This window comes from Cibotium barometz, chromosome 7 (assembly GCF_041138505.1).
Source record: "Cibotium barometz isolate CiBa-2024 chromosome 7, ASM4113850v1, whole genome shotgun sequence".
In the NCBI taxonomy this organism is placed as follows: domain Eukaryota; kingdom Viridiplantae; phylum Streptophyta; class Polypodiopsida; order Cyatheales; family Cibotiaceae; genus Cibotium; species Cibotium barometz.
Genome location: NC_141052.1, coordinates 56,566,291 through 56,638,379, shown reverse-complemented (window position 1 = coordinate 56,638,379; position 72,089 = coordinate 56,566,291). Strand labels below are relative to the sequence as shown.

General features: G+C 42.8%; 1 protein-coding gene across 3 annotated transcripts; it reads right to left on the bottom strand.

Annotated features, from left to right (window-relative positions):
* Window positions 1–22,753: 22,753 nt before the first annotated feature.
* Window positions 22,754–54,322, bottom strand: LOC147637226 (uncharacterized). Of its 3 annotated transcripts, none has more exons than XM_086800842.1 (2): window positions 53,271–54,321; window positions 22,754–25,740 (listed from the first exon to the last, which is right to left on the bottom strand). In XM_086800842.1, the coding sequence occupies exons 1-2, from the start codon at window positions 53,688–53,690 to the stop codon at window positions 25,726–25,728; spliced, it is 435 nt and encodes a 144-aa protein (XP_086656968.1). In that variant the 5' UTR covers window positions 53,691–54,321; the 3' UTR covers window positions 22,754–25,725. The 3 variants fall into 3 exon arrangements, with proteins under 3 accessions (XP_086656968.1, XP_086656966.1, XP_086656965.1); XM_086800840.1 differs by lacking the exon at window positions 22,754–25,740 and adding an exon at window positions 52,083–52,357 and having other exon boundaries at window positions 53,271–54,322; XM_086800839.1 differs by lacking the exon at window positions 22,754–25,740 and having other exon boundaries at window positions 52,473–54,312.
* Between the last annotated feature and the right edge of the window lie 17,767 nt (window positions 54,323–72,089).

The following is a 72,089-nucleotide window of genomic DNA, read 5'->3' as shown; positions in this document are numbered from 1 at the left end:
CCAACACCTTTCTGGATTACATAGGGATGTGGATTTGAGCAGCACGATTGCTACCTCAAGACAAATGGAAGTATTGAGTCTTACCACAATGTGTTGAAAACCAAGTTCTTATGTGGGCGTCGCACTATACATGGACGCCGCATTAATTGGCTTTTTTTTAGAAGTTAGTGTCCTCATGTCATTCCTACTACTGGTATAATGACATGCTCAAAGAAGCTGGTTTTAAGCGAAATGTTAGCCCTCTAGGCTTGGTAATCAGTTCATTAGATCTTGTAAGATCCATACCTTATCACCATGTCAAGTTCTGCGATGAAGGGAACAAAAATGCCAGGGTAAAAAGTCAAAGTCGAGAGTTGTGGTACAAATTACGCAATGTTGATTGTGAGTGTGAATGGTCCATGAAAGGAAATATTTGCAAACATTAGATAAAGGTATGGCTCATAAATGGTCTTCAAACTGCTTTGTTTGTCACTAGGACATTGCACATGCTCAATGAGGCTATGGAAAACATGCCTCGTGAGTTCTCTTGCCTTGTTTGTTTGCTCACTTGAAATTCAAAAGATCAATGTGTGTTTTGCATGCCAAATGATGGTAATGGTTATGTCTGTGTGCAAGACATGATTTACTTTGCTGATGGTGAAGAACAACTTGATGCACCTTTAGGACATCATGTATATGAAGAGAATGTGGAGAAAGTAGCTACATATGTCAAAGATGTGCCAACAATCGGCATACAAGAGGTGCAAAGTATCTTTGCTCTAAAACCTTATTAATAGCAGGTAAGCTATTTAGTTTCCAAAGAGATTCCAATTTGATGACATTAGTTATTTTATTTTCTCCCTTTTAGGAAATGACCAAGGACTATTGGCACATGCAAAGAGGCTAGCACTTCAAATTAATATGTCACTTCAACATGTGAAGGTCAATAGGGAGAATATGGCATCACACCCATGTTCACAGTTTCAATCTATCCAAGATGGGTTTGGAAACTCATTACAATGTGCTAAGCCAATGATTGAAGCTCAACTATCAACCACAAGGAAGTGACAAAGCTCAACCAACTCACAAATGAGCCAGATTGACTCCTTTCCAAAGCCACTCAAAAAGAAGAAAGTGACTATGTGTTATATGTACATTATGTGTGCTATGTTATATACACATTATGTGTGCATATACTAGGAGGCTAACCCACATTAGACTTGTGAGCATGGAAGCATGGGAACAAGGTCTAGTGGAGCATGGGTTAGGACTAACCTTAAGGATTAAGGTTAGGGTCAGGCATCCAAGGGTCACACATGAGGAATGGAAAGTCAAGAGTCACTTGAGGGCCCTCCTATATAATAGGGGCATGGGGCACACTCAAGGGGGCTTGGAAGCTTGGAGGCTTGGAGGCTTATGCTATGGTCTTTTGTGTAGAGGTCCATATCTACTCACCTACCATTTCACACTATAGCTATATGCTATTGGATTGTGTTATACCTCTTGATGGTATGGGACATCAAGGTAGAGGTATGATGTATTTCATTTATGATTCATGTGTGCATCCCTTGGGCTCGGGGTGGTTGAGTTTATGCCTGATTTATGCATGTTTATGCATAACAATTATCTAGAGAGATCTTAAGGTTTTAACAGTGGTATCAGAGCAATCTCTATTTAATTGTTGTTGATTTTTTTTAGTAAATTTTAATATTTACTAATAAAATGTTATTTTTTGTTGATTTGTGTTGATGAATTACACGTGGATCATCGATTTGGTGATTGGAACGTGTGTAACTACAATTCAATGGACGAATCGACTGCGGGGAAATTTCGTGAGTTAATGCTATTTTTCCCTATTTTAATGGTTAAAAATTTTAGGAATTTTTTCCTAATTTTTTAGAGATTTTTTGGTAAAAAATATATTTTTAATGCATTTTGCGGGTTTTCCGCGGGCATGTTTTCAATTTTCTGCCAATTTTTCTTGCTGAAAAGCAATGTGGTGCAGTCAATTGATGCGTGAGTTCTCTACCATGTGCGAAAAGTTCTTCTCTTCCTCAAAATCTGATTTTTTTATCTCCATTTCTCTCTTGTACATGGAAATGTATTTTAAAAAAGACAATTTAATTGAATATTAATCATAATTAACATTAATTATGATTAATAAGTAATTAAGCATTTCTCTAATCTCTAAACAGAGAAGCGTAGTGAAGAGATGGGTGGGTATGAAAAGGATAGAGTGAAGAGAAGAGAGAGGAGAGGATTGCTCCCTCCTCTTGGTTTTTCCACGCACAGACGGCAGGGCGGGGGACTGCGCAGCAGTCCGGCGGCCAAAAGTCGCCCCCCATGAAAAAATCAAAAGCTTAATAGCTTAATTAAGCTTATTTTTATTATTTTTTTAAAAAAAATAAGTTTTTTATTTAAAAAAAGGCTTTTTGATAATATTTCAGAAAAAAAAGCTTAGAAAAAGCCTGAAAAATTTCAGAAAAATTGGAATTTGAGGTTAAAAAATCTCTAAAAAATTCCTGGAAATTTCTTATTGAAAAATTTTGGCTTTTCAACTTCCGGAAAACCTTTGGCTTTCCGTTTTCCCGAAACCTTTTGGCTTTCCGAATTCCGGAAAAACTTTTGACCTTCCGTATTCCGGAAACCTTTGACCTTTCACATTCCGAATTTTTTTTGTCTTTTCATTTTCCCAAAACTTTTGGCTTTCCGTATTCTGGGAAAACCGTTGGAATTCCGAAATTTTTTTGACCGTTCGTATTCTAAATGCGTTCGGGGTAATTTAAAATTTTCGAAAAATTCCTAAAAATTAGTGAAAAATTAGACAAAGGTTATTTTAAATTTTGGAAAAATGTGGGGTTGGTGTTTGGCATGTGGTGTGTCCATTCGGGTGCCCGTGACCATTTCTTTAAAATTATATTTTTTGACCCAAAAAATTAGAAAAATCCATTAAAATTGAAAATTTTCATTGGATTTGAGAATTGTCGGGCGAAATTGGAAATTTCGTGAACGATGGGATTCTCAGGGAAAATTAGGAAATTTTTAGAAATTATTTTTAGAAATCCTAAAAATTGGTATTTTTAAAATATCAATGGTATTTTGGCAAATTAAATTGCTAAAAATTTTCTGGAAAAATATAGGTTTGGAATGCCATAGGATAGGTTTGCTGGAATTCAAAATTATTATATTTTGAGGCCCTGTAAAATTTGGAAAAAATTTGAAAAAATTTTGAAAAAAATCATGATAATTCTTTTTCTCGAGAATTTAATATTTTCGAGGGTTATTTAATGTTGAAGTACGTTTTCTCGTACTGACATTAGATAGATGCGGGTTATTCGCATAATATTAATACGATTATACCTCGTATTAATGGATATTTATGTTTGGATTAATTCTAAACGATATATTCATGATTTTTTACCATTGTTTAGCCATTCTTTTTGGACATGTTTCTTAATTTCTTTTTATGGCTATAATTTACGTTCAAAGTGTGTTTCACCTTTGACACTTTTCCATGATAACTTATTTTGCACTTTTTTAAGTGTGGTTTGTGCTTAATTTCTTAAGCCTCTATCATGGGTTAGTTGATCGGTTTGTTTTGGTGGATTTTTATTGGATGTTTTCCAAGTTTATATGGACTCATCAGGTGCTGCCTAGTTCACTTGTGTCTAGGGGTTTTTTATTGAGTGTTACACACATGTGTTTCACTTTCTTACTTTGGAGTTTTATTTGAACAACACAACGTTCATATACTCCGGATTGATGAGTTGGCCACCAATTTTAATGCTTCTTTTGGCATGATTAAATGTCCATTAGATGGTATGCATTGTTTTTTATGATCAACTATGGTTTTTATGGATTTAAGGAGCTTCTATGCTTTTATCCATGGTTTTATAAGGATCTTTTGATCTTTTGAATATTTACATGTGCTTTGAAGGAAGCATTTACCTTCATTTTTTACACATAATTTTGGAGTATATTTCTTATACTCTTGTATATATTCCAACTCGGATACCTAGTTGCTTATATATCTAGGTGAGTTATTTTTCTACCCTAACTTTATTGTGTTTTGGGTAGTTATCATTAGAAAGGCGCCAATAATACAATTTCTTTTCTAATGATGTACTCAGAAGGAGTTATTCCTTGATGTAGTCTCAAGTATATAGAGACAGGTTTAGTATGTGAAAGTCTGGATAAGGCCATCTTATTCCTTTTATACAGGATTTTATTCATATTTTCCTAGACGGCATACTAGGGAGTTTCAAATTGTTAAGGTATGTATGGGTGGTATCATGGTGGTATGGGACGCTAGAGATCCCTCACATATATTATCTTATGGGATAATTTGGGCTCAAGATTGTTGCTTTGCTTACATCACTTAGCATGTTGACCTCAACATTCAAAGACAATCTTATTTTCTAAATTCACTAGAAGTTATAGTGTGGGCATTCTTTAGATAAACTTCTTTTATCTATAGCCTACATGTTTTGATGAGGAAAATCTCGTCGGCATTTTCACTTGTTGTGTTCGGATAAGGAAATTTGGATTCTTCCTTTGTTGGCATTTCTTTCTCTAGTTCCGTATTTTAGGTGATTTACACAATCAACCTGATACGTTTACGGATGTACATATGTGACTCATCGAGACGTTGATGACTCTATGTTGATATGGGTAACTCGAGATGTCGATTATTCCATATGCAGATGTGGGTACGTCGGGGCACCGATGAATCCCTGGTTTCTGCTGTTATAATGCCATGCTTTCCTACTTTATTCCGAAAGGTTTACAACGAAAAAGTTACTTTGAATGTGAATTGTTCTGATCATCCGCAGTAGTCTGATGGGCAAACAGAGTGTATGAATCAGATTGTAGAGGATATGCTTCGTGCATGTCTCTAGAAAATCATCATATTGGAAAATATCTTCCAATGATGGAATTTGCCTATAACAGTTCTAAATTTACGGCTATTATTTTAGTCCGTGCATACTTATGTATGGGTTTCAACTCAGGGCACCTATTGATGTCGGTCTTAAGGACATCGAGCTTGATGCATCGAGGGATTTCTTGCGAGATATGCAGGAAATGCTGACCGAAGCTTGGGATTCTATCAGGAGTGCTCATGATAGGGCACGGTTTTATGTTGATAGGGGACGCTCATCTCGGTCTTTTGAACCAAGAGCGTTGGTTTATTTTAATGTTCCTAAAGATTCTCAGACTTTGTCAATGAAAAAATGCTCGAATTTATCTCCTAGATATTGTGGTCCATTTCGAGTTATATATCGGATTGGCACGGTTGCGTATGAACTAAAACTACCTCCAATTGTTAGAGTTCATCCAGTCTTTCATATCGATAGATTGAAAGGGAAACTGGGAGGTGAGGATGACACACTTACTCCTTAAGAACTCGTTGAAGTCGATGAATTATCCTATGTTCCACATGAACCTCATAAGGTATTTGAATTCAGGGAAAGGAAACTTTGTAGTTGACTAATCCCTGAGGTTAAAATAAGGTGGAAAGATAGGGAAATTGAGGATTCGACTTGGGAGTTGGTTGAGATCGTTCAGCGCAGTTCTCCTTCTTTTCATTGCAAGAGTGCAATGTTTTGAGAGAGGGGAAGTATGTTATATGTACATTATGTGTGCTATGTTATATACACATTATGTGTGCATATACTAGGAGGCTAACCCACATTAGACTTGTGAGCATGGGAGCATGGGAACAAGGTCTAGTGGAGCATGGGTTAGGACTAACCTTAAGGGTTAAGGTTAGGGTCAGGCATCCAAGGGTCACACATGAGGAATGGAAAGTCAAGAGTCACTTGAGGGCCCTCCTATATAATAGGGGCATGGGGCACACTCAAGGGGGCTTGGAAGCTTGGAGGCTTGGAGGCTTATGCTATGGTCTTTTGTGTAGAGGTCCATATCTACTCACCTACCATTTCACACTATAGCTATATGCTATTGGATTGTGTTATACCTCTTGATGGTATGGGACATCAAGGTAGAGGTATGATGTATTTCATTTATGATTCATGTGTGCATCCCTTGGGCTCGGGGGTGGTTGGGTGGTTGAGTTTATGCCTGATTTATGCATGTTTATGCATAACAATTATCTAGAGAGGTCTTAAGGTTTTAACACTATGCAAGCTAAGCTAGATGAGGGAGCTAGCCAAAATGTTGAATCCTGTAATGATTAAAATCTACAACCTATAATAACAGATTCCATATTTTTTAGTGTTCTTTGCTATTGGATTGATATCCTTAATGATTTATGGATAGATGAAGCACCACGTTGTATCAGCCTTCTTCATAATTTGTATTTGCTATTATGGAAGCTGCACATTGTATTAGCTACTTGATCATTTATTTTTTTTACATAATTTTTTATTGCTATATGATTATTAGACAATACATAATCCACATGGTTAGCGAAAGAGCTTGTTTTCTAGATTTATACATGGCTATCAAGCTCATCGTAGATATGGACACACAGCATTTTACATGACCATTGAGTCTTACATGGTTAGCAAAAATGCTAACAAGCTCACCGTAGATATGGACACATGAGCCTTTACTAGCATTTTACATGGCAATTGAGTCTTACACATGGTTAATTGGTGCCCATAGTCTTACACATGGTTAGCTAGTGTAAATAGTTACGTAGCAAAAGAGGGGCCTATAATGGCTATAGAATAGAACTTGGACATCATGTTCAAACAAGAAAATGTACTATGCAACAAAAAAGAGCATGGCATTCCATCATCTGCAAAGTACACAATACAAAAAGCTTGTATAATGGAAGTACGCAACAAAAGAGCCGATCACTCCATAATGTTGAAACACAAAGGTTCGAAGCTACATAATTTGCCTATAGCATCAATCTTGATTACTCATTTAATAGCTCCTCACAATCACTCTGTCTCTTAAGCACTGCATCTAACTGTTAAGGCATCATGAATGTTTCCAGACATTATACACAATAAAGAAATGGGCAAGCTGAAGTATATATGACACGAGAATTAGCTTCAAGTTACTCAGAGTACCTCAAATGTCTTCTCAATGTATGTGCAAACTTACCAAATCAACAATCTACAGGTCAAAAGCTGCAGGAGAAATCGAAAGACGCAGAATTTCTAGGTTGGAATCTGATGCAGACTTGTCGGAAGCTAACATGGAGTCAACAAGCTAGAAGTTGACATGGCATCGCAGGTTGAAAGTTGTCATAGAATCAAAAACAGGTTAGAAGTTAAAGGCAGAGTCGTCAGGTCGTCAGAATCATCTAACTGATGGACATGGAACTAGCTAACAAATAGACATTGATGTAGCTATCAAAAATGGAATCTGAATCGACTAATGAACAAATGTTAAATCGGTTGATGGAAGCTAAATGCCAAATGCCAACAAATGCCAAAGGCGAAAGTCTAAAATTTAAATGCCAAATACAGAGAGCTGAAGATTAAAGGTGACTGGCTAAAGCCAACCAATGGAGTAAACTTGGCCAAACACTGTAAGCTAACTGGTGAAGGCTTACTATTAAAAGCAAAAGCCACAATCAAATTCCAAACACAGAGTGCTAAATAGAAAGGTTGAACTAAGTAAACTGGGCCAAGGGAGTAAACCCGGGTAATTGTTTGCTGAATGCTATCAGCCAACAGAGCTGAAAGCTGACTACTGACATTCTGATGTTGATAGTTGAAAAGGTGAGGATTGATTTGTTGAACAGGCAAAACCGACGGACATAGTTGAATGGCTTATCTCGAGAACAAGTGAGGCCTACTGCTTCTGCTGAATATGCAAGTGCTGAATGAGGAAAGCCAAAGGCTGAACTACTGACTAGGCCAAGCTGAATGGCTTATCGAGCACAAGTAAGGCGGCCGACTGTTGAATGTGCAAGTGCTAAATGAGGAAGGCCAAAGGCTAAACTATTGACTAGGTCAAGTTGACCAACGCAATTGAATGGCTGAACAAGCAAAATCGATAAACACAGAAGTCCAATGCTAAATGGAAAGTTAAATGGCTGAACAAGTAGAATTAATAAACACAGAAGTCCAATGCTAAATGGAAAGTTGAATGGCTAATTGGGCTAAATTAACGGATGCAAAATTCCAATGTCAAAAACTAAAAGCCAATACGCAAATAGCACCAACAACAGTAGAAAACAATAGAATTCGGTGGATACTAAAAACCAATGCTGAAAGGTTTTGAAAGTTATGTGTGACGCTAGTGTGTGGGATTGCCCAAAATGTAAAGCAACAAAAAGAAAAGCTAGCCAATGTACAAAGGAGGAAAAAACCCTAGATCTATGGAAAGAGCTTACCCAGGCTTAAGATGATGAAGTTGAATGCATGTACATTGGCGAAGTTGAAAAAGACCAACAATGTACACCTCTCTTCACCACTTCGGAGATTGATGGCAAGGAGCTGTTGGCTCTACAGGACCAAGCTCTAAAACTACCTTCGAAAAGTACAATAGGAGCCAACTCCAATGAAAATAAAGGTGTCAAGGCCAACTGCAGGAAGTCGAGTCGAGAGTAGACACGAACATCGGTGGCAGATACCTACAGTCGAATGTGAATGCAATCTTAGAAAACAAGACTCTAACAACACTTCTCTGATACCAATGTCAATGGTAGATACCTACAATTGAATGTGAATGCAATCTCAAAAAACAAGACTCTGACAACACTGCTCTGATACCAATGTTGGATGAGGGACAAGATGCTTTGCACACTCACATGCACACATACACACACACACCCACACACACACACACACACATAGTGTGACAGAGAAGCTCAAAGAGCGAGAGAGATGAAGCTCAATGCTAGAAAGTACTCGATGATGGTAATTATAACAAATGAGTGGAGTACAATATAGCCCTAGCCTTAGGGCCTGATGTGGCTAATAGAAAAGAGTGTGTTCACACCAGGGACTTCAAGGCTAACAGTGATGATCAAGGGCCCACAACTCAATCAAACATGCTAAGTGCACTAAGAGCAAATAACTCTTTGGTGATCACCGATGCGATGGTCCTCACACAAGCTCAGGCGAAGGCCACAACTCTTCATATCTTAGAAGACAAGGAAAGTGACAAAATCTCACATGCTTCTACGAAGCATTTCAAAGGACAAAAGAAGCACAAAAGGAAACAATGTACAAAGTCTAAACCCTCGATAGAACACATTTCTAGAGCTAAGAAAGAGGGTATTGTGATCATTGAGAGTGACAATTGTTGAAATTTGAGCATAATGATGAGCTATGGTGGATCATGCACTAGAATCAACATCATTAACAAAGTGATTAGTAAATGATTAAGACGTAATTAGTGAATAATTAGCACATAGATTAATGTAGGCATGGATACTCAAAAACCAGCAAATTCTCATTAGGGCTATGCCTCAATTTATAGAGTTTACATCAAGCATCAAATCCCATTGATTTCTCCATGATTCACTCCCAGAATATCTCCACCTTTTGCCTGATTCTCTCCACCTCTTATCTTTTCCCTGAATATCTCCCAGAATATCTCCACACTCCTAAATTCCCTCATGCTACCCATTATTCTCTCCCAGTAGATTCTTCTAACCTTTTCACAGGTTCTTTCACAATTATATCTCCTCTTTTACAGCCTCTATCCAAGAGCTTGTTCCCACACACACCCTATTCACTTGTATATTTCAACACCTCCCCTCAAGTGAATAATCCTAGCACACCTGGACCCTATATCAAGTTTCCCTCTTACTTGATAGCCCGCGACGAGTGCCTCAAGTCCCTAAACTCCATAGTCCTTGACACTCTCTCTCTCTCTCTATGTGTCCAAGGCTACTATAAGTGCCCGCGACCTTGACTAAAGTGCTCACACATACATCTACCACGTGGCCTACATCATCGGTGGCTCAGAGGTGGTTTTACTTTATTGGGGCAGGTTACATTGGGTTGTGGGGTCTCTCTCTCTCTCTCTCTCTCAGAGATTTTCACATGGCTCCTCACTCTTTGGAGCCTCACATCTTCTCTTCTCTTCAGTCTTCTTGTCGTGGTGGCAGCTTCTCTCCACGCGTCCGTCTCTTCTTTCAGTCTTCTCGGGGCAGCTTCTCTTCTTGTGGCAGCTTCTCTTCTCGTGTCCATGTCTTCCTTCAGATCTTCTTCTCGGTGTGGATCCTCTTCTTGGAAAGAGATATTCTTCTTCTTTCATGGCTGGGGCCATGAGCTCGTCCGTCAGGTCATTTTGCTCCATGTGAGCAACATGTTTCAATGTTTTTCTGACAGTTCCTTTGGGCTTTTTATGTTTATCTTGCGTCATTATGCAATGCAATCCCAAATTTATGCGGGAGGTCTTACCTCTTGCCTTATTCTGGACAAGGGCAGTGTCTGTTCCCATATTTACACTGATGCAATGTGCCCAATACATAATGCGTATAGCATTCATTCTCATGCACATTCCCAAATGCAACTCTGGCTGTGAATAATCTTGATTTTGAGTGAGATTTACAGGCATTAACCAAGGGCTAAATACAAAATGATGATTTTCACAAATTTATCAGCACAATTTTACCAGAAATTACACTAAATCAAGGGTAACCAATTTGTACGGGATGGTTGGAGTATCAAACCAACTCCGATTTGCAATCTGAAGTTATAGGGATCTGTATCAGATACCTAATGGTTAATTTGAACCCTCAATTGCACCAAAGTACAGTGATTAGCATTGATTAATCACTGATTAGCAAATTAATGCTCTGTTTTGTGTGCAGAAAACAGAGTATGCGAGGAGCCCAGATCTGGTGCCTTCCACTTCAAATGAGCTCAAATGCTTTCAAAGGCATCAATAGCAATGAGTGTAGTAGAGGATTAAGCCAAGAAACACAAGATTTGACCAAATAATGAAAGCTTAATCTCTGTTTTACCAAAGTCACCTGCAAATTTGATGAAGAGCTTGGATCTCACTGTAGACTTGATGAAATTGATTTCTGTCTTCACCAGCTTGTAGAGCATGCTTGATTACACCTTGGGCTAAGAGGAATTGAAGACATTTGAACTGAGCAAGTAGGAATCTCAATTCTCCTTCAGAAAAACGGCGCCCTTCAATCTGCAAAAATCGGCTGCTGCCGCCATCGGCGGTTTGATGCATGGAGTAGATGGGCTTGAAGCCAAGTAGGTTAGCTAGCTTGTGTTAGAAGCACTAGGGCTAATTTTGACTGTGCAAGGAGAATGGAGTCCTCCACTGGCTGGGGGTGAAGGGGAAGGTGAAAAACTCACTAAAAATTGATTATTTTGCTAATTTTCTACTAATCCTAATTAATTAACTAATGGGCTCATAAACCTAATTGATTCTAGGCATGGCTCTGATACCATGTTGAAATTTGAGCATAATGATGAGCTATGGTGGATCATGCACTAGAATCAACATCATTGACAAAGTGATTAGCAAATGATTAAGACGTAATTAGTGAATAATTAGCACATAGATTAATGTAGGCATGGATACTCAAAAACCAGCAAATTCTCATTAGGGCTATGCCTCAATTTATAGAGTTTACATCAAGCATCAAATCCCATTGATTTCTCCATGATTCACTCCCAGAATATCTCCACCTTTTGCCTGATTCTCTCCACCTCTTATCTTTTCCCTGAATATCTCCCAGAATATCTCCACACTCCTAAATTCCCTCATGCTACCCATTATTCTCTCCCAGTAGATTCTTCTAACCTTTTCACAGGTTCTTTCACAATTACATCTCCTCTTTTATAGCCTCTATCCAAGAGCTTGTTCCCACACACACCCTATTCACTTGTATATTTCAACAACAATGAGGATACAAATGCTTCTTCTTCCTTAGAAGACACACCTAGAGATGAAATTCTAGGCATGGCCCAAAAAGCTGTGGCTCTGGAAGACCCGATTGGAAGCAATCCTCGATGCTTTCCCGACAAATTGACCAAATATCCAAATCCTCAAGAAGAAATAGTGAGATATAAGATGGCCCAAGAAGTTGTTAAACAAACTCAATTCTAGCTAGAGGTACAGAGGCATATGTTATACAAGTGTGGATTTGAACATACTTTCAAGGATTGTCCCAAACAGAGAGACAATCACCCTAGTGATCCAAAGCATGAGCCACTTTGATAAGCCTTAACTAGGTGGACTTATTCATATAATACCCCTTAATGCTATCACAAGACGCCAAGACAAGAGGAGGGCAATATCCAAGGCTGCCAATAAGCAAAAAGCAAAGTAAGCAATTAAAAAGCCAGAGGTGCAAGCCCAAAAGCTACAATAGCCCCTAATAAGGCCAATGAACTAGAACTTGAGGGGTCCAAAAGAAGAAGACCTCAAAGATCACATGTAAACACAATGCACGAGTAGTTGTTGAGGGCAACGATGTCGTGAGTGATGACCATCAAAAGTGGTTCAAAAGCTATCTCCCTTGTGAAAAATTAGAGATCTCTGGCTCAAACCTACTCTTCCCAAATAAAAAAACCCATAGACTATGCAAACCTTCTAAAGAAACTTAAAGAGTACCTCAACCACGTGTTGAAGGAATCCCAAGAGCTTGTGAGGAAGGTGCAAGCTAAACTAGAGCTAGTACTTGAGCAAGTGGTTGAGTACAAACCACTTACCCTACTTGAGCCAATCCTTGACCCCCTTGATTTTCAAGTCATAGAACCAACAAAAGGCCTTGATCAAAATTGTAACCATTCTAGGAGGCCACAAAAAGAGCCAATTGTACAACATCTTCCTCTGGAACCAATTCGACCACATTCAACTCCGTGTAGGAGGTGAAAGTTGGCCTTCCATGGGAGGGTCATCATAATATTTTCTCCGATGTGATAGGTTACGATTTCATTTTAACCCCATCAGAGAGGCACTGCCTCCTAGGGAAGGATCGTTGCACATCCCCTACATATTAGTAGGTCCAAGCCCACCTCCAAGTGAGTATGAGCTAAGTGTATCTTCAGAAGTCTAAGTCCCAATAAGTTCTCTTTTACCACAAAATTATCAAGTGTGGATATGATTGGATGAATGGGAATTTAAGATCCCACACAACTGAACCCTGAACCTCAAGAGGAGGAGGATGAGCAATGCCATAGTGACTTCTCTCCTTCCATACCCAAGATGAAAGGACAGTCGTCGTCGAAAGTGCCCATAAACAAGATGGGACACTACTTCAAAAGCAATGAAATGAAGTTCGTGTTACCTATCGTTTATAAAGGAACGACGATCTCTATAATCTTTGATGGTGGTATTGGTGTTAGCATAATCACCAAGGATTGTTGGGAGGCCTAGGGAAGCTCACCACTTGTAGGCACAATCCTCGTGTGGTAAAGCTTACCAATATGGGAACATAACCAAACCCTTAGGCATTGTGCAAGATGTAAAGATTAAGCTCTTTGGGCTAAGCTTCCACCACACGTTCATGGTGATGGATTTTCATAGAAGAGGGTTATACACCATGATCCTCATAATCCTTTTATGTGAGAGATGCAAGGCTGGTTCACAATTGGGAAACCAATCACATTTATATATGTAAGGGTAACCATTCCTTGAAAATACACTTAAAAAAAGGGAAGCCTTATCCCATGGGGCGGCAAGGCATTCTTGCTAACGAGTCTGACACAACCGCTCCGATTGCTTCAATCGATATTTGTAGAGCTTGCAACGTAGAAGCTCACACCACGTTGATTAATATCTATAGAGCTTTTTAACAAGATGTCAGATGGTGAAGATGAGGATCGTGAATATGAGCCCCTCTTGGAGCCTACCGACTTTGAGGATTAGTGGATTCATGTTTTTGCAACCATTAACATAAGCTTGGGACAAGGTTTGCACGATTCGAAAGTGCCAAAATCACATCCCTATTTGTGTCACATTCAAGACGAAACCAACTTGAGTTAGAGTTCCCCAAAAAAGCCATTTGGCTATGTGTCTTGCCTAGGTTGACGCTATAGCTAGCCACAACGCTTTTTCTTGGGAGATGTGGACCTCATTAGGCCACCTGCTCCTTGCACCATCAACAACAACCATCATCGTGGTAAATAATTTCCAATATATGATTGTCGATTGTTTTGAAAAGGAGTTTCTAATTAGATATAAACCTACATCGTGCAAGTTTTATATGACCCTTCCAAGTACATTGAAAGAGAACATCATCCTCAAAAGGGGACAGGGATCATAGCCACGGATTACATTGTCAGGACACAGAGCTGGCGAAGAAGAACTATGACACTCAAACTTCCCTTTGAAATGGTTACCGTACCCCTAGTGGGGATGAAGGCACCTTGAAACTATCAACATATCAAACCCCATCCTCCACTTATTACGAGCCACCACCTCAGGTAACCTTTAACATTAAACAACACTCTCGCCTAGCCGCATCAACCACTCCCTCAAACCATTATAGAGATCCAAAACCTCCCACCAGGACAAAGATGAAGACCACCCCCAAACCTCAACCTCAATAACCCTTCAGGGAGGTCATCAAAAAAGAATGGGTACCCAAGAGTACCCTGGGGCAAAGCTAGTGAAAGTATGATGCCCATGCAAGGACCTGGCAACCACCATTTGTCTCGAAGCCGAATCATGAGTGGATATATGCCAAGTGAGAATCCTAAGCATCATAGATTTACCTAAACCCTGAGTCCCATTGGATTCCCATCAAGCTACTAGAAGCCCAGGGTTTCTAAAAGGGGACCCGTCCTTGTCCATTTGGGTCCCAAAAACCTCACTATCTACATGACCCCAAAATCTAAAAATCTCTAGGTAATAGACTCAACACACAATACCACCTCAATATCTGACACTTTGTTGAATCTCGATAAAATTTCTAGAAGCAAAAGGATTCTATGAAGGAAAACCCAACATCTGGTGCCGAGATCAAAGAAACCTATGCCTCTCAGACCCCCGCAAATGCACCCTCAAGTGTCAAATTGGGCATGATCGAAAGCCATGCCTCTGATGCCAACTCCATAGCTTAAACAGGAATCAAGGGCAGCGGCTTCCATGTCAACTCATGTGTTGACACCACCTTCAGAAGAGTTGGAAGAGGCTGAGAGCGTCAAAAGGCAACACCTTTCCCATCCACCCATGGTGTCAAATCCCAAAGAGAACCATGCACACACTTTTATGGCATTGTCCGAGTGCAACCCTATGGCTCAAAAAGATCACCATAACCCCACAACACTTATGTGCACCACACTGCAACACCAAATCACAAGGCTGGAGCTGAAAAACATAGCTCAATCAAGTGCACAAGAAAAGCTGGTTGGCGGTCATGTACACATGGATGTTCACACATTTACACCCCCAATATTGCATGTGCACATTCACTTACACTCGCAGCTTCACGTACACCATGCATGCATGATTTCACCTTCACATGCATATACACACATGTGCATGCCCCATTTGCATGTATACTCATATCCCCCACCTCACACATGCATGCACCTTGCACCTTTACACATACACACATTCCCCCAATGCACCCCACACTCATCTACACATGCACCCCCCCACACTCATTCGCACATGTGGGTGGGCTTGGACATATGTAGGCCACATTAGCCCACCCATGATGGTCCAAACTGACCAACTAACCATACTATCCAATCATGATCATATTAGACTTGAACAAAGTCCATATGAATTTTGTGTATTTCCCAATGGCCTTGAGACCGCCATCTATGGACCCTCAAATAGGCCCCACAACCCAAGAACATCCTATCCTTGGTTTGTTGTCCTCCAGCAGTCACTAATACAATCACATAGCCCCCACAAGCATGCATCCTACTTGGAAATTAGTCACTAATGTAGTCACATGCCCACACAAGCTTGTATCCTACTTGGCAGAGTTCCAACTCTATGCAATATATCTCCTAACCATCTAGCCATTGTTGAATAAATGTAATCACAACTCCTTAGTCCAATTTAATGTGTGGTGGCTAGGCTAGTGGTCAGTGGTTGGTGTAAAGCCTACAAACGGTTGGTGCATATGGTTCATGCAACTCATGCAACTAAAAGTAGGGTAGAGGGGTCTCTAAATAAGGTACAAGTCGTGATCAAGTGATTATGTAAGTTTGGTTCATGCCTAATCATAATTAGAGTCTTTTTGTGTTAATCTCAAAGCAATTTCTGCATATACTAGTTTTTGTCTCTCATGTTCATGATGTTTTGTACAAGCTTTGATCCACCTTGAGTATGTTTTGATCAATATTCATAGTTGAATTATCATATCCAACACCCATGTCTAACCTAGAAATAATGTCGGGTGCCAAGTGCTCCACAATGGTTACTCCACATTTGGCCACCATTTAATGTCTAAATTGGGATCTAAATTGGGAACAGTGTCGGGTGCCTAGGTGCTCACCCAAAAATAGCCTACAAAATAGAGAAAATCTTTCACCCATAGTAAAACAACACAAGGGTGGAGCATTGCTTTTTTAACAACTTTGATCCGCTTGTAATGCTTGCTAGATTGATGCTACGCATCGCCACTATGTACAGAGATCATTGTGCTAGGTCTTTGCCCCCTTTGTGCTGGGGATCACTGTTTGCGAGTGTCACACCTTCGTGCAATTGTGGGTTTGCACAAGTGGTGGCCTACATATCGTGGGGGCTACACCCCCACCCTAGAGGGGCATGGCCTTGGCCCCCCACTTGACCTTTGGTAGGGGCCTTGGCCATGTGACCACGTAGCTTTTTTTGTGAAAAAAGAAAGTAGGAGGATGGTTTTTTTAGATTTAAATAAAAAGAAAAAGTAGATTAGAGAATTCTTCATTAATTTAAATTAAAATAAAAGTTTAAAATTTAGTTTTGGAGGGATTTTATTTTTTTCCATCAAAAAAGTATTGGAGGGATTTTGGAAGCCCTATATGAAGAGAGAAGAGTTGCAACAATCTTGGCATTAGCTTTTCCAAAGTAGCACTTGACAATCATATGTTCTCGACAAAGACTTGTAGAGACGAGTAATAGAGAAATAAGATCAATGAAAATAGAGAAACAAGAGCAATGAAAATAGGGTAATAGTAGTCACACGTGGGTATTCAAGCACTTCAACACCCATCCTCAAAATACTCTAGTTTTGACAATGGAAAGATCCACTTCTATGTTCCTATTTGCATTCCCTTACTTAATGTGCTAACAATCTAGTCTTCAACATGGAGGTATCACTCTCTACTATCAATGGCTCGTTTGCATAGAATAAACCGTGTAGCCTTCCTCTTCTTTGACCCCCACTTGAAAAAAAAAAAGATCCACTTTATGCTCTTTATGTTGTATGTAAATCCCAATAGTAGTAGTCAAACTATTATAGGCATGGTGGACAAAAGAAAATGTTTACTTCAATCTCTTCTTTTATTGTTTTGGTGCATTGGATAATTGGTGGTTTGTCTATTCATCCTTTCTCTTTAAGGTTGCTGGTTGAAAACATACTTAAACATGAATGAGAACAAGAAGCTTCAGCCCAAATGCTTGCTAGGCAAGAAGAGATAATATGTTTAATGGGTCTTCTCCCCCAACTTTGAGTCAACAAAAATGTTTTTAATCATGTGCATGGATATGTGTGGGATAGTGTTTTTTATGTGTGTGTTGAAAAATTAAAACAAGAGTTAAATAAAATATAACTTAATGTAGAGGGTACATAGAGGGTGTTGAAAAATTAAAAGTAAAAGTTAAATAAAATATAATCATGTGTATGCATATGTGTGGATAGTGTTTTTTATGTGTGATGAAAAATTAAAACAAAAGTTAAATAAAATATAACTTAATATAGGGGGTCCATAGGGGGTGTATATGTGCATTTTTCTTAGTTGATGTTGCATTGGTGATCCTTTTGAGCCTTGAGATAAGCGACGCCATGAGAGTAGTGCACGGATCTTTTCAGGCACCATGATGACAGTGGGAATGGTGGGTAGGGCCACCCCATAGGAATTGGTATTTCCTCTTGAAGCTTTTTGCCATGCTAATCTTCCAACTTCTTTGGGGGTGTGCTGCTAGCTCTTGATGCTCCATGGAAATCCATGTGACATTGGGGACAATGGCATATCTATTAGCCTTAGTAGAATTGGTAGACTATGGTCAAATGGTATCCAAGGGGGAATATTCTAAGCGCCTAGAGCAAGTGGGAGAAGGATCAAGGTTGCGCCCAAATCTAGGCATTCCTCTTTATCATTTTTTTTTAATGCAAGATTTTTATTTGTACCGAGAAGCGTCCTTATGGATGAGAGCTAGAAGTAAGACTCAATTCATGAGTCCTTACCCCAAACACACACACGCTTCACCAATTGCTCTACCGCACTGCTGGTAATCTCTTTATCATTTTCACTAACTAGGATTAGTGGCTAATCTACGTCCATGCAAATCTCACTCTTAAGTCATCTTCTCCACATCCCCTTGCCATTGGAGTGAAGAGTTCTTCCCCCACACTCAACCAAATTCTGAGCTTTCTTTTGGGGGCTCTTCTCACCTAAAAGGCAAAGAGCCGTGTAGCTTCAATGGCGACAAATGTGCTCGCAGCAGCCTAAGAGAGCGAAAATAAGTCGCCCTCTATTTTGGGAAAAATCACAAAACCGGCCTCCTCCCTTTCGACATTGTCTAATTCCCTTCACCCCTAGGGGTTTTCGATAGCAACAGCCTGCGCGAACACGCTGGTGTGATCAGAATTGTGAGGTGGTTGGCTCTATGCACTCCTCATAAAGCTACAGTGCTTAAATGGAGATTAATCTGTGTGTTTTAAGGTTAATGAAGTGTTTTAAAGCTTCAACCCCAACTATTTCCATTGCTAAAGCATGTGTTTGAACCACTGGATCTAATTGTTTCAGGAAGCTCCTCAATTCCATGCTCCAATGTAATATAGTTTTGTTGTCCCAAAACAGTGAGTTTTCTCACTAACCCTTATCCTTGAAGGATTAAACCATCATGCCTTCATCATGTGAATTTTCTAATGCAAAACATCTAAATACCAAGAGGAAAGGCAAGAAGTCAAAAACTAAAAACTCAATAGATTAAAAAAAACCAAGTACTATAATTATGCCAAAAAAGGCAAGGTTTTTCCAAGTTTTTGTCTTCTAACATGCACCTTTATGGTGATGGGGGCTTTTAGTTTCTAGTATTTCACCAAAAATCAGTGTAAGGGTTTAGACACTACCCTTGGTCTTCCAAAGCCAAGAGGTAAGACCTACCAAAAATGATGGTTGGTTCAACTAAACTCAATAAATTTAAAGGGTATAGTTTTCACACATGGCAAACTAAAATTAAGTTAACCCTTATGAGAAAAGGGTTATGGGGTGTAACCAATGGGAAAGAAAAGATGCCAAACACCACGGACGAAAAAACCCTATGGATCAAAATGGATGAGAAGGCTTTTGCGATAATAGCCTTAGAACTCGGTGACACTTATAGCCATCACATAGATGGAAAGCACTCATCTAATGAGGCTTGGAATACCTTAGACACTCTCTTTGGGGCACAATCGAAAAACTCTAAAATCAACCTCTTAATAAAATTATTTGAGCTCAAATTAAATACAAGAGAGTCACTTCCGACTCACCTGAATTATATGAAAAGTATTCTCACCCAGCTAGCTTGGATCAAGAAGAATATTGAAGAAGACATGATCATAGCCGTTCTCTTAAAGAGCTTACCACAAGAGGAGTTTGGTAACACCATTACCACTCTCACTAACTTGCCATCACCAAAGTTGATGGATGTGAAAGCATCCCTTTTAGAAGAAGATGTCAAAGTCAAGCAAAGGCAAGGCAATTAAAATGGTGGTTAGTTTCCAAATTTACATAAGACGTCTCCTAACCATCTAGTCATGTTTGGCCACTATCCAATGTGTCTAACGTGGAAAATGTTAGGTGCTACCCACCAGTGCTCACCACAATGGCTACTCCTCATTTAGGGGAGCTTTAAAAATAGAGACATCTATCATCCACAGTGACAACATGAGAGTGGAGGAGCAACATTGACTAGATGCTTTTCCAATGCCCCCCTCATGTCAACCTATAGGCAAACTACTACTTGAGTCCAACGCTGCCGAGTAGATGAAGACGGTGTTTCAACTAATCCCTCTATAATTCTCTATCATCGGAGATAAGCTCCACCTCTTCATCTATTATAAAATCACATACACAATGATACTATATCTCGATGTGCTTCATGCAAGCATGAAACACTACATTCTTGGCAATTGCCATGCAACGTTGATGATCGCTCAACAACACTGTTACTCGCTTTTAATCAACACCCATGCCTCTTAAAATTCTTCAAAACAAGTTCTACGAACACCACACCTCCATACCTCTCTAACTCCTAATGTACCCCCTTTCACTCCATATTGTATCCCTTAACTCCATAATATAACTCTTTAACTCCATAATGTACCCCTTTGACTCCATATTGTATCCCTTGACTCCGTATAGTCTTGGTATCTCTTTGACTCCATAATGTACCCCAAGAAGATGAACTTTCTACTCTTAGAATCCCGCTTGGTTCTAGATGAGTCTGGAACATGCACAAAACAGTCACAACCAAATGTCATAAAATATGCACAAAACAATCACAACCAAATGTCCTAAAATATGCAATTGAAGGTTTTACCAAAATAAACTTCCTAAAGCGGTCATGCCCTTCACTACCTTTATGTAACTCTTATTAAGGATATGCATTGCATTGTTAATAATTGCCTCAACCTAAAAGGTATTTAGCATCCTTTATCTTTAAGCATACTATGTGCCATCTCTATAACTATATAATGATTGGGCTCTATAATAGCATTTTGTTGCAGAGTATTAGCAACTATTAAATCTCTTTTGATCCTATACTCTGCAGTAAGTGATAAATTCACTTTATGTGAATCCTCCTCCTCGATCTGTTTAAAACTTCTTTATGCTTTTTTTTGTCACATTCTGTCTCATATTTTATATTTTCCTAAAGTTTCAACCTTATCTCAAAGAACATACACCATCTTTCTACTGAAGTCATTGATCAATTACAAAAAATGAAAAGAACCAACCAATACAATGGTTGGCATTTTATTACAAATATCTGCATGGACAAGCTCTAGAGAAGCCTTTACATAATTCTTAATTTCTTATGGAAATGCATACTAATGCTACTTGCCCACCATACAAGCTTCATATCTTCTAAAGCTAAAAGATGCGCCACAATCCCAATCCTTTGCATCTTTTCAAACTATAAAACTCACGTTTCCAAATCTTTCATACCACAGCTTGCTAGTCTCAACATCGACTTGGGCTATAAAAGCCAACAGCTCATACAAGTTATTATGCTGGATTTGACACTACTGCATATGTGATGAGGCACACCCGCGTGTTCAATGAGGTCACCCAATTGTCATACTTCGAGGGTGAAACTTTGATGCACCTACCAATTCTTGAACTTGGTGAACCCCACCTCTACCATCTGATCTCGCAGATTATTTATCCACTATGAATTGTTCTCCTTCATAAAAAAAATTGTTTGTAAGTTGATTCTCAAGGTTTTGTATCCTTGTCTAAGTCCTCATCTCATATTGGTCCCTAGTTTCTCGTCTAATTCCTTGTCTCATATTGGTTCTTAAGAATTTACTATTCTTCAAAAGTTGTATGCTAGAATATGACCAAATTAGTGGTGCTCATGACACATGGCATTTCTTTGCCTCCATGCGAAAGCGAGACTAAGATCTAGCAATATGGTATGTAATGGATCTATTGAGAATCTAGAGGAGGCCCTTATTGTACATCAACCCATGTTGCAAATTTCCTTACCTCATATGAATCAAGAATGGATCCGATCTTGAGCTTCCAAAGAGAGTAATTTCTCCCATGCAACTTCCCATCACCAAAAGATGGAAGGCAAGCACGAGTGGCTTGACTGTAGTATTTGCAAGTTGGACTCTCTCTCAAAATCTACCTTCAAATAGCAAACTACCAAAACAAGCTTTAACTAGAGCTTACACAACAATGAAAGTAGAATCTTCATAACACAAAGCACTGAATTAGAGCTTAAGGTGGAAGAATACTCTTCACGATACATACTAGTTAGTTCTCAAGAACTTATCATGCATCAAAGAAGCTATGGTAGTATACTAAATAAGGGTCGTCACTAAATCAATGGGGTTGGTGATGATGGCACGGTGTATCTGTATTTCTTTGCTTCTACGCCAAAGCGAGAGCAGGATCTACCAATATGGTCTATAATGGATCAGTTGGATCCAGAGTAGACCCAACTTTATATCAACCCCTCTTACAATTTGCCACAACTTATATAAATCAAGAATGGGCCTAATCTTGCACTTTCAAAGAGTGTGATTTGTCCCATCCAACTTCCCATCACTAAAAGATGACCGATGAGCAACAGCGATTATGTTATTTATAGATTGGGCCATCTCTCCAAGTCTATCTTCAAATAGAAAATTATCAAAATACGCTTTTCCTAGAACTTAAAATCTAATACCATGCAAGAATACACAATAGTGGAATCAAAATCTTCACAACACTAGGAATGAATTAGAGCAAGACCATGTAAAAATACACAACTTAAAATCACAACACATATATTGGTTCTTAAGAACTTGCCATGCTTCAAAAGTGGTCATAGTATGTTGATTTTGAATCATCACCGAATCAATGATGATAGTGACGATGACGCATCACAAATTTGCAGTCCTTCACCTTCATCTCAAAGCAAGAGCAAGATCCGACAATATGGTTTAATGAATCTGCTAGATTCAGAGTAGAACCCAGCTTTGCATCAACCCTAGTTGCAATTTTTCACAACTCAAATGAATCAAGAATGGACCTAATCTTTAACTACCAAAAGATGGAGAGCGAGTACGAGCAATTATATTATTTATAAGTTTAGTTATCTCTCCATATCTATCTTCACATACAACGCTTAAGCTCTAACACCATGTAAGAATACACAATGGGAGCAAAATCTTCACAACACAAAGCACTAAATTGCCAGAAAGACGTGGAGATTAAACAATATTATTGCAAACTTTGATTACCAACTCATGGATGTTCATCCACGCGTGTGCTCCAAGTAAAGAGCTTTGATATCGACCTAAACAGACTCTCTACAAAGCATGTCTTACACATACAAGGATGTACTATTACAATGAAGGTAGATCTCGATCTCTATAAGATAAGATATTAAATGGAGAAACCCCACTAGGCTATAGTCTCCTAATGACGACAATGTACCAACCAACTATTATTCCCAACTGAATACATGGGTGTACGTGTACTTAATACAACCTCGCTACCTAAGGATAAGCTACCCTGAGAATATCTCCTACCCAAGAGTACAATCACACTTGCAAGCATCCTACTTGGCAAGGTACCAAGCCTACATAAGCCATGTCCTAACCATCTAGCCATATTTGACCACCATGCAAGGCCTAAATTGGAAACTACTAAGTGCTCACTACAACTCTTGTAGTGGACCTTACGAAATAGAGCACATGCAACTGACGCATTGACCAATTGCTTTTTTGACACCCATATCCACCGAACAACTTTCAAGCATATCCAAAACTACGTAAGAGTAAATCCACATACACGTGTATGAGCCATTCTAGGATAAATCCACAGACATATAGTCTATTTGGTAGTGCGCCAACATCATAATTTCTCTTCAACTCCTATGCTACCACCCCACGTAGGCATGAATGTTGAGGCTACCCAATCATAGGTACTTTTCTTCATGCATTGACATTTAACAAGTGTTTTTCCGGTACTAATTTGAAGGCATTGCGGCATTGTCCAAAGTTGCATACAGTTTCTCCCCTTGATCGAAGTGGCTAGCTTAGATTTGTCACTGAAAATATCTATAATGATATTACTCATTGCATCAACTTAGCTTTGCAAAGACAATATAATTATGCGGTTGGACATGGACCTTTGGAAAGACGATGCAAAGTTTGTTACACAAGGGAGTGAACTCATGTTTGGATGTGGTCCTTGCATACACATTTCTTTTTAAGTGATCTGTTGATAGTATTACACGCAGCAAGCCTGTGTTCGCTGACACCACCATGTCTCATACTCCCATTTTCATACGGTTGCCTTGTATAGAGTGTAATTACATCCTGAATTTATAGGCTTTTGGCTGAGCCTTGAATGTGACGAATTTCTCAAGAAAATGAAGGAAAGAATAGTGTCTTATAACTAATTACAAGACTAAATTAAGCATTTTGTGTGCATTCAGATGTGTTACACTTGCAATTAGAGTGGTGTTACACTTGCAATTAGAATGGGTTGCTACGTCTACAGATGGTGGCCACCAACAAGCCGTGCTATATCTTGTACCTCAGAAGGTACTCGAGTGTCTTGTAGTAGCCAAAAACATTGGAACTTAAAACTCTAGGAAGATGTAACCATGTGATCAACTACCCTAACCTTATGCCACTACTTTTTATATGTAGTTATATACATGATATTACAAATACAATGGCCTCACACATGGTTTGTACAACATAGATTTCATGTTACACTCCATGTAATTTCACAGATTAGTTCGAATTGTTTTAGACCCTCATGCGTCCAAGCAATAAAGATGAAGTATACTGCCTTTAAGGATCAAGTCTAAGAAAAGCTTGTCATACATAGAATTACTGCTTTGATCAAGGCATTGAAGAGAAAATAAATGATATAAGTTACCACTGATAATACGGCCTACTCTTTTTACAAACAAAGTTGCCAGCCTTAATGATTTGCATTTATGGGACTCCATAATTGGTTTACCATGATAAAACATTCTATAAGATCACTGGCTCACATCTATTGGTTTATGTCAAATTCTCTACTAATTCAAGTGTGACAAAGCACTGTTAAAAGCACTTACAATATGACAAGTCCACACACTAATAAAAGATTACATAATACCTTGGACATATCAGGCATCCTTACATTGTCAATGATCTGTGCTTGAAACACAATTTCAAATACCAAAACAAAAACCAAAAAGAAAAAAGAAAAGAGGGGGGCAACACTGGGAAGGAATAGCACGAGGGTCAGATGGCTCCCAACTACCAGCTGTGCCAACTAGCTTACTGCTCCATGCTTCACCTAACCATGGCCGCCTCGCCCTTCTCCTGGCGTGCACCCAATACCCTACCATATCATCCCATACTTGCCCTCAGACATTACCCTTTAGACAGCTGCAGCTGAAGACCATGTCCATGTGGGGCCACACTGGGAAGGAACAGCATGAGGGTCAGATGGCTCCCAACTGCCAGCTGTGCCAACTAGCCAACTGCTCGTACTTCACCTAAACATGGCCGCCTGTCACCCTTGTCCCGGTGTGCACCCCAAAACCTACCATACCTGTCCATACTTGCCCTCAAACATTACCCTTTAGACAGCTGCAGCTGAAGACCATGTCCATGTGCAACCCAAACCCAATTAGGGCATGCACATGATGTTCCCTCTTACATAATATGGAGCACTAAGGCACATGATGCGACTTTGGTCTGATGATGGCCTCATGCCCAACATGATGGCTCAAAAAGCAACATACCAACAACCAAATTCTATGGAACTCTGTTGGTCACAATTTGCCACTGCAGCAACTTTCAAAAAACTACTAGTCACAGCTAACAGATCTGAGAAGCCGTAAGCACATCTCCCTCCATGTCATCCATCTGTAGGCTCTGCCCCATAACTCTCACGCTTTGCCCATGTTGCAAGGGAGCGATCTAATCCTCCAATCAGCAGTGCCTGAAGCAACAAGCCTAGCTCTTCTTCACCCCCCTTGCTCCTGCTAACAAGGATAAGGGATAACACGGAGCCTTCTATAAGTGAAGGCACACAATACACAAACATTTATTACATATCTTTTTTCTGAAGCAAAGAACCCTTATTGACTCACACACAAAAAGAACTAGAATGCCCAATCATAGTCTTCCTCATTCAAGGAGACCTGGATATTTTCCTGCAACTATTTCTTCTTTTTCAGTTGGTACCTCCCCATCTTTAGCTATGAGATTTGCGTGATGCTTTTCTTGCTCTTTTTTCAGTTTTTTGAAGTAGTTGGCCTCTTGTGCGCCATTCTTTAGCAGTACCTCCATTGAATGTTCTTGTTACTCCTCCATTTCTATGCTCCTACAAAAGCTTTGTATTGGCTTGTTGTTCTTCATTGTTTCTTCTATCTTTCTCAAGAAGAAAAGCCAAGCTTGTTGTTACCATACGAAGAATTTCCAGAGTCTACTCAAATCGAGTGACCAAACTTGGCCAGATGATCACTTAACTCTTCATTTTCATTCATTTTAAGATCATAAAATTAAAAAGCTTAAGAGTTTAGAATTTTGTTACCGAAGACACCTTCTAGTTTGGCCAGATCTGCTTGCATGTGGACTTGAAGTCTATCTCTATGATTCACCAAATAATCTACAAGACTTAGGCCAACTAGGACGATGGCTCTCTCATTTCTTTGTTGCCACACCTTTTGTTTGTCTGGAGCAATATTTCATGGAGCTTCGTCATCTCCAAAGATTGTCTCCCATACTCCCTCTCGCATGGAGCTTCGTCATCGCAAAAGATTGTCTCCTATACTCCATCTCGCATAAGCAAGAGCTGCATCTTTGTTTGCCAAGTTGGAAAGCCGATGCCAAAAAACTTGTCAATTCCTGCCATTGATGATGCCATGAGGTCGAAGCAAGGGCAGATTTGGTGGGCATCAAAGCAAAGACAAAGTCAGTGTGCAGTGCACAGTCAGAGATGAAATGCTACCGGTGATAACACACGACTCACGAGAAGCTCAACAAGTTCTCTCAAGAGCATGGCATACATGAGGTGGAGAAGCTGATAGTAGATGTGAAGGAACAGGCTGCCTAGGAATAGGGTTTGACAGATTATACCACCAAATTGCTGGAAAATTTGGAACTGGCGGTGCTGGCAGTCACTCTACTATGCACTTAGCATTGTTTGAATCCAGCGTAACGCCTCATGGTCAATGCGAACCTCGAATTCACGATCATAAAAGAAATACTTTCAATGTTTCACGCGTAGTAACTTATGAGACATGTAAGCTATTGGATGGCCATTCTGTTGTAACACACCTCCAATCGCAACATTACTCACATCGATGATTACTTGAAACGGCTCGGTCCACGAGGCAAGCGCTAGACAGGGCACTTCTAACAAAGCCACCTTGAGGTTCTTAAATACCTCCAACACTCGTGGAGTCATTCGATCCGCAACCTTCTAGTCTTGACACAATACATTGGTGAGATCTGTCGAGAGATCAGAGAATCTGTCTATGTGGGTGGAGTATACCTGGCATATACCCACAAAGGATCTAATGATATGCGATCTGTGGTATCTCCCAATTGACAATCTCGACCACCTTGGCCGAATCAAGTCAAATGCTCTCAGTACTGATTATATATCCAAGGTAGTGAACCTCGAACAAATAAAATTCTGACTTCTTCTCATTGATGTAGAGCTTGTTGCTTTCCAGCAACTTCAAGACTTTCTCCACATCTACATCATGCTGCTCAACCGTAGCTGAAAATACCAATATGTCATCCAAAAATATGAACACACTATCCAATCAAGTCCCTGAAAACCTGCATCATCCTGAAGTTGAATGTGGTTGGGGCATTCGTCAAGCCGAAAAGCATGACCACAAATTCATAGTGAGCATGTTCTGTACGGAAGGATGTCCCCTAACAATCCTCACCTGATTCTACCCACTCTTCAAGTCCAGTTTCGAGAACACCTTCGCCCCTTTCCACCTCTCGAGAATATAATCTATTCGAGGCATCGAGAACTTACTCTAGATAGTTAGTTTATTGAGTGCACAATAATCCACACACTATCGAGAAGAGCTATCTTTCTTCCTGACAAACAAGATGGAGTTGGACCGCCAACTCCAAGAACTGTTGCAATCTGGCTTCAGACGTCCCAGTGCGTCGCCATTTGCAGCACCCTATTCCATTGCCTTGGACATGCGGTATGAAAACTTGCTCGGGGGATCCGAGCCTGGGAGGAGGTCTATCTTGTGGTCCTCCAATCTAGACGCAAGGAGCTGGGAGGGAGATTGTCCCAAATAAAAATCTCCTATAACTTTTCATGGAGAGCCTGGTACTTCTCTGAAACACTCGGCACCGTCTAGGTAGTCTAGATGTATATCATCGCACATTGTGCGTCTTTTCTGATTTCTCGTTTAGCTTGCAAGTGCCTTATGAGAGGAAAGTTCAAGATTCCTGGCTCACACTTAATGGTCACTGGGGCTTTGAACATATTCTACATAATCTGAAAAGTGTGCTTGTCCCAATCGATAATTGGTTTGAACTTGTGAAACCACTAAATTTCCAAAATTACGTATGCTCCTACAAGAGGGGCAACCATAAAATCTCACCACCGTCTAGGTAGTCTGGATGTATATCATCGCACATTGTGCGTCTTTTTTGATTTCTCGTTTAGCTTGCAAGTGCCTTGTGAGAGGAAAGTTCAAGATTCCTGGCTCACACTTAATGGTCACTGGGGCTTTGAACACATTCTACATAATCTGAAAAGTGTGCTTGTCCCGATCGATAACTGGTTTGAACTTGTGAAACCACTAAATTTCCAGAATTACGTATGCTTCTACAAGAGGGGTAACCATAAAATCTCGCACAAACTCTATGCCCTGAATTACTAATTTAGCACCCTGAGCTTCAAACTCGATACTCGTCCGAGCCTTGTCGTCATTCCTGTGCTAAATCCCCCAGCTTTCTTATCTACTGAAGTCTCGGACAAAACGGACTCGTCAAGCGGCCTGTTTTGTGACCACATCCTCCCTGCTGCCGCCGTTGTCAAACAAAACGACGACTCTCTGGCCACCTATGTAGCCAAAGGTCTTGAGCAATTCGTTGTGCTCATACTCCTTGTCTTAGACGCCCTTCTACTTATCTTCGAGCTCCTAGCTAACGATTGCACCAACCGAAGAACTGGGATCCGAAGAACTAGGGACAACCATTGGGATCTGTGTGGGAGCTGGGCTCACCATGGAAGACGTGGAGGCTGGGGTGGTTGTCTATGGAGTGGTAGCCTTCTTTGGACAATCCTTAGAAGTGTGTCTTTTTGTGTGACAAAAGAAATACCTACCCTCCTTATACTGAGATGTCTCCTAACAACTCAATTTCCCACCAGTCTTACCTGCCTGAGCTTTCTGGTCTAGAGTAAGCTTGGGCACGTTAGTCAAGTCTTGGAGCTAGAGGCTCCCCTGCTCTATCCTGGAAAAGACCACGTCTGGCTCTGGCCTTTTCCTCTAGAGGCGGTTGCCTTGGGAGTGGCAAGATGATTGTGCTACCTACAAGAGAGCCGACCTCGAGCAATACAGAGAATCTTCTACTGTGTCACCATCAAATGATAATACCCCATGTCTGTCAAGTCATTTAGTAGGTGCTTATTGACCACCACAAACTCACCACTACATAAAAGTTTATTTGAGCACTCTTCTACGATTATTAGAAGTGTAGGGCTCAGAACACTCATTGTTTTCCAATATGACCAATCCCATGCTCTTCAATATGGCTAATCCCATCAATTAGAGGGCTCAATTTGCCACATATCAAGTTGAAGTATTCCTTGAAAGATGAAAACCTTGGGCTTTCCGCCATTGTGTCTCATTTCAAACTGTGCGCAAGCGAGAGTGCAACTTCGAAGGTGGCTGGCCGAAACATACGCACTTCCCACTGGATTTGCATGTCAAGGCCATAAAGGAACTACCCTTTCTTGTCCTTGTCAGATACGCCCAATCACAAACATAAGTTCAAAATCTTACTGGCAAGAGGACTGTTTGTGCGTTTTGACGCACCCCCCTAAACTCGTCTTCGAGTCGCTCAAGGTAATGGAGCAATAGAAACTGCCGCTGCAAATCAAAGACAAACTCGTCCCAGACATAAGCTGCCATACCTAATCTGGTGTGGGCATGAGCCCACCAGGTCCACCAAGGAATGGCCTCACCTGCCAACTAACAACTAGCCAAGATCACTCTGTCAGTATCATTCTTTCTAACTACAGCAAAATAAGCTTCAAATTGATGCAACCAGGAATAAAGAGTTGTGGAGTCGAGCTTACCATTATACTTACTGAAGTTCATCTTCTCTAGACAATGACTCGAGGAAGCCACTGGTGTCATTCTTGCGTCTAAAGCCACAAGATATCTTTCGTGTCCCACGCGTCGCTTGGTATCATCTTGTGCAACACCACGGGATGTTGCCACACGACGGTCTTCTATCAATCGAATCTGCATTCCTCGCATCTGCAACTCGAGGGTCGAACTACAGTTCCGGTCGTAACCCTTCAAAAGGGTCATTCGATACAGGATCTCCTATCGAAATCTGAAAAACAGGAGAGGGAGGAAGAGACGAAGAAAAAGGGGCTGAAAAACGGGTGCGCTCTTCCAAGGCCAAGATCTTCACCTTCTGCTCTTCCAATTTGGTGCTCTATTCTTCGATTGCTCGCATCATCTGCTAGAACATATCAATGTTTGCTGCCCTCGAAGGACTGCCCAATGCTCTTTGTTACGAAGTTCATCGTTCTCTCTTCGTCGAAGCTCGCCATAGCCAGAAAATGCACTTCCTTTCCGAGCGCAATCTGATCATACACTATGTGTGTGAGAGACTTCCGAAGGCTTCCAAAGGCTAAAAACCAACCATCCTTCTAAGTACAGAGGTCACTCCTCGAAAGGGCTGGTCCGCAGGAGTCTAGAAACCAACCACACAAGTGAGATTAAAAATCTTTCTTTTTTTCAGGTTTTTTGGCTGAATCTTCACACTTGAAGAAGGCTCTGATACCAATGTAACAAGCAGAAGCTCGGTGGAAGCCTCAATAACTTCAACGCTCATAATTCAACAATCATTCATGACAAAGATAACGCACAACATAGAAGAACATGTGCAAATATATATATATATATATATATATATATATATATAGAGAGAGAGAGAGAGAGAGAGAGAAAGTTGTATTAACATGTACTAGAGGCCGGCCGCCGAACTCGACATATGAGACAAATCAATGTACAACTGTCAATGTCCTCTGGATGTCCCAAAAAAAAAGAGGACAAAATGAACATGAAATAAACTATAAAAGTACTGAGCTAGTGGGGGGGGGTGATGGATGGCGTAGTACCGCTAGAGGCTCAGTATGCAACCTATATGCGTAGGGTATACAAGAATGCAATGCAGATCTGTCTAGCTCCAACCAATACCATAATGGGGGTGTAATATGTGATACATAGGCGATGGCGAGGCAAAAATCCCTCGGAGCATGATCTCCGGGTGTGAGTGTAAGTGATCTAATCGCTCCTGGATATGGTGCTGATGTCGAGCCCGTATCTCTGTGATCTCCCTCTGATGTAGTCACTGAGAGAGAGAGAGGTAGAAGAGGACACAGTATTGAGTCCCAAATACTCTCTGTAGGGCCCCCACTAGGAATGGTGTATTTGCTTTATTAGAATGATGCAAATCTATAAATAAATACTGGTTCTAGACACTCTTTTTCACCTTGGCTGAGCACTTCCCCTTGGCTGGCCTGGCCCTTGGAACACAACAACCCATGTGAATTATCATGGGTATTTATACCCCTTGACAATGCTGGTTGGCTGGTTCCTATTTTCTTCCACGACCTGGTCTCAGCAATTAATGCATTTTTAACCATTGTTTCCCACCATGCTGCCCTGGCCACCCTGCACATGCTGCTGGGCAGCACCTGGATCGGCCGTCTGGTACTGGGCAGCCTTTTGGCCTTGCCGACTAGGTGCTGGGCAGCACCCAAGCCTGGCCACCTGGCTGGGCTGGCCCAAAGGCCTGTCCGCTGCCTGGCCAAGCCCTCTTGGGCTGGCCGACAGCCTGCCCAGCCCTTCCATGGGCTGGAAGACTTGGGGCCTTCCTGGCCCCTTGGGGTGGGGCACAGAGCCCGCCCCATGCCCAATGCAAGAGCATAATGCTCTCTTCTGGGGTAGCCCTATGGGCTAGACCCCATGCAATTCCTAGATGCTTCTACAGACCCCTAGTGTCCGGTCGCAAACCCAACACACAATTCATCTGACATCGTTCCAAAGGGAGACTTACAATACAGACTGGCACTGCTTCATGTGCTAGACAATGCACACCTGACCTCGGACGCGTAGTGTCGAACCCTGGCTGATTCATCTCGGACTCGGCTCACATGGGACCAGTTTCCACTCCGATTCCTGCACCTTCTTGTTCAAATATGTCTACGTGGCATCCAAGTGTGTGATGCACGTGACAGATCTGCACAGCCATCCGGTGCCCTTGTTGCTGCAGCCGTACAATCTGTACCGTCCGTACTAGGGCTTACATCATCTACAATCCATTGCCCATACTTGCTGAACTCACCTGTGTTCGTGTGGGGACAAAACATATGACTACTTCTACTCTTGCTTCTGTTGATGGTGATGGAAAGAGGGAGAGGTCGCTGGTGAACTACTTATTGGCAAACTTCTTGTCTTTGGCCAATCACAAGGCGCCCGAGGACAGGAGAAAATTTGTCTCAACGCTCTGGTTTCCAACCGCGTGTGAAAGAACGCAGAGCGCGGAGCACCAAGCAAAATAGAGGCGCAGCGCGTGAAAGACGGCCTTCAACCGGCCGGGTCCCCCCCCCACCCAACATCCCATGAGACCACCAATAAAGGTAGGGGATGAGGGGAGACCAAGGGACAATTTTCTCTATATAGAGGGGTTAAGTCGACCCCAAGCCACACTGTGGAATAATAGACTGCCACGTGGCAACGTGAGAAGCGGAGGGCAAGAATCCATTCCAACATCCCCTGGATGCAAAGCCCTAAGCCGAGTAGCAAGAGCTGAAGAGGCTCTAGTATCATGAAAGAATGCATAGCGCGGAGCACCAAGCGAAATGCACACGAAAGACGGCCATCAACTGGCTGGGTCCCCCCCCCCCCAACATCCCATGAGACCACCAATAAAGGTATGGGATGAGGGGAGACCAAGGGGCATTTTGCCCTATATAGAGGGGTTAAGTCGACCCCAACCCACATAGTGGGTTGGGGTCACAAGGCAGCATGAGAAGCACAGGGCAAGAATCCATTCCAACAGCATCGTGCACACAACCAATCTTCTTGTAACATGCCGAGAAGCTCTGTGTGTCTTCTTTCAGCCCTAAGCAACTAAATAGGAACATTGATGCAAGACAACAACAAAGACAAAGAGAGGAGAGAGATGGTTGTATTTTCAGATGTCAATATGATTGTACAAAATTTGTGGCCTTTGGCCTCCCAAAAGGTAATTTAAGACCTCTAAAGACCTGACTCTAACCTACCCCAAAGGGGGTCAGATGATTAGACTGAATTCCAGCCTAGCCTTATATAGGCTCCAAACATGCCCATCAACAGGCCAACCTGCTGTCAACCAACAACAAGGACAAAAACCCATAAAAATATTTGATCATCCCGCCTTCAACTGCATGCACTTGTCCGCATCGCCGACTGCAATCCCAACCAGTTAGGGATTCTCCTGTATATCTCTCAGCCTTGCTAGTGCCCTAAACTAATGTTTATCTCTTGCCCAAATCGGGGTTTAGCCTGGAGATTAGCCATGTCCACTAGTCATCTAAAGAGAAAAAAAAAACTAGGTTAATATCTGTTCAATCCAACCTGCTAGACTATTGCATGCGCGAAAGCCTTGTTGTACTGATCCACAACCCTAAGCTTGATTAAGAACAAGATTGTTACATGTGCGGAAGCCTTGTTGTACTAATCCACAATCCTAAGCTTGATTAAGAACATTGATGCTGATTAAACATGATTAAGATAGAGGAGAGAGAAGAAGAGAGATTGGTGTTATGGTTTTCTGTATTTTAATATGGTACAAAAGGTTATATAAATGCTTGTACATGCTTTAGGCCTTGGTCAACCCCACAAGGGTGACCCTGGCCCCTTCTACATATCTTCTATTCAAGACTACACTTAATGAATACTCAGAAATGAATTTGCTTTTCGAACTGAATAATGGTTGATGCTTATATATTATACTGGAGTGCTGGTCGGCATGTTGCCCTGGTGTCAGCCTGTAGACTAGACAAATATTCATGCTTTACTTCATTTAATGTTACGCTTATTGTCCCTTTGTTGTTGGCCACTACTTAGGCTTTAGCCGCCTACTGCCGAGATGACCTAGGGCTATCGCCTATAGACTGAAAGCCCCTAATGGCTACCAACAAGGTCCCTAGACCTCCAAACTGCTATTGTTGTTGTTGATGATGTTGTGCGTCATCCTTCCTTCCTGGACTGCTACTGACTTCAACTTCTACTTAACTGACTTTGAATTTGACTGATCTTTTTGTTTGAACACCTTCACTCTTGATCTCCACTTCCAAGTCTTGCTAAAGAACTGAGCATCTGTTCAATTGTTGTCTCCATGCCTACTTTTCCCTTACCCTTAACATAGCGGCGGGCCACCTGTCAGAACTGATCATGCATGTTGCTAAGCCTTTGGAACTGACCTGAGAGCTTAATGATGTATTGGTTTTACGTACATACCCTCAGGGAATGCTTCCTCTAGCTTCACCTGTTGCACTTTGCACTGTAGTGCATGGTGACAGGATGGCTCATCATCAGTGAATCATTGTACAGCATTAGGACCCTTCAAGACACGATTTTGTTGTATGCCATGGCCCCATTGTAAGCCCAAGCCCGAGATATGTCAGGCACGAGCTATGTAGGTCTTTCCTCAACCATAGAGTGTCAATCAATCAGTCAAGTCCCTTGACCCACTTGAAGAGAATCATTCATGCATATAGAAGTCAGTAGAAGTCTTAGGGTTTGCATTAGGTCATGGTCTACATTGCATAGCATTCATCTCATGTGCATGTGAACCTTCCCTTGGCATTTCTAACCTTTAGCCATAGCATTTATTCCATTGCATAAGCCTTAGGCCTATTATCCAAGCTTAATATCCAGTTGGCATCATTTTTTTTTCCGAGAAAAGATCCTTTCATTAGTTATATAAAAACGCCCGTAGGGCTACAAAAGATCTCTCCTGCTCCTAAGAGAGATAGAGCAGCGAATACATCATGGCAGCCCGGGAGACTCTCCCTAGGTGCTGCAAAATACAAGCATCAGTACAAAGAACTGAGCGGCTAAATCATACAATAGGGGGGGGGGGGGGAAGAGCCAAACAGGTGGCCTGTAGTGCTAACGGGGGGATCCCGTGTGTAAGGTGTAGAAAGGGCCACAGCGCCAAGTGGTGTGAAAGGCCTGGCGCCGTAAGATCGCCTCATCCGAGTCTCCCCGGATGCGGTCGTACTGTCCTCGCAGGGTGTGGATCAACTCCTGCCAAATCCCCCGTACAGTCTCTGCTGGTGGCTCCAATCTCCCCTCAAAGGCCGTAAAGCACCGGGCCCTCCAAGTGAACCAAATGGTGAGGCTGCTGAGGAGCTCCCATCGTAAATCCCTCTCCTGTGTCCAGCTGGCGGACGAGAAATCCGGTGCCGGAACCAGGTCAGGCTGGCCCCTAATAAATCTGATGGCCTGACTGCCCTGCTCCATCTCATAGCCCATAGCACGCCCTGACGAAGTCGACCAAGCAGCGGCACCCCACGTAAACATACCCTCTGGAGAGAGGGGGGCCAGAATACGCAGCATCCGCAACCAAATCTGCTGTGCCTGAGGGCAGTCCCAAAGGCAATGTCTCTCTGTCTCCATAGGGTGGCCGCATCGGACGCAGGCCGCCGGAAGACCGCTGTAAACAAGCCAAGTGCCAACTGCTAAGCCCCTGTGGGCGACCAGCCACTGAAAAGCCGAGATCCTACGGGCCTGCCGACTAGCCCAGAGCCGAGCCCAGAAATCCTCCAGGAACTCCTGTGAGAGTCCCTGTAAGTCGCCAATGGCCGGCTGCCGCTGGAGAAACCGTCCTCCTCGCCGTCAAAATATGCCGCCCCAGCCGAACAGTATACTGGAAAAAGGTGATCTCTGTGGCCTCAAGGGATGCATAAGGATCATGCCACTCGTACTCCCCGGGGTCCCACTGTAGCCAGGCCAAGGGGCGCGCTGCATATGCCCATATGAGCCAATCCGGGAGCACATCAACAGGGTCAAGGTCAATATGCCACTTCCGAGAAGCGGCGGCCACTACCCGAATCCTCTGAAAGGTGCACTCTGCAACCAAAGGCGACTCCACCTCCACTCTCTGGAGTCTGCCCTCATCCTGAATCTCATAGTAGAGGCATCTGCCATCCTCAGTGCTAGCTCTGACAGCAATCAGGATCTCCAACTCTGTAAAGGCTCCCATCCACCGTGGGGCCACTGGCTCGAGAGGCGTGAACCACTCCTCTGTGAGTGCCTCCTGTATATCATCCCTCATAATCAACCCCCCTCTGAAGTGCCTCAGCCTCTCCACCTGGATCTCCTCTGGTAGACTGCAGAAAGCCTGCCAGTCTCCAAAACTACGAGCTAGGCCTGCCGCTAAAGGTCCCCAGGCTAGACGAGGCCAAGAACCCAGCATATGACCCTGCTCCGTGCGAACCGCTGGGCTCCAGATGAGCGGCTGTCTGGCCCGCTCCTCAACACAAGAAGGAGGCCGCTGAGAGAGCCCCGGTCTCAGCAGCTCCCAAGCTCTCAGGATACTCAAAGCAAATCTGTCCTCCCATCCTCTACTGAGGCCTGTCCTCCTCATCTCTATGAAGATCCAGCGAATCTCTGGTGCCCAAGTACCCCCTGCTGGGGGCGCCCGAGCCTGCAGTCGCTGCAAGAGGAGCTCTTTCCAAGGCTCAGCGCCTGGAAGCAACCCCCGAACAATAAGCTTCCCCAATAAGGCTCTACTCTGATCGACTGGATCTATAATGCCCAAACCGCCCTCAGCCAGCGGAAGTGTAATAACTGCCCATGCAACCTTTGCCCGAGCTGGCTGACCGTCCCTCTCGGACCACAGAAAGTTCCTGATCAGCCTCTGTACCTGGCTGATGCAAGAGCTCGAGAAAATCCAGCAAGACGTAATGTACCACATGGTTGCTAATAGCACCTGATTTGCCACCACCACCCTCCCAGCCAAGGATAGTCGAGCTGTACTCCAATACAATAGCTTCTTCCGAATGGTCAGAAGAAGCGGGGCAATCTGCTGCTCAGGTGACAAATCTAGGCCAATCTGGCATCCCAAATACCGCACTGCTGTGCCAGGAGGAATCCATCTAAAACCGGGGTCCGGGCTCCATGCCGGAGTGGGAGCACTACTGATCCAAAAGGCCACTGTCTTGCGCCAATTGATCAGTGCTCCCGAAGCTGCACTAAAAACCTGGAGCGACTGCTCAGCCCGAATAAGATTGGCCTCATGGCCATGCAAAAATAAGCCCGTGTCGTCTGCAAACTCAGCATCAAGCATGTCCTACCTCCATACTGGGAGCTGCAGTCCTCTCAAACCAACCTCTTCTGCCGTCAAATACATACTCATAGCCTCCGCAAAGAAGAGAAAAAGGAAAGGGGCGAGAGGACACCCCTGACGGACTGATCTGGTCAGCTCAAAACTCGGCCCCGTCCTCCTACAATGAGCACCTGGCTGCGAGCTGTGGAATACAGAGCTGCCACCCCTCTGATCCATCCTGGCTCAAAGCCCAGGCGAAGCATAGTGCCCTCTAAGAAACCCCAATCAACTCTATCGTATGCCTTCTCAAAATCGAGAAGCATCACGACCAAGTCCTCGCCAAGAAATCTAGCTCGGGCCGTCGCCTCCCAGAAAGTAAAGATGTTGTCAAGGATACTGCGCTCCTTGACAAATCCTGTCTGAGTAGCATGAATCAACTCCCCCAGGAAGGGCTGGATCCTCAAACTCAAGGCCTTTGCTAAGAGACCTTGTAGACAGTATTGAGGATCGTAATAGGCCTCCAATGCCGAATGTCATCTGATACTCCCTCCCCCTTGGGGATAAGATAGATCAAGCCCTCTGAAAAGCTCTGCTGCATCACCCCAGTGTCCAAAACATGCTGAAAGCCCCTGCGGAGGCCTGGCCCCAAAAGGTCCCAATAGCGCATAAAAAAGGCCGGCGTCAGTCCGTCCTCCCCTGGGCAACTATGTCGCGGCAGGACCCTCAAGGCCTCGGCAAGCTCAATCTCTGACAGAGGCGCACCTAGAACTGTACGCATATGGTCTGTGACCCTCCTCTGCACATGGGCCCACACAGTCTGTCTGCAAACATCTCGATCCTCAGTGGCTGGCTCCGCTGAAAGCAGGTCACTATAAAATGTAGTAGCAATGGCTCTGATCTCCCCGAGCTCAGTAGCTACCGATCCATCCGGTCTATCAAGCTGGCGGACTCCTGCTCGCGCATGACGGGGTCCAGTGATCTCAAAAAACTCTCCAGTCACTCTATCACCAAGCTGCGTCCACTGAGAGGCCTGATGACGATAGTAAAACTCATGTCTCTGCTCCTCTACCTCTCTAACCTCCTGGCGTGCCTAGCTCAGCTGGGACGCCACCCACTCACATGCAGGCTGCTGCTCCTGAAGGCGCTGTAGCGAAGCAAGGCTGCGTCTCAACCGTCGCTCCCGCTCGCGAATCTCTCTCAGTCGTGTCAAAGCTGCAGCGTGTAGAAAAGAGCTAAGATCAATGAGTCCCTGGGCACACTGGCCCGCTGCATCCTGTTCAGAGCACTGACTATCATGCCAGATCCTCTCAATGTCCTCAGCGAGATTGGGATCTCTAAGTACCCTCTCTGGGATCCTCAACTGCAAGCTGGGCTCCCGTGTCCCCTCCTCCAATGTCAATATAACTGGCGCATGATCTGAAAATGAGGTGCCAGCGAGAATGCCGACGGAGCTCCCTCGCTCCCCTAACCAATCGCCCACATAAAAGCGATCAATCCGTGATAGATTAGTCTCTCCCTGCCGGCGATCCGACCGAGAGAAACTAAGACTGTCCTGAGACCGGGAGAAAGCCCCATGCTGCCATGCATCAGTGATCCTCAGTGACATGCAAAACCGGTCCCAAGCTGCAAGCTCCGTGCCGTGCACTGTAACATGACTGCCTCCCACCCTATCGGCCGGGTCCTCAAGCATGTTGAAGTCTCCCCCAACACACCAATGTGCGGCCTCTGGCAATGCATCTGTAACCCGAGTCCAGAACTCTGCTCTGGCACTAGCATGATTGGGCGCATAGATATTGAGCACACCCAATAGCTCATCATGCATCCTCAGAATGACATACTGTGCTCTACCAGGCACAATGATCCCTCGATCCACAATGGCCTGCCGCCATACATCTGCAATAACCATGCATACTCCTCCCTGTCCACCCAAAGGACCAAACCCTGCAGACCAAAAAGTGTCCCATCTACCAGGCATCACCGAACCATATCTCCGGATCCTGCTCTCACCCAAGTGGTGCTCCTGCATCATAAAAATATCAATGCTGCCACCAACCAAGCATCTCTGAAGCTCTTGCCTCAAGCAACCTCGATAGCATATAAAGTATGCTCCGCCAAGGCCCTGTACATTCCATGAGATGATCCTCATGGATGCCCTACTGAGGTGGATGCTGTCTCAGCCGTACGGCGGGCCTTCGCAAGCGGCTTGGATGGAGAGTAGTCCCCATCCGAACGGCTGCGAATCTGCCCACCCGGTGTACTGCAAGAATCCCGGATCAGGCGCCAGTGGCTGTGGCCCATGGCCACTGCCTCCTGCTCTGACAGAGCAACCTCGTGTAAACTCACATATCCAGGGTCGCGTGCCAAGTCTGCCACTATGCGCACGACCAAATGCCGAATCCCTGAGGTATCCACACTCCCGGGATCCAAGAAAAAATGAGCCAACTCCCAAAGTCGGCCTATCACATCTGTCATCTCCAGATCGCTCATGTGATGAGAAAACTCAACTGCCTGAGTCTTCAAAGTGCTGAGAGCGAGCTCTAGAGTCCACTCCCGGTCACAAGGTCCACATAGAGGGAACGAGAAGGCCACCGCTGAGACTAGTGCCTCCTCCCCGCGGGCCAGAGGTATCACTACATGAACTCGGATGGGTGCTGGCTCATGGGGGCCCTCTGCTCCAAAAAGCCGTGTGAAGGTATAATCAAAAGCCTCCGAGCGCTGTCTAATGCCAAAGCGACTCAGCCGACTGCGGATAGATGAAATCCGTGAGGTCCTAATCGGCATAGGTCTCCTCTGTGATGCTCGAGCGAGGTCAGTGCTCAGCGCTCTCCGGACTGCAGGTGAGCGCCAGGGAACTGCCAGGGCCTCCCGGGAAGGTGAGGCGGGCGGAGGGGGAGGAGGGGGAGGCGAGGGAGGTGGAGAGGGAGCCGCTGCCGAAACCGGAGCGGAGACGGGAGGAGGCGAAGGTGGAAGCGAGGCGGTGGGAGGGGACGGGGGTGGGGGGGGGGAAGGAGGGGATGCTGGCATCTCCTGGTCCTCAGTCGCTGCAGGGGTCTCCTCCTGAAGGGGAGCAAAGCTGTTCCTCACGGGAACCCAGTGAGGTTGAGACTGTGGCTGCTGCTGCTGCGGTCTCTCGGCGTGCTGCTGTGGCTGTCTCCCTCGACGGCGCCCCTGTCCAGGCTGCCACTCCGAGGTCTCTGTGGCCTGAGCAAGTGTCCCGGAGGCAGCCTGCCGAGCCGAATCTGTGGGCGGGCCATCAGTAGCCTGCTACTGTGGTGAGGGTCGAGGTCTCCTGCGAGGGCAGGCCTTGGCCAGATGACCGACCTGCCTGCAAATGAAGCACTGGTTCGGGAGCCCCGAGAACTCCACTCTCTGATCTATCCACCCCCCCCCTATCCTAGGTAGCTGAATGACCTTAGGAAGGGAGGAGATGTCAGACACCAACACTCTAACCGAAGGTAGCCCCGCTGCTCTGGCCACCACTGAAGCTGCTGAGAGGCCCGTCTCTAGTACCGAGCCCACCAATGCTCCGAGCCTGGAGAGGAGCGGAAGATACTCCCGGCGGAGACCAGGGAAACAAACTGTAATATGGAAGAGGCGCTCTCCCTGCTCCGCCGCTGCTGGGTCAAATCCATGCTGCCAAGGTCTGAAGAAAGCCCGAGCACCCCTGATGTCCAGAGGACTCATGGCAAGGACCTTGGCAACGCTCTGGGCGGCCTCGAACTCGATCTGATAATGTCCCCGGCCCAGGAGCTGTACATCCAGGATCTTGCCCACATCTGCAAGAAGGCGAGCCTGAAGAAGATCCCTGATCTCCCCTCTGCTGGGGCGAGTGCCGACTATACGGCAGATGGTGGAATGAGCCTGGAGGCGTTCCACCTCTGCGGTGAGGCTCGCTTCCTCTTCCGGCGAAAGAGAAAGCCTGATGGGGATGTCCTCGGGGGCGGGCGAGGGGGCTGCGGATGAGTCCCTCTAAGGCGAGGCGGGAGGAGTCTCCATCAGAGTCTGAAGCTCAGGCGAAGGCGAGGCGAAAGCAGAAATCCTGCAAAAAACGGGCTGCACACAAAGAGACGGAAGACCGAAAGAAAAGGAAAAAACAAAACCCCCTGGGGGTGAAAAACAGCACGAAAGAGGAGGAAGGGGGCGACAAATCGAAGGAGAAGCCCTGGGGGGGGGCAGCAACGCGAAAGGGAGGGGGGGCGGGCGCTGCTGAAGGGAGGCGGGCGCGAACAGGCGAAGAGGGGGGGGGCGAACAGGCGAAAAAGGGAGGGGGGGGGGCGAACAGGCGAAGAGGCTAGGAGGGGGGGGGCGAGATGGCGAGGAGGGGGGAGGCGCAGCAGCGAGGAAGGGGGGGCGCAAGCGGGCGAGAACACAAGAAGAAAGGGGGGGGGGTGCAACGATGATGGCAGGCGGGGGGAGGAAGGAAGGGACGCAAGGGAGGGAAGGCGATGGGCGAGCAGCGCAGGGGTGAAGGCGGGAGCTTCAGCGAGCGGGTCAGAGCCTATCACTATCATCCAGTTGGCATCATTATTACCCAATCGGCAACATTATAATCATTATATTCAGCATATATTCAAGTCGTGTAGCTTATAAAGTCAGCCAACCAGCCCAGTTCATGCATATATATAGCAAGCGAATTACTTCATTCATTCATTCACGCTCAAGCAATCAGCCAACCAGAAAACACATAGCATTCAGCATTCAGCAATCGTTGACAAGAAGCGTTTCAGTCCACAGCAGTCAGCATCTCATCGTTGTTCTCCATCCTCCCGGGTGAAGGAAAACACACCATACACAGCAATCATCGTTGCATATTCAGCCCTAGAAACAGTCCCAATTCAGCCTTCTCTCAGCCTCAGTCTTGCAGCCTTCCTACAGCCCCTTGGAAGAGTGCATTGGCATCGAGATTGGTCATCATTGGTATTGGTGCTTCTACAGCGGTGTGCAGTCAGCCCATCATTTGGTCTTCCGAAGGTCTTGCGTTTGGCTTATCTACAGCCCCAAAGTCAGTCCTACAGTCATTCTCTTCAAAGAAATAAAGCAAATACTCCTAGCAATAGGAGGGGGCCCTTCGGTGGGCAATTTGGGACCCAATAAGGTGTACATATCTCTATCTTAAAGTGGATTGCTAAAGACTCACGAAACTCAAGGTACAAAAGGCAGTGTGAGACTGTGTGAGACAAATCCTTCATCTACGCATAATTTCACCGCATGTTACATTGGTATCAGATTCAGCTTGTTCACACACACTGCATCCTAGCGTGAGAGCATCCTTGGATGGTCTGGCATGGCCACCGACTTCAAAAAAATGTCTACAAAGGAGAGTACACATCATCAGGAAGACGTCTCCCTCAAAGAAGACTGTACTCTTCCACCAACAGCAGATACCATAGCTCTACTCAGAGCTTTGAACCAACTTCTCATGGAGCGTCTCCAACTCTTGGGGGCTACCGCAACAAAACTCCACCAGCTACCCCCGACTTTGAACCAACTTCTCATGGAGCGTCTCCAACTCTTGGGGGCTACCGCAACAAAAGTCCACCAGCTACCCCCGACTTCATCTCTCTTTTCTTTCAGATGGAACAACAAAGACTAGAAGATGAGGCCATAGTTGTCAGGTACGAAAAGTTCGATTCGGTACGGTACGTTCAAATACGGTCTCGGATCGCACCGCTAAATTTTGAAAATAAAAATACTATGGAGGTACGGTCCATTTAAAAAATACTTAAAAATAAAAAAATACGGTGGAGGAAGAGGGAGATGATTGAGAGAGTCTAGAGGGGAGAGAGGCTTGAGCCTTGAAGGAGAGCTCAAGGGAGAGTATAGACTTGAGTAATGAGCACTTGTGAGTGGAGGGTTGAGCAATCAGCACTTGTAAGGATGGGGTTAGGGGAGGGGATATTATATAGATAATAGAATGAGACTTACGCAAAGGCTAAAGCCTAGAACAGTCCCAAAAATGCACAAGAAACGGCTCTCCAAACGGTCAAAAACGACACCCAAAATGGTCAAAAAATGGCAAATAAAAAGATCAAAAAACAGCCCCAAAAAATGGTCAAAAAAAAAGAAGGGCAAAAAAACGATCGAATCCTAGTCGATCGTACCGAACCGTACCTCTTGGGTGGTAAGCGAACCGGATGCCACTATGGATGAGGCCAGATGGTGGGAAGAGAAAGCTGAAGCAGAAGCAAGAAAGCAACAAGAAAAAGCAGACAAACAGGAAGTTCCCTTGCAAAGGTGACAACCACGATGGATGCCACATTAGGAGTAGAAACCATCAACTTCATTGAGAAGTTACCCTTGGGAACATGGGAACCCCATAAATAATAGAATCTATACTGCAAACCCCCCTTCTAGCTTGGTGGCCTTAGTATTCAAAAACCTCTCACCTGCTCGGGATGCAAGAGAGGTTGTGATTTTGACGCTCTTCAATGCCAAAGATAGACGGATCCAAGAATTAGAGAGCAATAGCTACCCCTCAAAAAAGTGACCAAACTGACGAGTTATGACAACTTATCGAGCGTGCCTCAGAGATGGGCTCATTGTTGCTGGTGACTCCTTGGGCCCTCCTCAAACTCTTGCCTTGTTTTTGTTTGCACTAACACTCTCGCTGCTTCAATATGAGATTAACTTGATAGAAGACCTCACTTTTAACACTAATTCATCAGAACACGCAGAGGGATGCTGACCCTACCTTAGTAATGGGCATACTTGGAGGTGATGTGATGCAAAGCTCAACGCAAGCTTGAAGAAGACCGGCGTCAAGCTGACCTCGCTGAAAGAGAAAGCACAGGCGGAAGCATAAACAGTAAACATATGAGAGAGTGCAAAGGAGATAGAGAGAGCTGGACAAGATCACCTTTTATAACAGCAATCACCTTTTATAACAGCAATAAAGCTTTACGATGGCAATGGCCAACAATTGGATGTTGAACTATGTGCAAGTGGATTGGATGATGAAGTGAATAAAGGGGAACTCCTTATATAGTGCCTCAGTGAGCTGGCCGACTGCTCACAGAACAAATAAATAGGAGAAATACAATAAAATGTCAGATAAATAGTAGAAGCTCCAAAACACTGAGATGCACAATTCTAACACCCCCTCTGCAGCTCATAGTGTGCAAGAGTCGGAAGAAGATAAGTCGATGAAGATGCAACCATGGACCCTCCAACACCGCGAATACTGGAATCACCTCGGAGAGAGCATCCACCAACCTGTTTCCTCGAAACAAGATGCCACCACAAACAGCAAGGAACTCTGCTTGGCCACGAATTCCTACACAAGTGTGTAGTGAACTCCAAAAAATAGATGATGAGCTGTTGGACACACCATGCCATAATCCCCAATAGTGGACGGAACACATCACGTCCCAAAAAGCCTTGAACAATGAACTTGAAACAGATCCAGTTCATAATCTCTGTTGTACCAAAGATAACCATGTCTTGCCAAATTTCTAATGCTTGGAACTCCAAATCACGGTCCCCATACACTGGAAGGTGGAGCTGTAATCAGCCCCCTCTCCCGCCCACAAGCCTCTTCTGGCTGGAAGCACATGGGAGGAAACTGCATGTGTACTAGAGAAGCACACCATCTGGGGTTTCCTGAGCCGGAAGCGTCCTGGGAGCCCTAGAAGTGGTACAAGAAACTGTATCAGTATCCTGTGTCGTGTCTTTGCCTTTTCTCTGAGATGAAGCCTTGCCCTTGGTCTTGTCCTTCTTCTTGGACAAACAATCCTTGGACAGATGTCCTCTTTTCTTGCAAGAGAAGCAACAAGTCCGACCTTTCTTTTGAACTGAGGAAAGTGCTTGGTCATAACTGTTGACTGACTTCTTCAACTTACCCTGTGAGATGAGAACGGACACCTCCTCCAAAAGTAGCGAGCTAAGATCATCAAAATCCAACTGAGTGGAAGTGACCTGGCATCGCAAAGATCGAGAAATCACATCATAGTCCAGAGGAAGCTTGGTGAGGATAATAGCAACCAACTGAGAAGAGGACAAAGCAGCACCCATAGCCAGTAACTGGTCATGGATAACCTTGGCCTTCATGAGAAAAGACTGTATAGAATTGCCTTCAGGAAATAACAAGCCGTAGAGCTGCCCCTGTAAGGTAACTGCCCTCATCGATGAATCTCGTGCAAAGAGATCCTCCAACTTTGACTATACCTGATGAGCATTGGAGAGAGTTTGCACTGTCGGTGAGACCTCCTCGGTGATGGTCCGCATAAGCACAGAATGCACCTTTGAGTCCCGATTCTCCTAATTTTGTGATTCCACAGCAAATTCATTCTCATGATCCTGAGTCCACCTCCTAGAGTTTTGAGGACGCTCAGGGTTCCTTTCAGTGCCCTGAACAATGTCTCACAAACCCTTGTGTATGAACCAGACCCGCATCTGAAGCTTCCAATGAGTGTAGTTGGGTCCTTTCAACTTGTCATCTTTGTTCATAAAGGGGGGAGCCATATCCACAACAACAAAGAACAAATCTCAGCTCTCAAACACTTCTCTCAAGTACTTTCCAACTAAGCGAGGCACCAAGAACAATCAGCCCCCTCTCAAATTGTAGAGAAAAAGAGGCAAGACAGCAGCAAAACAGTCCAAGATCCACCGGGAACTGCCTACTGGAAGGGCAGGGACTCGCAGAGGAAGAAGAAAATGTACAGCCACTTGTCTAGCAACTCCAAATGCAAGAGAACTCACCAAATCTGATGCCGGTGCAGAAAACACAGCCACAACTCCACCGTTTGCCTCTGTAGAAGAAAACGCAGCCACCAAAACTGGCCAGAAAGCCTCTATGGGAGAAAATGCAGCCAAAACACTTCAAGATCTGCCTCTGAAGAGCTAAACACAGCCTGTAGGGCTGGCCGACAGCAACCAAAAGAGGGCTGGACCAGAAACGCAGCAAGGTACTGAAAACGCAGCAACTGTATGGACTGATCTGCAGCGCCGGAGAAGTGATGGAGGCAAAACGCACAGCAGAAGTGGACAGATTTGCAGGGTTTGGAGCAGCCTGGACCTAAGCGTATGATACCATGAAGGAGAAATCACAAGCAAAAGCATAAACAGTAAACATATGAGAGAGTGCAAAGGAGATAGAGAGAGTTGGACAAGATCACCTTTTATAACAGCAATAAAGCTTTAGAATGGCAATGGCCAGCAATTGGATGTTGAACTATGTGCAAGTGGATTGGATGATGAAGTGAATAAAGGGGAACTCCTTATATAGTACCTCAGTGAGCTGGCCGACTGCTCACAAGACAAATAAATAGGAGAAATACAATAAAATGTCAGATAAATAGTAGAAGCACCAGAACACTGAGATGCACAATTCTAACACTCGCAACTTGGGAGAACCAACAAGAGCTCGATCATGAGTGAATGACACTCGAACACAAGCGAGAAAGGGAGGCCATGCATCTACAATTGCAACATACCCTCTCCTCTCTTCATTCTCTTCGCCCATAGGTGCCACCAACCATGATCCATCAGTTTAATGCATATTTTCCTTTGGCTCACTTGGTGGTAGCATTGGTCTAGTTTACATACAAACCGGACCACCAGTGTCACAGCTCTTCACTCGAACACCTTCGTCCATGACCTGAAGACCAAATTTTCGCCTCCCCAGTATTTGACCAACCTGGCAAATGAGTTCTATGGACTCGAACAGAACAGGACGCCCATGCTTCAGTTTTCCGATAAGGTTATCACTTTAGCACAACAGTTAGGGTTCTCTGAGCGGACCAAGATGGATCAATTCCTTCGTGGATTGGATCCTAACATTCGATTCATGGTTTGTAACTTTGAGCCCAGTACCTATGATAGGGCTTTGAATCTCGCTCAAAATGAAGAAATGAAGATGAACGAAGGCAAGCCAAAACAACCGCAGTCTAGTACCAAAACCCAGCCAAGGAAGGATACTCTGTCTTCTAAAAACACTAAGACGGACAACAGTTCTAGCTCTAGTTAAGAGAGTAAGAAATCCAAGCCTAAGAAAACCCCCCAGGAAAAGGCTAAAACAGCCATCATTGGAGGTTATCTTCCTCCAAAGGAGCAAAGGAAGTACCAGTCAGTAAACCGATGTTATTGGGCATGGTAAGAAGGATTGTCAAAATTGCCAAGCAGAGCAAGCCTCCAAAGAGCCTTCTGCCACAGGTGCCACAGCATCTCTCGCTCCATCACCGCTTGCTACCGCCAATGCAGTCAACTCTTACCTTCTATGCATCCCATGCCATCCGTGGTGCTTAATGCTACGCAACAGGGTGAGTATGCAGCCACACAAAAAAGCCTGATCTAAGCTTATGGCTCTGCCACGGACAACCAGTTTGTAGTCCTTTTTGACATAGGCAGTTTTGAGGACGCCATCTCTTCCCAGTTGGCTATTGGAGGTGACAAAGTGATGAAGGTGATATAGTGACAGAGTGGCAGAGGTGATTGGTGGTAGAGTGATGGAAGTGATGGACAGAATTGGAGTTGATAGAGTGATAGAAAAATGAGCTATACATTAGTTCCCAATCATTTGGAAGTGGACGGATTTCCACCTGGTCTCCGCACCCACATATCTCAAAAGGCACAATAGTTTCCTTTTCAAGTTCAAAAGGCCTCATTCTGACAAGATTTCATTGTCTCGCCTCTTTTGGGGTGTGACACGGTCTTAGGAATCTAATGGTTTTGCCAATATAAACCCATTCCCAATTGGGGGCAGGACACTTTACTATTTGTAACGATTTTCTTGAGCCTGTCATGATCGTGGGGATAGGAGCATTCAGGGCATTCCCTTGATTTCTCATCTCCAAGACGGACGAGCTATCCACAAGGGAGCGGAAGGAGCACTGATTTATATTCATGCTCAGACAGCTTCTATCTCATCGATAACAAATGTCTCACCTTCTTCTTCATTCTCTCAGTTGGCAAATCTCCTTTCTCGACATCAGGACATTATGCTTATGGACGATCTCCCACCCAGTCTACTCCTCATTCGTCCTGAGGATCATCGTATCGATTTGGTCCCTAGGACAAAACCTCCTAGCAAGTTTCCCTATCATCTTTCCAAGACTTTGGAGAAAAAGCTGAACAAATAGCACGTGATCACAGCACTCAAACATTGAAAGCTTGTTTTTCTTGGACGAGTTTTCACAGTAGTGCATCATTGTACCGCACTAGGACCCTTTAGGACATGATTTTGTCGTATGTCGTGGCGCCATTGTAAGCCCCGATCCAAGATATGTCAGGCGTGAGCTACGTAGGTAGCTCCTATGCCATAGAGTGTCAATCAGTCAGTCAAGTCCCTTAACCCACATGAAGAGAATCATTCATGCATATAGAAGAAAGTAGAAGCCTTAGGGTTTGCATTAGGTCATAGCCTACATTGCATAACATTCATCTCATGTGCATGTGAACCTTCCCTTAGCATTTCTAACCTTTAGCCATAGCATTTATTCCATTGCATAAGCTTTAGACCTATTATCCAAGCCAAATATCCAATTGGCAGCACTATCAACTCTCTCTCTCTCTCTCTCTCTCTCTCTCTCTCTCTCTCTCTCTCTCTCTGTCATGGGGTACCAGGACCAGAGGTGTTTGGGATTGTTCTTGCTTGAGCTGCGGAGACATAGAGATAGCCTGCTTAGGCGCACAGAGAGCCAGACTCAGAGGCACATTACAGACTTCTTTAGTCCAGCCATCACTGCGCCAGATGGACCACAGCAGCAGCAGGACATGGATACCGCCCACACCAGGGGTACACTGATTGATCGTGCGATTGAGCTTGGGTGGTCCAGACGCCCACGACTACGGAGGAGGGCATCCCAGCATAGACGGAGGTTGCAGCGGCAGATTCGGATTATTCTTGCGAGGCATGCGGGACACCCAGTCAGGGTGCTGACCACAGAGGATATTGAGGAGATCCGCCAGTGTCCGATGCGGCACATATTATGAGATGGAGGTACCTCCATAGTGTACCTTCCAGTTCCAGTTTCATTTTCTAGGTGCCAGTAGTATCATCTTTATTTTTCATTTTCTGGGTTTTTTTTTTTTTAATCCAGACATTGTATCAGATCCACCATGATGTAACTTTTGGTCTCATAGGTCATTATGGCCTTTTGAAGACGTTAATATAACATAACATCTCATCTCATCTCATCTCATCTCATCTCTCTCTCTCTCTCTCTCTCTCTCTCTCTCTCTCTCTCTGTGTGGATAACTTGATTGCTCTTGCATCAAGAGTTCCTACGCAGTGCTTAGGGCTGAAAGAAGACTCCCAAAGCTTCCGCATGTGACTGTTTGGACAAAAAAGGCATAAATTTCCTCTTTAACTATTGCACATTACCCTGCATGTTGTTGCTGCTGACAGGCTATCTAGGTCCCCAGGCGCTACCGACAGCAGGTTGAGGACCCCTACTAGCTGCCGACAAGGTCCCTAAACCCTCTTCATGATGATCATGGCGATGTTGATGTTGCTACTAATGCTACTTCAGATGATTCTGACCCCTAGCTAATAGATTAAATCAGGGATTTCGTGGCACGGACATGCACGTGACATAGACACCTTCCTAAACGGCGGGTTGTGGGGGTTCACACAGCCTGGTGTGCACATAACGCAGGTGGGTATGATGGTCACACCACACCCATGCACTAAACGCTTATGAGGATCTGTTCAAAGCTTCCCCGCAATCAACAGCATCACTATACAAGTCGGCTCTTCTTCGACGCTCTGAATCTCAACACTCGCCATCTTCAATGGTACTCTGACCAAGTAACATACTTGTGGACGCATGATTCTCTAACAGCTGTGCAGCATGCCCCCACACGTTGCACTGCCTTCAATGGCAAATATTGGAAGGCAAGTATGGTACTCTCTCTCTCTCTCTCTCTCTCTCTCTCTCTCTCTCTCTCTCCAATAGGGGTGGTGTCATCTTTCAAATACCTTGGCATCGAGATTCGACATACTTGCCAACTATAGATGAAGCCAATGCATACAACGGAGAATCAATACAAGGTGGAGTTATGTGCTGCACGGAGTCGAAGTATGGGGCAAAAGCATCTCACAATCAACTTGGGATGATATTGAGAAAATGTAAAAGTCCTTCCTAAGAAGACAACTAGGTATCAAAGCTACAATGCCTTACTCAATACTACTCCTAGAGACAAGCTGTCAACCAATTGAATGTCACACAATGAAGAGGGTTTTCAAGCAAGAGGCCACAACAGAATCATAAAAGTAAGATCTATCTTCCGGGTGGATGCAAGATTTGCAAGGCTGGTTCAAACGATGGAAGGTAGACAAATACCTAGAACTGCCACATGAAAATATGGATATGGAAGTTTTCCATCACGCCCTCCTAGAGACACTCTGTAACAAGTGGAAATCAATTGAGAAAAAGACTAAATTTGAATACTATTATGATGCCATTAATCCTGATTTTTGGTCATTCTACACAGAAGGAGAGGACAACACTCAAGCATACATAAGCACACCAATGCCACCCCATGCACGCAGGAATATAGCATGTCTTCGGACAAGATCACACAAGCTTGAGATTAAAAGAGGAGCCTGGAAGAAGGTGCCAAGACAAGAAAGAATCTGCAAATTTTGTGACATGAAGGCCATGGAGACGGAAGAACATATGGTCATGGTTTGTCCTCGACATACACATATTCGAGGCAGTTTCCGCAAACTCCTTAAAGGCCACACACAACTTCCATAAGTATTGCTTACAGCCACACCCACTGTTTTGGGGGCATTCATCACTTGACTCTTCAAACATAGAGAGGAGCTTGAGTCACATCATGCCACACACTAGCTTGCTAGTTTTACCCTTCATAGTAAGGGAAGGATACTTTTTTTTTTGTCTTGTACTAGTTTGTTGGTCCCATGGGTCATATTTGGCCCCCAGTGGACGATAATACAATCTTCTTCTTCTTCTTTATTGTGTGAAGGAGAAGAAGATTTTCAGCCTCTCACCTTGTGTGTTCTCTTTTAGGGTTTTGTGAGCGTGTGTTGGTCCAATGGGTCATATTTGGCCCCCAGTGGACGATAATACAAACCTATAGCCAAAGATCCTTCTGCTTCTTTCACGGCGGAACCACATTGGCCCCAACCTCTTTATAGAACAAATGGGTGAAGACGGATACTAAACTTCATTTTAGGTGCCAGGCATGCAAGACTTGGTGAAGCCACTCCCCCGTATTAAGTTTATCCTCGTCATTCCCGGTTTGGGGGCTTTGCATACAAAGCCTCCTGGGTTTCGGTGCAGCTCCTTCCTTAAGAAAAATCACAGTACCTAAAGGGGAGGCATCTACATTGCCATTCCCATGACCCAAATGGAGCATTTCCCTCTTAGCTTTGGGCCGAATAGCTAGAATGAAGACCCCAGGATCCGATGCGTGCTTAGTGCCTAAACTACAATACCCTCTGGGGGCTTTCATAGCATCCAGGTGAAGAGGTGTAAATCATGCCTAAGGACCCATGTGAAGACCCTCAAATTAAGAGCCCAAAGAACACAAGGAGGTGGAAGATGAGGCCATGGAGGCACAACTTGGTCCCCAAGAGGGTGGGCCAATTAGCAAGACATATCAACAGCAGTTTGAGCAAAGAAATGTGGTGGAGACAAGTAGGAAAGGTGCCAAAAATAGGCCTTCACATTAACAATTTGGTTAAAAGAAAAGAGAGCACACCACATGCACGTGCATGCGGGTTGGCCTTCAGTTGAGTAAAATATTATGCTCATGCACAGCATTGTGAAACCCAGTAGGTCCACATGGGCAATACCCTGCACGTGCATGCAGGTTGGTCTTCATGCAGTCGAGTAAAATATTACGCTCATGCACAGCATTGTGAAACCCAGTAAGTCCACATGGGCAATACCCTATCCTCACCCCAGATTCAGATCCTCTGGCAGCTAGCACCCAACATTAGCTTTAGAAACAGCGCAACAAAGATAATCTCCAGACCTGGATCCATGTGTGTTAGGCTCCAAATTTGGGTCCCTGCCATGGGAGTCCTGATCCCTCGCCCCACCAGGCTACTGACTACAATGCATACAATCCCAGAAAGCATACCTATGCACAAATCATTCAAGAAAATGTATCTAGAACCTTCAATATACATACTAGAAAACAACCAAAAGAAAACAAAAACATAGCAATCAATGAAAGGACCATCATCTACAAAGACTTAAATCAAACATCTTCAAGTACCATAGATTAAAATGTTTTGACAATCGCATAGCAATAAATACCAAATCATGTGGTTCCTCAAAATCTGACCACGTTTAACTACTAGAACATGCCTAAACACTAACTTAGAGAGACAGTGCAGGCTAATCCAAAGGCAACAAGTAGGCACAAAAGATTGCAGCTACAAGTTGGCTCCTTGAAGGGTGATGTCTCCTTATTTTACTTAGGCATGCCCTTTTATTTACTGGCAAGTGCAGAGGGTCATGGCTGTGTGAGCAGCCACAATGCCCCTTCACTTTGCCGATCCAACTTTCTTCGCAAGAAAGGGTTTTCTGAAAATCACTTCGGTGTCGAGCCCAAATGCATCAATATCTCCCACATGCACAACATCGAAGTTCCTGAAAAGGGCGATGAGAACATCAACATTCTGGAGATTGTTGGATCTGTAGGCTTCCCAGGTCCTGTTTTTGAGCATGAGGTGAATGGCAACACATCCACCTGGCTTGAGGGTGCGTTCGATCTCAGCTGCAAACATGGAAGTGAAGAGGGCATGATCGAACACATTGGAGAATTCAAAATCAAAGGTATCCCTCCCAAAGGGCTGGCTGTGCATGTCCCCTTTCATGACTAAGGGAGGAGAAGCTACCAGATCTATGCCAATCGAGTTATGAACCCCCAATTCCTTCAAAGCCAGCACTTCATGGCCTTCACCGGCTCCAATGCAGAGAGCCTTAACACATGGCTTCAATAGATCTTTCTTCATGATATCAGAAAAAATGTCTGAGAAGATACTAACCTTGATTCTCCAGTCTTTGGATGTCCATAGCTTTTTGAGCTTGGGGTTTGAAGGTACTAGAGCTTCGTCATTGCGAAACTTGGAGTTGTAGAAGGGTTTGAGGGCGGTGAATGTATCACCGCTGCTGCTGCTGCTGCTGCTGCTGCTGCCGCTGCCGCCACTGGCAGCTGATGTAACTGTGGTGAATGCATAGATGCCGGCATTGTCAAATGTAAAGGCAAGTCCATCTTTCAGGGCAGCATTGTTGACATTGAAGGGGAGGTTTCCACCTCCTGCTACCATGCAGGGGGGGCAGCCACTGCTGTAGAACAGGCATGAAATGTGCAGTGCTGCCAGAAAAGCCGCAAAAAGGAGCAGGAGAAGGAGCAGGGCCTTCTTCCCTGTTGCAAGCTCCGGCTTGTTGCTGTTGCCGTACTCCATTTCTCTTCGCAGAACAGGCTTTGTTGTCAGCTGTGTTTTCTGAGTGAGTGTGTTTGTGGCAGGTTGCAGAGAAACCCTAGGCTCAAGGTTGAGCAGACAGAGGAGAAAACCCTAGGTGGGGGTGGGGGAGAAAGTTATCGTGTGCAAAAACGGGCTGCGGTATGGTTTCCACCCACGAGGGCACCATGTGTGTTTTGCAGGGGAAGCATTGAGATAAGGCAATGCGCCATGGCGAATGTCTTCGTCTTCTTCTTCCTCTATGCTGCTGCACGTCAGAGTGCGCTACTCCATTTGAGGGGAACAAGGTTAGGAAGGCATGGAAGCAAAGAGGGAGAGGAACCCTAGAAAAAGCAGCTCAAACTTGAGGGAGAGAGAAACCCTAGAAAATGCAGCTCAAGCTTCTCGGCTTCAGAGCGCTCTGTGGGCTTCACAGGGAGGGGGGGGGTATATAGGAGTACCAGTTGGCTGTTGCTTTTTGCTTTTTACTTTACTTTTCTCATTTTTGCTTTCAGCAAAGAAAAGGACCGTGCATTGCAGGCTTGCATTGGATGTGATTAAAGGCTTTAGGTTACTGGTAGATGGGGAAGCAGAAGGTGAAGGGACATCGTAGCTGATCACAGGCTACACAAGCGTCCTCTTTTTGCAGGCTTTTTCAGAAAGACAGCGAGTACGCCACGCGTCCCTTCCTACCTTAGGCTCCACATTTTAATACTCTTTTTGAGTTGGTGTAACCTTGCAGTCTAAGGTTCAAGCTTCAATTTTTACGCTTGTTAACCTTCCTCCAACGGAACCTTTCATGGGACTCTAGCCTAACTAGGTAGACACACCCATCACGCACCTTCTAGTCACACATGGAGAGATTCTGTGTTTGCGGGAAGATATATGTATATATATATTGGCTCACAACACGGCTCACAACACAGTACCCCCGTCGCGTAGCTCCATTGCGAGGACCCGGGTTCACACATGGAGAGATTCTAAAGTGTCACATGTAAAATATTTTCTCAATTTCAACAAATATGAATTTAGCTTTTGAGCTTAAAACAACCTCTGAAATTTTGAAGTCATAAGTTTTTTTGGGGAATTATATATTATATTATATAAGGGCTATTACATCATGATCGTCCTTTCATCTGTCAAAAGTTACCCATATACATCTAATGATTTCAAAACCAGACAAACTACATAGTATTCAGCCATTTACATTTTTGATTGGTTGGAAAAAAAAAATATTTGAACAGTGGCTCACTCTCCATTTGACATTGACAAGCGAGATCTCTTGGGAAAATTCCCCTTGTAGGATAACCTCATGACATGAGTTGAGCTCCTCCTAGTGGCAATGCCCTATTGATCAAAGGGACTCGAGAATTTGTAACAAATTCGCAAGTAGATCCAAGGGCATCTAAGGGCAAAGTAAGGTCATGGTATAAATGTATGTTACATGCTAGTTTTAGAACTAAAATGTATTAAAAAATCATCCCTAAATAAGAGAGAAAATTTTCAAGGGCCAATTTTACTCCAATCAATAAAAATACACAAAAATGTCATCTTTTCTAGCAATGGTTACATGTAAAAGTGTGCCGAGGAAAAAACACACACACAAAGAGACGATGATGATTGATATTAATGTACATTGAAGACTAAAGATTTTCAATGAAATATGAAGTAGAATATGACTTATAGTGTGAATAAACTTTACCTATGGCCAAACCAGATCAAGCTTGGTAGCAATTTATGTCCATTAATTATTTTCATCAAATAAAGGTCCGTTTGGAATTCCTAATTTAGTTGAAGAGATGTACATGCATCTAGCATGGATGCCCTATGATCAATCTTGGTGCTTAAATACAAGATTTGAGTTTTTCTTTTTCTTTTCATTGTGTAGTATTATTGATAATAGGTTTTATTGTCATCCTTAACCAAAAGGCATGGATACTCAACAAGGCACATGGAACCAAATCTTTAGCATCTTAAAGTTCAAACGAATCACTCAATGCTACACTCAAGAGATCTTTTTTATATTTCGATATGCTTATTTAAAAATGTATCTTAGATTCCATATGCAAACATGAAACACATGTTTCCTTGCTAAATGTGCATTCTGAATTGATCTAGAAACCTATTTATACCTTTTATTCTTTTTTGAAACCTTACTTTTACAAGGAGTTCTAGAATTCTATAGCTAAAGTATATGAATGCATAATTGTTTTTGCAACCATAGCTAAAGACTATTCCTTGATTTTGTGATGCACATGGCTTTGATACACTTAGCTGCCTCCTCCTCTCAATAATTGTTAGCACATGGTCATGAATGATTGTAGCCTTTCAAACTTTTCAAAGAATGTGGTAATGCTTCTCTTATAGCTCTTACTATTTTTGCATATTTTGCAAGAACAAAGGTTTGCCATTGGAAGAAAAGATTAACAAGGCTTATTGACATGTTTTTATGAGAAAAGTACGCCTCTTCTCCTTGTTGCTACTAAGGTAATGTCACTATAATACAAAGGCATTGATTTGTGCTTTGCATAATTACAACATATTCAGGTTACAGCCATTACAACATTTACAACGTATTAAGGTTACATCCATTAATTAATTAACGGGGCTCTAACAAGCCCCATTAATTAATTAATGTACTAAGGTTTAAACCTTAGTAAAATCAACGTACTAAGGTTTAATCAACGGATGACGGACCTGAGCAAACGGGCGGAGATCGCTCACACAACATCGCAGATCATAAACTCTCTCACAGTATTTCTATACATCTCTCTCTCTCTCTCTCTCTCTCTCTCTCTCTCTCTCTCTGGCAGCAGAGGCAGCCTCAAAATGTGAGGCATAAGCCTTTTAAACCTACGCTCGAAGGCTCTAGAACTGTAACGTGTCAATCGAGTATTTTATTGACTCTACTAAGATCCCACTTTCTAAAAATTTCATCACCTAAGGTCATCCATTGTCTTCATTAAGTAATTAATGGAGAAAAAATTTTGCTACCCATATTTGAACGTTCATGTCTTGATAAATAAATTCTATAGTACATAGTTGTGTCTTTATTACCAAACAGTTGTACGCTATTGTAACTTACTCCAATCTTTTGATTACACGTGAAAAACAAACAGGTCCACATGCAGTTCACCTCTCTACCATGTCTTGTAAGCTCGTCCCTTCACAATTAAGCATGCCTTTCAAGTGCATGTATTATATCTTATTTCTTTCAAACATTTTATTCTTCAACTCAAAGTTTATAGCATATATATGGATGGCTTGTGCATAGGGGCACCTAAGTTGGACATGCCACTATGACTATTGAGCCCCCTAATATGCTGAGAGAGGTGGTGGCACCTCCTATGGGGGGAGGGAAGGGAAGGGCTGGGGGGGAGGAGAAGCCAAGGAGTCAGGGAAAAGTAAAGAGGGGGGGCAAGGGAGGGGGCGCCTGAGTTGGACAAGCCACTGCCTACTACTAATAAGGAGGTGATGAAATCTCGTATAGGGGGGATTGGGGGAGATGGCTCCTATGAAGAGGAACTCCAAAAGGAGGAGAGAACATAAGAAAATCCATTGCCAATGGTGGCATCCTTAAATGACACCTAAGAGCTCCTCTCTCCTTCTCTATATCATAGTGAGAGAGGCCTTCTTTCTCTATGGGGATGAGGGGCCTACTCCCCTCCTTTTGTCACAATCGCCTTCTCTTTCTCTCTCGAAGGGGGGACTACTCCCCTTTCTTTTATGAAGCCTAGTGGCTTTCTTTCCCTTTCAACTTTGTCAAACATGACGACCTCTTCAATGTGGTGAAGACAGCCTACCATCTTCAAAAGGGTGCCCCCTTCTCTTCTTCATATGGTGGCTTCACATATTCTAGCAAGGATAAAGGCCCCTTAAACCATCTTCACATAATCTAGCTAGGGTGAAGGCCCCTTAAACCATCTTCAAAAGGTTGAAGGCCCCATTTTCTCTTCTTCTTTATGTGGTGGAGATACTTAAGCAAGGACTCCCTTTCATGAGAGAAACCTCATTTTGGCCTTATCTTTGGAGAATATGGGGGAGAGGATGAGCTCGAGATTCTTGCAAGCAAACACATACACACAAGAGTAGATAAGCATATAAGAGAGATGGATGGCTTAATTTTCTTCTCTTCTCTATAACCTAACATAAAGAGATAAGAGTACATACTAAAGAGAAATTACTCTCCTATTATAACTTACAGAGTGTTCCATAGTGTGAACCCAACTACATGAGCTAGCGCTATTACTATGCCATAACTCTAGTACACCAAAGTGATTATCACATAGCACGGCAATATATCACCCATAATCTCACCAACCATGCCATTGGTGTAAGTGTGGAATCTATCACCTAGGCAGGCCATCAATGTCCATAGCACTAGTTGAGCTGATATCTCAACACTAGTGCTCATGGCATCTTCCCATTTATAAGCCGATTTTCTTGTTGTTATTGTTACCTCTAGTTTTTATTTCTAAAACAACCATGTTATGTGCACATTACATGTGCATATACTAGGAGACTAACCCACCCTAAGCATGTGAGCATGGGAACATACTCTAGTGGGACAAGGGTTAGACCTAACCTTGGGTTGAGGTTAGGGTTAGGCAACCAAGGGTCACACATGGAAATGGAAGGTCAAGAGTCACTTTGGAAATAGAAGGCCAAGAGTCACTCTTCTGGAAATGGAATGCCAAGAGTTACTTTGGAAATGGAGAGTCCAGAGTCACTTGAGAGCTCTCCTATATAATAGGAGCATGGGACACTCTCAAGGGATGTTCCCCGGTGTAGAGCATTGTGTCTACTCTCTTGCCATTTCAAGCTAGAGTTATGTGCTGCTAGAGTGAAGTCATATCTCTTGGTGGTATGGGACACTAAGGTAAGATATGTGATACTTCATTGTATTTATGTGTGCACCCTTGGGCTCGGCGGTGGTTGGGTGGATGAGTATATGCCTGATTTATGCATGTTTATACATAGTGTGGAACTAGAGAGATCTTTAGGGTCTTAACAGTGGTATCAAAGCAATCTCTAGTTAATTTTAAATGTTTTTTCTCCTCTTAATTCTCTCATTATACCAAATTTTTAGAATTTTTAAAGTAAGGTGAATGGGATGGTGTTATGGTTGAACCTTTGTTTGATTCCATTGGTCATGTGAGTTAATTTTTCCATGATTTTTTTTCGAGTTTATCTCGTGTGGAATTATTTCTTATTGGACCTGTTCCTTGCTTTCTTCGATGATAGCTGGAATCTACGTTCCAAGTCGCCTTTGACACTTGTCCATGATAGTTTATTTTGCACTTGTTTAAGTGTGGTCTATGCTTAATTTCCTAAGCTTAAGACAAATTCTATCATGGGTTAGTTGATCTAGTTGTTTTGGTAGATTTCATTAGATGGTTTCCAAGTTTTATATGGACTCATCAGGTTTTGCCTAGATCGCTTGTGTGTCTAGGGGTTTTTAATGAGTGCTACACACGTGTTTCACTTGCTTACTTTGGAGTTTTGCTTGAACAACACCACGTTCATATACTCCGGACTGATGAGTTGGCCACCAATTTCAATGCTTCTTTTGGCATGATTAATGACCGTTAGATGGCATACATTGCTTTTTATGATTAACTATGGTTTTCATGGATTTGAGGTGCTTCTATGCTTCTATCCATGGTTTTATGTAGAGGATCTTTTGGATAATAGCATGTGCTTTGAAGGTAGCATTTGACTTCGTTTTTACACGTAATTTTGGAGTATGTTCCTTTTACTCTTGTACATATTCCAACTTAGATACCTAGTTTCTTATGTATCTAGGTGAATTGTTATTTTTCTATCCCAGCTTTATTGTGTTTATTAGGTAGTTATCATTAGAAAGGTGCCAATACTTCAAATTTTTTTCTACTCATGTACTCTGAAAGAGTTATTCTTTGATGTGGTCTCAAGTATATAGAGATATGTTTTAGTATGTGAAAGTTTGGGATAAGGCCATCTTATTCCTTTTATGGAGGATTTTATTCATATTTCATACTAGGGAGTTCTGGATTGGTAAGGTATGTATGGGTTGTATCATGGTGATATGGGACGCTAGCGATCCCTCACATATATTATCTTATCAGATAATTTGGGCTCAGGATTGTTGCCTTGCTTACATCACTTCGCATGTTGACCCCAACATTCAAAGACAATCTCATTTTTACTTGAAGTTGTAGTGTAGGCATTCTCTAGATAAACTTCTTTTATTTATAGCCTGCATGTTTTGATGGGTGTAACCTCGTCCACATTTTCACTTGTTGAAATCTCTTTCTTTAGAGTTCAACGAGTTTATCTTGTTGTGTTCGGATTAAGGAATTTTGGATTCTTCCTTTGTTGGCATTTCTTTCTCTAATTCCATCCTTTAGGTGATTTATACAATTCACCTCATGGTTTACGGATGTGCATATGTGACTCATCAAGATGTTGATGACTCCCTATGTTGACACACGGGTAACTCGGGACGTCGGTAATTCCCTGTGCAAATGTGGATACGTCGGGTCGTTGATGAATTCCTAGTTTCTACTGTTATAATGCCATGTCCTCCTACTTTATTCCGAATGGTTTACAACAAGTTTTTAAGAAACTGGAAACTACTTTGAGTATGAGTTCCTCTTATCACCTGCAGTTTGATTGGGCAAACAGAGCGTGTGAATCAGATTGTAGAAGATATGCTTCATACATGTCTCTGGAAAACCATCGAGTTGGGAAAAATATCTTCCAATGATGGAAATTGCCTATAACAGTTCTAAGCATACGATTACTGGTTATAGCTTATGTAGGGGTATCAACCCAGGGCAGCTGTTGATATCGGTCTTAAGGACATTGAGCTTGATGCATCGAGGGATTTCTTGTGTGATATGCAGGAAATGCTAACCTGAGCTCATGATTCTATCAGGAGTGCTCAGGATAAAGCACGATTTTATGCTGATAGGGGACACTCACCTTGGTCTTTTGAGCCAGGAGTATTGGTTTATTTGAAAGTTCCTAAAGATTCTCATACTTTGTCAACAGGAAAGTGCTCAAAATTATCTCCTAGATATTGTGGTTCATTCGGAGTTATATGTCGGATTGGCACACTTGCGTATGAATTAAAACTACCTCGACATGTCAGAGTTCATCTAGTCTTTCATGTCGGTAGACTGAAAGAGAAGCTGGGAGGTGAGGATAACACAGTTACTCCTCAAGAACTCGTTTGAGGGCGAGGATTTATCCTATGTTCCACATGAACCTGAAAAGGTACTTGAATTCAGGGAAAGAAAACGTCGTAATCGCTTAATCCTTGAGGTTAAAATTGGGTGGAAAGATAGGAAAATCGAGAATTCGACTTGGGAGTCAGTTGAGAACATTCAACGCAGGTTTCCTTCTTTCCATTGGCAAGAGTGCAATGTTTTGAGAGAGGGGAAATATGATAGGGGCATGGGGCACTCTCAAGGGATGTTCCCTGCTGGTGTAGAGAATTGTGTCTACTCTCTTGCCATTTCAAGCTAGAGCTATGTGCTACTGGAGTGAAGTCATATCTCTTGGTGGTATGGGACACTAAGGTAAGATATGTGATACTTCATTGTATTTTTGTGTGCACTCTTGGGCTCGAGGGGGTGGTTGGGTGGATGAGTATATACCTGGTTTATGCATAGTGATTAACTAGAGAGATCTTTAGGGTTTTAACAAACCACCATCGCATCCTCTAGATGACAATCTACCTCTACCTATATTTGAGTAGAGGGCTTGCTCAGGTGAATTTTCGAAGGAGGAACCTCCCTTAAGATTTATCTCCTCATAGATGAGGAGAGGAATCACTTCCTGAAAATCTAAAAAGTTCTCTTGAACTCTGATGAAGGTGTGAAATTGATTGTATTCCTGGCTAAGATCATTCAAGGTCACCTCGATACTATATTATCATCATCTATTGGTGATCCAATAGAAGTAAGAGTATTTAGAAGCCCTAACCTTCATCAAATAATCATTTATACTCAGCTTTTCTTTGGTCACATTATACAACTCCTACTCTAGTTGCATTTTTTGAGCTTGAGTGTTTATATTATACATCTTCAGCAAGATGTCCCAAGCCTCCTCAGGCATTTTATACATCTTGTGTGATACATAATCACAGAGTTTGTCACACTGATAGACAACCAAAATAATACCTTTCTAGATTTTTCATGCCATGCTTTATATGCTTGCACCTACTGTGGGGTGTGGTTTTCTTCAATAATCTCTATCTCTTTTTATCACTTGTGATGAATTTCCAATATCCTTTTCCCATAAGGAAATTGGTCATCCTAAAATTCCATGCTTGGAAGTTATTCTTATCTAGCTTCTTGCTCACAATCTGTGATAGAGTACCAGACATGATTACCTATAAACAACAACTTACCAAATAGTGCTTGCAAATACTTTTGCACTTACAACAACAAACTTGTAATCTCAAACCCACAAAGTGGTATCATACACACTAGCTATACTTGTGTATATGGAATAGTCTTATAAGCGTACATCCACCAACAACTTGTTAATCTCAGATTCTCTACTTAGACTATTCTACAATATTTTTTTTACTACAACTTTACATCAAACCAAAAATTGAGCATACATAGCCAAAATTGACATTTTTAGATAGTTCCTTGGAAAAATTTACAGAGCCAAAATGGCGACCGAAATGGCATGGAATCATGATGAAATGCACAAAGTTAATTGCACACATCATGGTCTTCTTCCTTTACCCACCACTAGGAGGATGCCTCAATCTGAGACAATGACTTCCTATTTACCTATAGCTCTCATAGCTACCCAAAGGTGTTGCTCCAAAATAAAAAATGGAAAGAGATGGGATTACCCTTACCCCCCCTGAACTACTTCCTTTATTTGCCTCTTGATCTATTCATGCAAACCGGTGAATGCAAACCGGTGCTATGATACCATAAGAAGACTGTAAGGAGAGGATGAGCTTGAGAACCTCTAAGATGGAAGACTCTAACTCTCCATCCTAGCCTTTATGGCTGGAAGATGGAAGACTCTAACTCTCCATCCTAGCCTTTATGAATGGATCTACCAAGCTCCATGAGCTAAGATTACCCTAAATATGAGAGAGCTCCACTACCTGATCATGAATAGTGGAAATAATTGACTCTACACTCTACCCTCACCTTGAGGCCACACTGTCAGTGAGAAAGAGAAGATAATTAATCCACTCCCAAGGCTAGTTGGCTTGAGTGGTAGAAGATGGCCCATACTTAGAGAGGTGCTAAAGTCTCTGTAAAGTCACTTGCATCTGAAAAGTTTATAATCCACTAGTTGGGCCTTTGGTTGGCCCATGATCTGAGGAGGACCGCCTGGAGATTTTGGAGGCATGACACAAATCGACAAGGTAGCAATTATCAGGAGTTGGTCAAAGAAATGATGGATCATCTTGCACACATTTATCCATAGTGCTACCTTCCCTTAGGGTCAAGAGCTATAGACATCCGAGGAAATCAACAAGAGACGTAGAGGGAGGGGTCCATGGGGAGAAAAGAAATGCGTGAGGGGAGGGGGGGAAGAGAAGGGGTAAGGATAAAAGGGGTTGAAAAAAGGATGAAGATCCAAGGGTCGAGGGAAAAGTTAAGAGGAGGGCACATGAGCAAGATAGGTCAAAGGAGGTGATGAGGCCTCCTATTGCCTTGGGTTTCTCACCTCCTTCTAGAGGGGTGGCAGGCCAAGGCCAAGGGCTCCCCTCTCCTTCTATATGACTAGTGAGAGAGACCTTCTCTCTCTAGATGAGGGGGCTACTCCCCTCTCCTTCCATATGACATGGTGAATGAGGCCAAGGCCAAGGGCTCCCCTCTCCTTCTATATGACTAGTGAGAGAGACCTTCTCTCTCTAGATGAGGGGGCTACTCCCCTCTCCTTCCATATGACATGGTGAATGAGGCCTTCTTTCTCTCTGGATGAGGGGGTTGCTCCCCTCCTTTTGTCACAAAGCCTTCTCTTTTTCTCTACAAGGGGAGACTACTCCCCTCCTTTGTGAGATGAAGGTTAAAGGCCTTCTTTTCCCTTCAAATCAATCGAATGCGATGACCTCTTCAATGTGGTGAAGCCAAGATTCTCTTTAGGCCACCATCTTTAAAAGGGTGCCCCCTTCTCTTCTTCATTTGGTGGCTTTGCATAGTCTAGCTAGGTTGAAGGCCCCTTAAACCATCTTCAAAAGGGTGAAGGCCCCTTAAACCATCTTCAAAAGGGTGGAGGCCCCCCTTTCTCTTCCTCTTTACACGGTGGAGACACTTAAGATAGTTAAGCCAAGACTCCCCTTCATGGCAACCATGAGCATCCTTTTTGGCCTTTTTTTTTCATCCTAAGGGCAATAACTAGTGGTGCAACTACCTGTAAACCACTCCTCTCGATTCCTAATACATAGTGGCACACTTACTATTATTATATAGTACTTGATTTATGACTGCAATATAGTACTTGCCACTGCTATATAGTACTTGATTTATGACTGCTATTTATAGTACTTGCCACCAGCTAAGCTAAATGCTATATATACTCGTGGTTTTTAGTATTATTTAGTAAGTGTTATTATATAGTGCTCACCACTATATAGCACTATAATATAGTTAAGTTGAATGCTATACAATAGTTACCCTTGCTTTATAGTACTACTTACAATGCTATAAAGGAGCTATATAGCACTATTATATAGTTAAGTTGAATGCTATATAGTATTTACTCTTGCTTTATAGCACTACTTACAATGCTATAAAGAAGCTACCTAAGCTTGGTAGCAGTTATTAAAGTGCTACATAGCACAAAGCTATATATCACTTATTGTAGTGCTCTATAGCACTTATTACATTGCTATATAGCACAAAGCTATATATCACTTATACACTGATATATTAGCATGACTAATAGTGCTATATTAGCACAACTAACAGTGCTATATATCACTTATTATAGTGCTACATAGCACAAAGCTATAAAGCAACTACATTAGCTTGATAGCACTACTATAGTGCTATATAGATGTATAGAACTATAGCACTTGCCATAGTGCTATATAGATGTATAGCACTATAGCACTTGCCATAGTGCTATATAGATGTATAGCATTATAGCTTGATAGCATTATTATAGTGCTATATAAATGTACAGCACTATAGCACTTGCTATAGTGCTTTATAGAAGTGTCTTATGCTTTATAAACGTGTCATTACTACATCATTTTGGTCTCATAGACCCTTTTGGTCTTTTGAAGATGTTAATATTACTCTCTCTCTCTCTCTCTCTCTCTCTCTCTCTCTCTCTCGGCTAAGTACTCACATAGACTGATTGGATTACTTTTGGCCTCATAGACCCTTGGGGTCTTTTGAAGACATTAATACAAAGTGACCATGCAATGGATGTTAGAGAGACATGCTTTATCACATGCTCTGACCTATCCTAGGTTGGTTTACTGTCTAGCTTGACATCCAGTTATATAGCACACCTAGTTTTTAGTTCTAATTTTTCTTTATGTTTTGGCATGATCCCTGTAACATGAATGGATACCTTTTGTCTCATAGACTGTAGTGATCTTTTGTAGGCATTAATATAAATCTCTCTCTGCATGTATGCATAGAATGTTAAAAATGACACACATGTACTAAAATTCTAATAGCTAAGTATCATACACATAATGTTTTCAATCTACAATAAAAATTTAGTGACCAAGAATATTACAAAGTTTCTAAGAAGCATGTCATGGAAAAAGTACAAAAGTAATATCTATGGCTGAGAGAAAAACAACCATGTACTCATAGGGTTATACATCCTCAAGGTCATATGTTGACCATATTTAATGATATTCATTGACTTATTCCTCATTAAATATGGTCATATGCTGACCACATTTAATGATATTCATTGACTTATTCCTCATTTCAGACAAGCTTACCAGTTTTCCTACTTCCCCATCCTTAAAGGACTTCCATGACATAATTCACCTTCTTAAGAGGGACTAGAGGGAGTACTTTTGCTCACGCAACTTTGTTGCCATCCTTTAAGAGGGAGTAATTCTTCTCGAGAAACTATAATGCCATCCTTTAAGAGATATGCATCTTGATTATCTACATCTACATCTACTCTCTCTCTCTCTCTCTCTCTCTCCACCTACTAAACCTCTCTGGCATGGACCTCGTGGTCATTGTGTAAGCCAACTTTCATGAGATCTTAGTGTCAAAGAAATAACAAATCTCTCTCTCTCTCTCTCTCTCTCTCTCCCCCCCCCCTCTCTCTCTCTCTCTCTCTCCATAGGAGATCCCATCGCATCCTATGCATACTTAGGAGTTAACTTCTCTCTGCCCCCCCTACTAATCTCTATGGCATGTATCTTGTGGTCATCATCTCATTGTGGAACCCACCTTCCAAGCGATCTTAGTGTTAAAGAAACAATGAAATTGGAAGTCCATCCTCACCAAGCATTTGCCTATGGGAAGTCCATCCTTAGCAGAGCATTTGCCTGTGGTGGGAAGTGTATGAGATCTTAGTGTCAAAGAAATAATGAACAAGCTAAGAACTAATCGAAGTTCATGAATATCACATGATTTGGATCAGTTAACAATGCTTTTAATCTTTTTAGGGTCTACTTGAATACCATCAATAGACTCTAATATGTCCTAAGTATTCAATTTTCTCTTGAAAGAAATTTCTCTTATGAGAATTGACATAGAGATGGTTCTCTCGAAGAAGTGAGAACACTTTCTAAATGTTGTTTGTGCTCTTGACGATTCTTACTGAAAATAGAGATATCTTAAAAAAACGCTACAATAATATTTTCATGTTTCAAAAATATTTTATTCATCATTTTATTGAGAGTAGCCAGAGCATTAGTCAAACCAAATGGCATAACTAAAAACTCACAGTGGCTGGTTTGGGTTCTAAAAGTAGCCTTAAAAATGTCTCCTTCATCCATACTTGAGGTTAATTTTGCTAAAGACTTGTGCCTCCTTGAGCTTATCTAGCAATTCATCCACTCATGGTATCGGATATCAGTTCTTCATAGTAATCTTGTTTAAAGCATGATAATCGATACACATTTAATATATCTCATTCTTCTTACAAGAAATGGAGCACTAAATAGAGAACTACTGGGTCTAACCAATTCTTTCTTCAATAATTCTTTTACTTGTTTCTAAATCTCTTTCTGCTCAAGTAGTTAATGTGATAAGGAGCTTTACATGGTGGAGATCTTTCAGAAATTATCTGAATTTTATGATCTTTTGGATGGGATTTAGGTAACCTAGGAGGTAGGTCATCCATAAATTAGTCTCAGAGAACTTAGAAATAAAAGGATCACAAGACACGTTTGGTTTAGAGTCGGCTTGAGCACTAAGTTGGTTTGATAAGAATAAAAAATTTCTTCTTGTTATTTCTTATAGCTCTTTTAGCTTGAGTATGAGTTAAAAGAGGACCTAATTCACCCTTAAGGTAAATCATCTTTCATTAACCATATTGTATGAGTATCATAATTAATTTTGAGGGTTATGTTCATGTCTCCATGGCATTCCTAATATAACATTAACACCTTGCAAAGGAGTAACTAAAGATGTTCTCTTTTCTTTTAATGAGTTCATTTCCAATTCAAGGTCCTTAGCTTCTTAAGTGTAATTGTACTTAATTCCTTAAAGTGCAGCTTTCGCTTTATAACTAGAGTGCAATGCATCTAAGTTAAGTGCTTTTAATGTCTTTTCTAAAATGAAATCATGAGAATTACTATCATCATACAAAATAGAAATTTGCTTTCCTTTTATTTTTCCTTGAATTCTCAACAAAGAATGAATAAGAACCTTTATCTTCATCCGAATAGACAAGATTGGAATTACCCTCTTATACTTGATTAAATTGTAGTCGTCGTCATCTTCAACCATGTTAATATGAGCCACAAGTGTGGAGTTCTTTTTCTTTTCTCGATATTTTGGCGTAATGTGCCTCTCCTTGTGACATTTGAAACACTTGATGCTACGATTCTTCGACTTCACATTTGAGGGTTTATTGTTATTATTTTTCCGAACATCTCCTTTGGCCATATCTTTACCCTTGTACATCCTAGATTCATCAAAATTACTCGAAGGAAAAGAGGATTTAGAAGACTTTACATATAAGAATTATCCTCCATTCTAGAATTTCTAGAAGTAGAAGTTTTGCGTTTAGTTGAGAGTAAGATCCATAGAAGAACTGAGATTACCAGAGGATGAAACATATTAACATCTACCCTAATGGTTAGCTTGCGGTCGGTAGTAAATTTTCTCTTTTGCTCTCTTTCTTTGACCTTCTCGATCACTTAAACATGCAATAGAATATCCTAGAATTTATTGATACAAGCTTGGACATTCTCTTTCTCCACTTGGTGTAGAGTATCCCATCGTTTTGAGACGAGCCTTAACCTTGTATCGCAAAGGAAGAAAATGTTTCATCAAAAGCTTCTGGAATTCTTTACATCTACTAGGTCGATGCTTGCCCTGCTTAATCACATTCCACCATAAGACAACACTTTCAAACAAATGATTACAAGCACATTTAATCTTGTCTTTTTCCAAAAATTTTCACTAATCATCTAGCTAACTGAGCCATGTAAAAAGCACATGAGCGTCTTTAATCTCATCATAATTTTACAAAGTGATGCCATTCCACTAATCATCTAGCTAACTGAGCCATGTCATAAGCACAAAAGCGTCTTTAATCTCATCATAATTCTACAAAGTGAATGCCTTTCCGCTAATCATCTAGCTAACTAAGCCATGTAAGCATCTTTAATCTCATCATAATTTTGCGAAGTGAATGCCTTTCTGTTAATATGTGAATCTTTCCAAGAACTCTAGGTACGTATTGCAGCCTTAGCAGTGCATCTAACGTGATCACTTTCCTCTTCTCATCAAAATTGAAAAAATCATGTTTATGCTTATAATGTTTAATACAGTGATCTCACTCATGCCTATGATCACACTCATTCGCTATTATTAATCCCATTTTGAATTATCAAAGATTCTCCTCTAATTAAGGACATTAATGAGTGTCATGTAAAGGCACTATAAAAGTTGTACATTTTGAGATACTAGCCACCCAAGGCCTTAGTTAGTAAGTTTTAGGTGTCCAAGTGTGAATAAGGGCTAGTTGTATAAAAGACCCTTTTTCAATTCTAACCGACCCTTGAGGTGTAACCCTAGATAAAGGAGATAATCTACTAAGAGAAATGGGTGAAGTGGAAGACCGCCTGTACACCAAGAAGGACATCAAGCAAATGATCAATCATCCCACGTTCTTACAAGACATGGAGCTCTTAATTCTACAAAGGCATACGGAGGCGACTAATGATGAGCCAATCCAAAATGAAATGGTCGGACCATCCTATAGACCGGAAATGCCTAGAAGAGCCAATGTTGGAAGAGGACAAGGTCTAGGTAGGGGGGGAGTAGCTCCTCAAAGACCAAGGGCGGATCCAACCATAGATCTTAATGCGGCCACAAGGATGGATTTGTTAAATATGGCTGCAAAAATGGGCCGAGGAATGGTCAAGGAACTAGGCACTGCTTTAGAATCCAGACCATTCCAAATGAAGCCACACATCATTTCAAAGCTCATACAAAAATTCTCTCGGGATGGGGATCCGATTCTTGGCTCTTCATTAATGAGCTCTAAGTTTGAAATTTCTCCCTCACTCTTGCCCATGACTATTTTCGGCTCTTTATCATATGATTGAAATAAGTTCACACTTCCCATCTCCTTTTGTTTGACCCTAGCCCTTCGAGTATCAAGCTCTTGTTTCCTTAAGCTCAATTCTCGTACTGCCGCTCTACTTCAATCCTTTTCAGATCTAATTCTACTTTCTCTGAGGTTGGGACGAATACTTGACCTGTCTTGGGATTGCGCTTTCCATGTCTCTTCTCATTGGGGGGGCGCCAGTGTGTTCGACAACTTATAATTTGAAGGTTGGATTGGTAATTCTTACCTTGGACCAAGTCTAGCACTGGTTGATGGACCCTTGCCCACCACAAATTGTGCCTCTTCATCGTTACTGGTTTGGAGACCAAAAAATCCCTGGGCTATATCATTGATACCTGGATCTGGTAGGGGAGGGTGGTTTCTCCTCTTCCCCAAACCCAGAGTATCGCAAACCTTCTTCCATGGTTTCTTCACTACTAGTCTCGACGATGGCTAGATTCCTTAAGACACTCAATTGAGTGCTCACTGACTGGCATGAACCAACACTCTTTTGATATAGGAAGACCTTGGGTGAATTGATGCACTATCGTCAGGAGTGAGGTCATCTTCGATGAGCTTTCTAGACCTCAAGTGCATGTGAATATGATTTGACAAGCTAATTTGCTATCCCAATTAAATTCGGGTAAGATATTGTCGATTTATTTTCTAAGGCCGTGAGAATGTAGGGAAAAGTTCACGATGTAAAAAGTCAGAGAACCGTTCACGTTATGCACAATTTTCTGTACTTTCACGTGTTTAAATTTTTGTTTTGGACTCAGAAATCCATGTTACCTTGTTATATTTTTTACTGGTACTTCCTTAACCTTAATCTGGCAATTCCAGGTTCGTGAGCTAAATTTGGTTAAAGCGTGAAATTATAGAAATGGTTCACGTAGTAAAGTGGAAACAGTTCACGTCATAAGTTCCTATCTAGTTCACGTCGTGAAGTGGAATTGGTTCACACCGTGAAAGAAAATTGGTTCACGCCATGAAAGGAATTTGGTTCACGTCGTGAGATGCGCTGAAACAATTCACGCCATGAAATATAAATTGTTCACATCGTGAAGTATTTAATGTTTCATGTCGTGAAGCATTTTTTTCTAGTTCACGGATTATATTTTTTTCAGACCCATGGTGTCAGGATAAGGTGACCTATTTTTAGCAAGGTAATCCTGTGAATTGTGATGCTAATTATGGCGATGATTTTCGGAGCGTTTCACGCTGTGAGATTGCAGGAAGTAGTTCACGTCATGAACTAGTCTCCTGCAGTTTCACGTGGAGAATTCCCGCATCGATAGAGATGAGTTTGGGTGCAAAATACCTATCCAGATGCTTCCAAAATGATTATGCCACACATAAAGAATGTAGTGCGAGTTCGTCACAACCTATGGCTCCTTATTTTTATGATTTTTATAGATTTTTTCAAGGAAGGAAAAATAGAATATCACCCTGCTCGTTCACGTTCACGATTCTGGTGATACAAACATCAAAATTGAAAGGAAAAAATAGTGGAGCTTTCTTCCAAGGCCACTCCACTACACAACCACACAACAAAAACAACCAATTTCTCACAACTTTTCTTTTTCACTCAAATCTTATCCATTCATTCCATACACAATGCACTACCAGAATGCAAAGGCAATTATGAAACTTATGTAATGGGAGCTGAAAATCAAAGAGGATGGAAGGAATAAAGGTGTTTCCCCGGCAGCGGTGCTAAAAATGTTATGGGCTACCACACCTCCAAGAAGGAACTCAATGCATTCACCTTTGGAAAGAGCAATAGAACACAATTGTTGTAGGGCACTTACCAATGCTTGGAGCTCATGTCCCTTGAGGTCTGCAAGCTCACTTGAGAAGCTCCAATCCTCCAAGCTCCACCTCCACGCTGTCATCGTAGAGTCGCTCACATCACCATACAAGGCAATCACTCTCTCTCACTCCTCCATACAAGCATACAAGTATAGAGAACGTACATGTGCTAGAATTCTCTCTCTCAAGACAAAAGCAAGAACTCTCATAGCACAAAGGGGGATTGTGTCCATTCATTATGAGAAAATGCCTTATATGCAATTGGCCCTTATTCACACTTGGGTGCCCAAGCTTACTTAACTAAGGCCTTGGGTGGCCAATATCTCATAATGTACAACTAAAGCCTTGGGTGGCCAATATCTCATAATGTGCAACTTTTATAGTGCCTTTGCATGACACTTATTAATGTCCTCTAATGGAGGAGCATATTTGTTAATCCAAAATGGGATTAACAGCTACCAAAAAGTGTTGGCTCAGGCTGCTCGGTGAGCACTCAATTAAGTGTTTCAACTAGGAGGAATCTAACCACCATAGAAACAAGTAGTAAAGAAAGGGCTAAGATTCTCTAGACTTAGAGAGGAAGAAAAACCCTCAATTAAGTGTTTCAACTTGGAGGAATCTGACCACCATAGAAACAAGTAGTAAAGAAAGGGCTAAGATTCTCTAGACTTAGAGAGGAAGAAAAACCCTCTTCTCCTGCGAGGTCCAACGGAATCTTCAATATGGCTAGGGGATTTTTTAGTCTCCAAGCACGGCATGGAAGATGAAGCGCAATCTGTAGTCACGGGCCCATCAACAAGCGTAGGACATAGTCTAAGATCGGATTTACCAACCCATCCTTCGGGCCCCAGG

Excerpts from the sequence above, each read along its gene's own strand:
- LOC147637226 (XM_086800839.1), bottom strand. The coding sequence starts at position 53,690 with ATGGAGTACGGCAACAGCAACAAGCCGGAGCTTGCAACAGGGAAGAAG.